This window comes from Corvus cornix, chromosome 2, assembly GCF_000738735.6.
Source record: "Corvus cornix cornix isolate S_Up_H32 chromosome 2, ASM73873v5, whole genome shotgun sequence".
NCBI classification, from domain to species: domain Eukaryota; kingdom Metazoa; phylum Chordata; class Aves; order Passeriformes; family Corvidae; genus Corvus; species Corvus cornix.
In genome coordinates this window covers 109758506-109819453 of record NC_046333.1, presented here as the reverse complement: position 1 = coordinate 109819453, position 60948 = coordinate 109758506, and the positions used below count along the sequence as shown (strand labels likewise).

The window sequence follows — 60948 nt, the reverse complement described above, 5'->3', positions numbered from 1 at the left end:
CAGTATCCCATCTGCAGCAGCCACACAAAGATGTCTGTGGAAGGTTTTCATAACAGGGCTCTCAGCTTTTGCCATGTCTGGAAGCCATTTCTCTGTGTTCAGTAACCCTCAATGCCTTGCTTTTCCATGTGCTTGGGCCTTGAAAAGCTACCCTGAAACTGTGCACGCTCTACATGTTTGATAGCCTGCACTAGCAGCAGGCAGAGGCCAACCTTCCTGCCCATAAGGTAAGAAGTACAGATGGCTGTCAATGCACTCTGAGTTCACTGGAATTCAAAGGCCACTAGGAAGGAGAAGGGGCCAGCAGTGGAGACAGCCAACAGCACTAGCTCTGTTACTGCAGTGCATGCTGAAGGAGGATGCATTTTTGGGATGCCTCAAGGCCATAAACACTAACCATCACTCTCCTAGGGATAGCAGCTGATTTACTTAACTTTTTAAAAACTGATTTACTGCTGATAACCCTGACCAGCCTTAAACCTTTGATGGTGGACTATGGTCAAATTCCCAGGAAAGAAGGGAGCCTGGAAAAGATTGTACTGTCTTGTGAAGTCTAACCTAGCTCCAAGTATACACTGAGAGATGACACAGAAATACCTCCTTGTGAGTATGCAGGACACAGGCTGCACCGTTGTTGTGGCAGGCTGGTTCATACCCATGGAGTCCAACATACTCAGCAAGAATTCACAAGTAACATAAATCACAGAAGGGCAGCATGAGTATAATCCCTGTCATGCTGGCATTTCAGCATAACTGTGCTCTATTAGTCTTAGATAAGAAAATTACAGACTTTGCTTTTCCTTTTGAAGTCACAACAAGGCATCTCTCACAAAGATAAGTGTCTGGGGATAGTCCCCCTCTCAGGGTTATCTAGTAGTCAGATGCTAACCAGGACCTTCCGTTAATTTGGGTCTGTACATTCCTCCCACCAGTCACTATTGTTTACAAAACACAGCTCCATTAGAAGTGACTGCCTTAATCTGATGGATGCTCTGCCAGCATTAACACATGCTGATATGCTGATAGCAGCTGAAGCCTTGGTACAAGAGTACCTCAAATAATGGAGACTCACTCGTAATGAATCTATTCAAATAGACTCTTTACAGCACAAGCAGATCTGTGAAAGAAGTTTATATACAAACATTACACAGGGAAGTCAGGATTTCTGTGACACTATCCTGACTCTTACATCTTCTGGATGTTAACAACTGCATGTTCAACACGTTATAAAACCGAGGCTATTTTATGCCATGTTGTCTGGAAGCAAAAACTGATTAGAAGGGTTTGACTCAAAGCCCAGTAAATCTGTGGAGGGGATTCTGCATCAAGTTATTACAGAATTTAGAGCACCTAACTGCAAGGCAGAATTCACATTTTTGTCAGAATCTTTAAGTGTTAGCAGTGCACCAACTTTTTTTACATCTGCACCTTTCAGATATTTCTTGAAGCTGTTTGGGGAATCCCAGTCCTCATTCTATCTTTAAACTCTTTATTTGCAGTAGGAAAGCCAATGTTTTCACTGGGGTAGCTGTTTGAATGAAGAAATAAAAAATACAGTAGAGTTCTTTATTTTAAGATTGCATAAACCCACAAAGATACTCTATTAGAAAGTCATAAAAGTGGTGACCACTTAGAATTGCAGGCTTGCTTAGAAGTAAATACACATATTTTAAAATGTAGTGTAAAAGACAAATGACCAATAGGTCCACGCAAGCAAGTAGTCTGATATGTTTGGAAATGTAATTAATGTAATGGCCCATCTGTCATGGTTGAGCATAGCCATGGTTCCTAGTTTGTATATTTATGTTTTTGAAGCAACTTTGACTATTAGTAAAATGAAACACACTGAGAGCATTTCCAGTCAAAGGCAGAACACATCAGTGGAAAACACAATACTGCAGCTGCAGGAACACTCCAGGAGATGGAGACAACCTGGAAGCTCTGCAGGTCCACAGGCTTTGCATTACCTTATGACCAACTTGCTGATTTCACAGGTATGAGATAAATACGGTACCAATACCTCATCAAAAATACTTCTACTCTGAGAAAACATAAGGAGTGTATGACAGCTTTTCCTGTATAAAATTAACTTCAGAATGTTCCAAATGGCATACAGATATTTACATGTGCATATATACATACTGCCAAACAGTGCAGTGTCTCCTGCTTTTACCACATAAACTTCAAGGAAAGCAAAGTAAACTTAAATGTTGCAGAGCTAAAGGGAGCTTCCCCTTGAGTTGTCACAGCCAAGGAAAGCTGCCATTACACAGCACTGTACCAGCCACTCAAGCTCTGGTACTGAAACCAGTAGAACCTCACACACACCAGGCTGATTTCTCTGTCTGTGAGTTCACAGACATGATTGCAAATACTTAACTGCACCTGTAAATCAGATCCTACAGATGTCTAAGGGCCATAAACTTTGCTGGCAAAGCTACTGACTAAATCTCTGGCTCTAAAGTTAAGGTTAGGTCTTGGCTGTTTCTCATAAGTTAAATAAAGTGGAAAATGTACATGATGAAAATGCTTACTTGTCCAGGTCAGCGTAGACCCACACCAAATAATGGAATTTTTACAATGAAGTGACAAAAGAATTGCAGTTCTCAGCATTTTTGCTACTTGCCCTCTTTAACTGCTGTGGTAACATGCAAGTATTGATTGCTTAAGTTACAAATTCTCATAACCTGAAATTGTGACATCCCTTCAGGAGATCAACACACCACTGCCCTGAAGACACACTAGCTTTGGTGGCCTTGGCTTCTCAGGAAGGTTTCCTAGCAAGGCTCAGGAGGAGCTACCATGGCCCACAACACAATGGCAAACACACAATGAGAAACTGATTCCCCTTACAGGAGGACTTCAGAAACACTCAATAGCAGTTCAAAAACCAAACCTGTGCTTTGCAGGCTACTATCTTTCACTAGATTTGGGACTTTTTTCCTGTTGTCCCACAATTATGCAGCTCTGCTTATGTGGCATTGTTACACTATCTGTATAATAAAAAGCAAAAACAAAAATAGCAAACCAGGAAAAAAAAATGTATTTCCCACATCTTTCCACTTCAAAAGCATGCCTGCCAATGTAACATAACACCAAATTTCCTTACTTACTTCCTGGTCATATAATCCATATTTATACAAACTAGTGCAAATGAGTACATGTCATTCTGAAAGCTCCAGCAAATTTGGATCTCATGGAAAAGCCTGAGGATGCATGCAGACAGAAGGGTGCGGGACACTGCCACCCCCACAAGGAGCCAGGCTATGAGCGAGAGTACTGCACTGTGCTGTATTTGGTGACCCTGGAAGACTTGCTCAGTGTGGCACTGGCAGGAGGTGGCCCTTGTAAGTCAGAGCCCATCAGATCAAGCGGGGAGTCTGTGATCAGCACGTGCTCTTGCCTTCCTGAGCTGGCACCTGTTGCCTGTTCAGCTCTGCTCTGCAGCCTCGAGGCTGTCACCACCCTTTCATTCAGCACCGAGCTGCGTTCCTCTGTCGAAGTGGGGAAGCTGAGCAAGCCCTGCTCGGCAGCGGGCACAAGCACCCTCTCTCGCTCCCTCACCACGACGTACTGGGAGTCAGGAAGATCCTGAACTGTCAGGGTTCCTGGCCCCACACCTGCCGACTTCACCATCCTCTCTGTAACCACCATGTTACTTCCATGGGGCAAATCAGGGATTTTCACCATCCCCTGAACGCTCGATGCAGGTGCCAGCACTCTCTCTGTCACCACTACGTTCTCCTTACACTGGGGGTCTAAAAACACAGTGGCCGAGTGGGCAGGAGCCCCCCCAGAATAGGATGTTTCTGTCATGGTGACATTGGTCTCCGCATGGCCTGTGGGAAGGTGCAGGCCATTGTACTGCCCAGAATGGGATGATGAAAAGGTTGTTTCTGTGACCACCTCCTTGGACAGGGTGCTTTCTCCTGTGCTACTGCCTGTGTGCATGGGTGGGATGGATTGGAAATGACTGCCTGAGGCAAAGGCTTGTTCAGAGCTGGAAGCATTTTGCTGATCTAAGAACTGCGACTTTGCTTCACTGAGACCAAAACCTGATTCATTCTTGGAGCCACCGTCTTTCAGGTTGATCTGTCTGCCTATACATATTTCTGCTAGAGTCTTAAACTTGTCTCCTAAATCATCAAGAAAATGGTCATCAAGATCCCCCTCAATAAAGCTGCAGCAGCCGACAGAGCCGTGAGGGGAGCCTGATTCTCCCTGGGAATAAATCAGGAGACAGTCTTTTGCAGCTTGCTCTTCATCTTCATCCGCAAAAGAGACAGCTTTCTGCAGACAGAAAACAAAAGCAAGCAAAAGTTCATTAATGCCAGCTCTAGACTTAGTAATTTTGAAAAAGCAGAAATGCTTGGTCAAAAAGGTTGAAATAAATTTAACTGAACCCACAGAAACTGTCAACCAAGTGAGGGTTGTACCTAACATTTTTTTTTTCTTTTTCAAAACTAGTCTGAACTTGACAGTACACTTGATGAGAAGAAAAATCTGAGATTAAATTTAAAACCTTGGATACCATCGCCACATGCTACTGTTCCTTCCAGTAAATGTGCCATTTGTGATACTGCTCCATATTCACAAAAATTGTTCTAGTTTTAGTTCAGTGAATGAACTTCACCTCTAACAAGGTTTTTGTGGGAGAATGCCAAGACCATTTCTGAGAGTATCCTAACATTTAAACAAACATTTAATGAACACATGCTGACATGTTATCACCTACCGTGGCCCTTTTCACTAGTGCAGCCTACAGGATCACACCCAAGATGCCCAACAGGAAAAAAATCAAAAAGTTTAATGGATTGGTGAAGTATGGACGCATAGTCCATCATGTAAATTCTTAGGCTCTATGCAGGTCATCTGGCAAAAGAGGCCTCACAAGTTCTGGCTACAGGGTCAGCTCAATCTGAAAGCAGCATCTGCCATGGAGCTGCTGCAGTACTGGCACAAATATCTGTGTATGTGCTTGCATCAGCTCCAGCTCCAAAAGTGAAGGCACCCAAATTCTCTGGGCCTGCTGAACCAGCTTTATCTAATATGGCTTCTGGCTTGCGCTCAGAACCACCTTTCTGCCACATTTGAAGTTCTGGATTGCAAATTAGATCAGGCATCTGTGTAATGTGGTATATAGCCAGACCCAAATTGACTCTGCATGTTTAACTGCATTTGATCCTGGAAGTACGCACATAATCCAAAATTCTGCCACAAAAATCAGCATCTGAAACTATTTGGTTTGGTTACTTATCTGTTTCCCCATCCCTGTAATCTGAGATATTTTAGCCTCCCAGAAGTTGTATGGATACTGAGTATGATTTCCCTCCTTCAGACTTAATCAGGCAGTTATGATTAAAGTATGTCACAAAGAGTGGAAGAAAAATAGATTCCTACTGTTGCATCTGTTCACCCAGAAGACCAGTAGCTAGAGCACTCTGAGACATACAAGTACCTAAAGCTCAAATCCTTCCCTGGCCTGAGGTGGTGACTCAAATCCGCACAGCTACTCCCCTGCAAAACCGCATCAGCTGCCAGCTGTAGGGTGTGAAGATGTTTTGTTTGTACAGGTGATGGCGCATGGAAGCCAAACTTTCATTACAAGGAGCTCACCAGCCAAAGGACTAATGATGTGCATAATGAGAAGAGAAATAGCTACAAGTAGGAACAACCTACTGGCCAATGATTAGGTCAGTAAAAAAAAAAAAAAAAAAGAAAGGGGATTGCAACATGTGCCTCATACACTTTGGATGAATGGCCCTTTACCCAGGCTGCTGGGCAAACAGACAAGTCAGCATCACTTACTACATCAGCTACTTTGAAAATACAGCCCCACCCATTGGTGTGACATCTTCACCTTATCTTTCAAAAACTTGCTCCATAGTAAAACTTGCTCTGTAGCTGACTACTTTGCTCCGTAGCTGTGACTCATGATGAGTCACAGGTACCTCCCTAGAGACCAGTTTAGTGTGCTTAAGTCCCGAAGATTTAGATCACAGAGTCTTTCTCAGGGCTTTTTCCTGGGCAAGGCGCTCCTTTGCTATTGCTGAATATTCTGGATCCCACCCCAAATTCCTTCCTTGAGAGAAAGGTCTATTTGTGTGACACCTTGCAAGCACTCAGTGCTACAAGACTGAGCATTGTCACACTCCAAGTCCCACATGTGTGGCTAACCCAAAAATCCTTAATGCCCCCTTACTGCACATGCACAATACCAGGACTGTTTATACCTACTTATCTACTCATCTGTTTGTCAAAACATGAACGATATTTCACAAGACTAAGTGTAAACACCAAAATACTGTTATTTTTGGGTCATATGCTTACGTCGTTGAAGTAGTCTCTTAAGAATTCTTCATTCATGGCTCCTGCTGCTCCCACAGCAACTCCTCCTCCAGACACAACTGTCCTGCTGTCTGTACCTGTCATGCCTTCAGCCGCTCCAGCTGCCATGGCTCCATAGTTGGCACCAGAAAGAAGATGCCTTTGCTCTTCCCATCTTTCCCTGGTAATAGTGCTGTGATGCTCTCCTACGTGAGAGGCAGAGCTACCTGCTCCTACTACAGTTTCTCCACTCATTCCTGCTGCCGCTGCTGCTCCAGCTGCTCCGGCTGCTGCTGCTGTTGTTGCTCCTCTCAAGTTCCCAAGCGCAGTGGGTGGAATGAAGCTTAGCACTGGCTACATAAGTAAGACAAATTAAAATGTGACATGAAAGCTTCGCTGTGTAGCACATGGAACTCACCAAACCAGCAGTGGGGCTGGGTGGGAACGGGGAGGGTGCTGTCCTACAACTTGTTTGAATTTGCACTTGTACATGTTGCTGCAAAGAGTAAAAGGCCTCCTAAAACAAGGTGCAGCTTCCACAAACGTACTGCCAAGAAGGTTCATGGAAATGTTTCTATAGATCATTGTTCACTTGAAATTCAGAGGATTGAAAATGAAAAAAAAAAAAAAAAAACCAAACAAAAAACCCACTAAAAAAAGGCTTGCAAAACTCTAGGGAGCTCAGCTGTTCCAAGAAAAACTGCCCAGTTTTCTTCAGACACAAAATGCGGAAGTATGCACTGCCTGGCCCTTTCTTTTTTTCTAGCAGTTTGGCTTCCCTGTTAATTATCTTTTAACAAGAATTTGGTGTGAGCAGTGAGCATTGGCCCTAAATCAAAGTCTTTTACCTTCTGTTTCTGTTATTGTGCAAAAGCATGTCAGTGTCATGCCCTTTTTTTGAAAACCTTGTTTTGTAGCATAACAATAAAGGGCAAACTTCTCTTGGCATTTATTGTTCCCTCTGCAGATTAGCACCTTTTTCTGCCTTTTTCTTTTTTAATAAGGAATTTCCTCTGTTTAAAACAGGGAAATAATTTAAAACAGTCCGAAACTTTAAACCAATGAAGGGAAACTCAGCATTACAACCCATTACTTTGCTGCTTTACCTTGCTCCCAAAGGGGTGCAGAGCATTCCAGGCTTGCAAATGAAAATGTTTCACTCTATTGGTTCAATGCTTTTCCCACAGTCCTGTCTTCTGCTCAGATATGATCAACATTTGCTTGACTGCTTTCCCTATACTTTGGGATTTAAATGCTATGGTTGCTTTTTCCTACAGCTGCTGGTGGAAGACATCTCCCACACATCCTTCACTGAGCCTCATAGGGTTAATTTTAATTAATTTTCATGTGTTGCTAATATCTGTTGTAGAGCTTTGAAATATCCACCTGTAGCGTGGAAAAGGCCTCAAGTGCCAAAGTGAACACTGGGATAGAAATCAAAGAGAAAGGCTATTAGGGATACATGCCTTCTCCTCCGGAGCTGCTCCTTCACTGTTCCACTCACGCAACATCGCTTCGCTGTGGTCTGGTATGTCAGCAAATGTCTTTGCTCCACCGAATCCCTTTGCTCCCAAGCCACCAGGACACAGCAGCAGTAACAGTGGAACAACTACAGGGAAACAGAAGGTAGCCATTAACTATGTGATTATTAGGGCCTAAGAATACTAACAGCCACTGTTAAGTTTGGTCAGCTCCCATACCCAAATGTATTTTCAATGAGCTAGTGATCAGCATGAGGGCTGACAAGACTGAAGACAGGTTCCCATATAGTCAAGGCATTTCCTAGAAGCATATGCCAGGCCAGTTTTCTGGAGAGCAAACTGAAAACACGTCAGGGCCTGAATCTTGCAGATGACCACACATGTATGTAGTTATGCTTCTATCAAAGATCTCATATACCAAATCCAAGCCCTGGCTATCACTGTACAACCTCAGCATTTCTAACTCCTCCTCTTCTTTTACTACTAGATAACGACATGGTGTCATGTAAATTCCACCTCACCACTCCCTTGACATGCCTAGAGCATTGCCTGGGGGACTCAAAATAATCCAGTTTCAGAAACAGAGATTATTCCTGTGGCATGAACTTCGTTTTATCACAGTTAGATTGCTGCCAGCACAAGCAATAAACTATTGGGAGTTTAAATGCAGCACTGCTACACCTGGCCATACCATAACTACAAATATTCTTCTCTTATTTCTCTTCTATTTTATCTCACCAAAGAACAATGTCACATGCTGCTCTGAGCAAGGCAGTGAACCTGCAGTGACAGAAAAGAGAGTGGAGAATGTGCTGTGGTTTGAGTAACAAGAGCTAGGGTTCACCTGGGGACATGTGGGAATACCAAAAGCATTCCCCACTGCTTCGCCACCTGTTATTTACAGCACCATAAACAAATATTAAATGTTGTTCACATCAATTTTAAAATGCACAGCTTGAAATCCTTTGAGGGTGAAATGCTGATATTACCAAAATTATTTGGGGATCTGCCATGACTTCACACAAGACTAGGAATTTACACAGAATGTATCAAGATGATAAAACCTGGGAGCTGGACTGTTTCTTTCCTGATGCTTTGCAGACCACATTTACAGTGCTTCTGAGATAATACGAAAGAATTACTTACGCAGCAGAAGTAAAAACGCCAAGATGATTAGTGCAACCGCTGCTGGTCCCAGACCCACCGACTTCGCGCCAATAAACTTCTCTTGGCATACTCCATCATCTGCACACTCACAAACAGTCAGCTGCAGTGACTGTGGCACAGCACAGCTGACCCCTTGGAAGTCTTTAATTAGCATGGGAACTTCCGTTCTGCCTGGCTTCAGGTTTTGTGGCACCAGCTGTATGCTGGTGTCTGAGGCAGGAGTGGGGAGAGGTTAAAAAAAAAAGACAAGAAGTGAGCAGAGAGAAAATTGACTCCTGTAAACTAACTAAAATATAGCTGCTACAGTCTTCCAACAAACCCCCTCCAGTTAAGCCCAGCCAATGCAATGGAATTAAGTTTAATTAGCTGCTGCTACAGTATATGTGTTTTTATCAAGTAATTTATGGTGGTAAGTGGGCAGCCATGCTCACCTACAGCCTCAGACAATTGTGATGTTTCACACAACCAGAGACTTCACATGGAAGACAGCCCGGTCACCTGTATAGCATCAGCCACATCATCTGGATAGATAAAGGCTGAACTCACAAAAAAGCAGCTTCAGTCTTGAGGAGATTAATGTGTTGTAGGCCACAGACAGAGATCAGGAGCCAACAAAACACCTGCTCCTGTGGCTGTGTCATGTCAAGGACTAACTAGGCAGAAGATCACAGAATGATTAAGGCTGGGAGGGACCCCAGTGGGGCATCTAGTCCAACCTTCCTGCTCAGGCAGGGTCATCCTACAGCACATGGCACAGGATAACATCCAGACAGTTCTTGAATATCTCCAGTGAGGGAGACTCCACAAGCTCTCTGGACAAACTGTTCCAGTGCACAGTTACTGCACTGTAAAGAAGTTCTTCCTTGTATTCAGGTGGAACTTCCTGTGCCTCAGTTTCTGCCCATTGCCTCTTGTCCTATTGCTTGGCACCACCGAGAAGACTTCGGCTCCATCCTCTCAGCACCCTCCCTTCATCAGATACTTATAGATTAGGTCTCCTCTCAGTTGTCTCTTCTCAAGGCTGAGCAGGCCCAGCTCACTCAGCCTGTCCTCATAAGAGAGATGCTCCAACCCCTTAATTATCTTTGTTGCCCTCTGCTGGATGCTCCAGGAGCTCTGTGTCTCTCCTACATCAAGGAGCCAGAACTGGACACAGCACTCCCGACGTGCCTCACAAGGGCTGAGAGGAGGGGCAGGATCACCTCCCTCAACCTGCTGGCAATGCTGTTCCTAATGCACCCCAGGACACCATCGACCCTTTTGGCCACAAGGACACACTGCTGGCTCCTGGACAGCTTGTCGTCTATGCCCAGATAATGCATCACTGCATGTTTTTCGTGAGAAGATGGGGATAGCTTGATTCCAGCATTATTCATGAAATCCTGGTCACCACACATGGTGCATCAAGCCAGGCAAAGATAGTCCAGCTGAGGGAAGCAACACAGCCCAAAGGCCATGACTGGGCTTTTATAACCTTTAGAGAGAAGGGAGCAGAATGCAAATGATGTTCTTAATGCCTAACTCCATATATAGGGTTGTTTTTTCGGTCTGACTCAGCCAAACTGTCAGTTTGACTGGAATTAATAAATTACAACCTTAGGACTTCAAAGAACTGAAAGTAATTAAAAATACATTTTCTTACCATTTCCAGATGCAATTATCCATTTTTCTGCTGTCCCTTGTGGCTCATCAATGACAGTAAAGCTGAAGGGATAACTGTTTGGGTAACCATCCAAATCATGAGCTGTAACATCAACTAGTTTTGTATCTGAACACACTGTCTGCACAGGGTTCACAACAACTGGGCAGTTATCGTTTTCATCTTTAACTTGAATGACAACTGTGCCAGTGACTGTTTTCTTTGGGGAATCTAGGGTTTTAAAATATGAAAAATTAAATTGATTTGTGCACAAAAATTTATCTTAAAATAAAAAAACTTAGTATTTTCCAAGACAACAACATTGCTGAAGTAAGTTTAAAGAGATCTTCCTGGAGCTTATGAGAGCAGTGATTCATCCCCAATGTTAATAAATATATTGACCAAGTTCTTCTGAAGGCAAGTTGTTTTATTACTTTAACTTGAAAAAAAAATCCTATACGGTTACAGAGTAACATGCAGAGTATAAATGAAAAATTCTACTTAGATACACAGGAAGCTCAGGGAGTCTTTCTTGCTCAGCATTCAAGAAAACTTAGGACTATGAAGTCTGATGATAGGCATACTGAGATATTGGCAATTCCCACCTTGACAACAGATTTTCCTATCAGACCTATTTTTGAAAACTTTTATGAAAGTTCATCTCCATCTAGTCAAACAGGAGAAACAGACACTGTGGGAACCCATTCCAAAAATGACTTGCCTGTGTCTCTCCTTTGAATACCGAGACTGCACTTGGTGCCTAACTTTAGAGATAGGTAGGTTAAACCAACTACCCTCGTAGATAGGCAAACAAACCATTTTGTGTGAAAACAAAACCCTCTCAACTTACCAGTAGTTACACCCAACATGGTGATAGTGTAGGTACCATTTACTACATGAGGTGATTCGTAATCAAGATTTTTAGCAAGTCGGATTTCACCTGTGACTGAGTCTACAGTGATCCAGTTTGCGGCATCTTTTTCTTTCCTGTATCTGATGAAAATCACATGAAGATGGACACATTTATAATGAGGAAAACAATCATTTTGTTCAGTAGAAAAAGCAGCTTCACAGTATGTTTACTCATCATTTACAACAGAGACCAAATCCCTAAATCTGAGGTATGATGCTTCTGCCACTGTAATTGGTTACAACTATAAACCTACCCTGAATGTTAAGAGCTGCTTTTCCCTCTAAATCAAAGATTTAGGTATGGATACATTACAGAAAATATAATTAGGGAGTAAGACTGGAACAGGAGATGGAGCTGCACTGCTGGTCACCATCCTCTTCCCCTCCGTCCATACTCCCAGCAAAAGCTGTGCATTAGCCACCCGTGAGAAACTGTATTAGAGGTATTGTAAAGGCTGTGGTGGTGGTTAAATAGCATTCTATCTGAAAAGCTATGATTCAAAACCCAAGCACAGACATGCAGACCCTTTCTGTCTGACTGATAAATGTTTCTGCATATGTCTTCCTAATTTTACTGGAGACAATGAAATCAGTTTGGTAAATCTACTCTCAAAAGTAGACAGGTATGACAAACACATCATGCAAACACAGACAACTTCAGCCCAAACACGTCTCACCATATACAACAAAAGAAGGATTTTCATATCACCTGTTTTCTGCATTATAGAATATTGAAGATGAGGATGTTTAAGGTGTGAATTAGCCTTAGTAGAAAATTATGGCCTTTGAAATTATTTCAGTACAACATGCAAATTTTTACAGTAAGATACAACTTCTGACATAGTCATTTATGATGGTTATAAAAAAATTCTTACGTAATATGTTCTGCTATTTTTCCAGTGTCTTCATCATAGGCTTGATACTGTCCAATAACCTGTTTTATCTGCAGTTTCTCACTTGCTTCAATAATTTTTGTGCCACCAGGAAACACAGGGCCTTCCCGCACATTGATCACCTTAATTTTGATTGGAATTGTTTCTGCTTTGTAACTGGGTTTAATCGACTTGTGGAACTCTGCTTTGTTTGTAACAACAACACCCAAGTTTAGGCTTTGCATTTTTTCATAATCCAGCTCCTAGAGCAATAAAGAAAATAATAAAAAACCACCCAGAATTTGTCAGAATCTGATATCTAGACAACATGCATACATTCAATATTTAAATAATACTATAGCATTCTTTTTTAAGCAATAAGGATGTAAATATTTAAGTAATATTTAAGCAATAAGTATGCTACAGTGGGAGGAAGTTTGTTAACCTGTTAATGTCACTCAATTTTAATGGATGACACCATTGCTATGGCTTTATATTATTGAATTAAGTTACTTTAAGGTATGTGAAAGGAATCCTACCCATGTATTCTGCCTGTGCTTTCAGTGAATCAATGTTCAGTTACTTGGCTCTTCCAAATTTATGTGTTGGTTTTTTTTTTTTTTCAAACAATATCATTCACTTAATAATGCTCAATTTTTTTTTTAATTAATTAGCAGTTTTCAGATAAGGAAACCTGAGTAGGAAATAAAGAAAGCTACTTAGGGCACTATGCATCTTCAGTTCTTGTGGACTAAAGAAAAGTGAAAATTATGAAATAGACATTTCATTAATGGAAAATAATTTTGTCATCATTTCAACTTATGAAAATTCATAAAACAGTCTGTAGCCCATGGCTCATGGAACAGGTGTTGCCTGCAACATTATCAGCAGCCAGGGGAAATAAAGAAATTTATACTGAGATCAACAAGGACAGCAGAAACGTGAAAGTTTACAGCATGTTAGTACTGTTGCCCAAAGGGTAAGGGAACTTCTGCCCGACTAGATATATTTGAGATCACACAGAATGCAAATGGAAAAGCTTGACAAAATTATTATTTTGCATGGAATTACTGAATGCATTAAAAATGCGGCAAAGGAGGAGTATTCACATAATTTACATATTGACTGAACTTTACATATTGACTGAATAAACCCAATTTGTCAAAGCAGATGGATAAATTATTCCACTATTTAAAGCAGATTCTCTAAAATCTATACTTACTTTCACAACAGTCAAAATTCCTTCATTTGTTTGGGTGTCTGTTACAATTTGGAAAAAACCATCTTCATTGCCAGAAACAAAAGTAAAGTTTGCCAGCCAGTTATCAGAAAACTCTTCATCTTTGTCAAATACTTTTATTCGCATAATTTCCACATTTGCTCTGTTTTCTTCAATGCTTCCTTCAAACTGTAATCCAAAAAAAAAAAATCCACTCTTGGAAAAGATATCACGGTTTACCTCATTTCACCAGTGCAATGGATTTTACACATTGTCTTACTATGGGATACTGGCAAGCATAGGAACATGGTAAAACCTGTGATAATTTTACTTACTGTATGACTTTCAACAACAGGCAGATTGTCATTGACATCCAAAATCTTGATTTCTAAAGAACATGTTGCAGCATTCCCACCTATTTCACCACCACGGTCCTTTGCTTCCACCACCAAAGAATAGCTACTTTGTGCCTGTCATGGTAAAAAATAAAGGTGCTTAATCCAGGCTAAGGATTAAAATTCTTCCTTTGCTAGATTATCCCTATTACATTTTGGTAATATCTGTTATGGTCAATTATAACTCCTCTCCAGTAGAAGTAAATCTCACACACAAGTATCTTGACAGATTCTGCAGGAGTAGAACTGAGGCTTTGAAAAGGGTATGGGACTTTCCCATCTTCCACACAGAGTCAGACTGTACTTACACAGCAAAGGAAAAAATTCCAGTGGCCATGAACAGGGACACAACCAGTGACACCTGCATGTTAGGACATGGCTAGAGGCAGAGACATTTCCCTCAGCCACAGAACTAACATTCCCATCACCATCTGCTGGCCAGGGAAAACTCTGCAAGCCCAGGTTGTGTCACTGGTAATATGTGGCTTTCAATGCAGTTTCACAGTAGCACCCATCCTAACTCTTTGCACTGCGATTTGCACAGCAGGCTACAAAAATGCAGATGCAATCAGCAGCTTTGCAGGTGGTGATCTAGGTTATCTTTGCCATACACCCCCCAGCAGAAAGAAATGATGCCTTGTTTTGTGTAAGTGCTGCCCTGGCTGCACGGGAGGGACAGAACACAGCAGCCACCAGGCTGGTGCTATGCTAGGGAGGTGATGGGGGGACTACAGCCTTGATCCCATCACCTCCTCCTGCAATCCCTGAACGGCATGCATCAGCCAGACAAGGCTTTAATCCCAAGAGAAGTTAAAGGTAAGAGGGCCAGCTCTTTGCCCTGCAGGCAGGGCTGAAGGTGACACAACGGGCACCAGAAAACCATTACTAACAAACATCAAAACTGGGAGGGTATTTTTACCTCTCTGTCAAGGTTTATTTTTGCTACTCGAACCTCGCCAGTATTCTTATCCATGCTGAATGCAGCACTAGGGCTTTGGGAAACAATCCTGAAAGCAATTTTGGAATTTAGGTTATTCGGCTCATCTGCATCTGTTGCATTTATCCTCATTACAATTGTACCTGGAAAATGCAAGCAAAATACACCACTTGTTTACACCACCATGCACTGACAAATACCTTTATTGCAATGTCAAAGATAAGAGCGTTTTGTTAGATACACTGCACAATCTTCTGATGCTCTTGACTTTATTTATTTAATGCATAAAGTTGGAGAAATGTTCCTAAACTCAAAACATTAAAAGTATATGTTCTAGCCAACAAAAAGATTGTATCCACACACCTCTAACTCGTAGAATTCAATGCATAAATTAAACAACAGGTTAAATTCTCTCAATTATTTTGACAGAAAAATGCAAATACCACACAGAGCAGTTGTACAAGCTTTTGAACAATGAGCTACATTTCCTTCACACATTATTCTCATGAGAGCACTATTAATTTCTCTACTTGAACATTATTAAACATTAACATTAGCTGGAATTCATGCCAAGAGTCAATACATATGGCTGCTATTGACTTGAAAGATTGCTGAGGTTACTCAATACCTCACCAAGTGGATGGGCAAGAATTTGTCTCTTCTGATTACAGTGACATTGAAGTGAACACACTGCCAGGTATTTTTTAGGTTGTTTTATTCCAGCTTTTCTTATCATCTTGAAAATAATCTGTTGCTCTTATGTTTACTGATGTCAATAAGAAACTGGCCATTAAGTTGTTCAATGATTATAGCACAGCCCTATATGCTTACCAGCAAAGAACCTCATCCAGCCCACAGATAAAGCAGGGCTTTGGATGAGGATGGCAGAGTGAAGTCCCTCTTAAACAGGCTGTGACTACTAGGCCAGAACACAGATCGCATTTCCTGTGCAATTCCTGCTGAAGAACTCTGGTTCCTGGATTTGTGGTAGCTCTGACAACAAACCAAAGGAGCCACAAGAGGAAATACTGTTCTCTCTTGCCCCTAGGGGGATGCTCTCCCTTAATCAAACAACACAGCCTAGCCTAATAAAAACTTTCATTCACACATGGATAACCTAGCTTATGTCAGCGAGACAATGTGCCCTTGTTATTGCAGATATACTGCTGCAAAGTGCGTATTCTCAGGTCCCCTTGCATATCTTGGGAAAAACTAAAAGAAAAAAAATTAAAAATAAGGTTACCTGTTTCACTTAATTCTTCAATTGAACCAACAAAAATTTCATGTGAAAACACTGGGAAATTATCATTTATGTCCACAACTTTAATTGGGAGATCTATTGGCTCTTCCAGTTTTGCCCCATTCTTATCTAGTGCGTGGCCTCGGACCTGACAATACAGACAGAAACAATAAGCAAATCCAGTGACTGACTATAACATATATAAATGCATATGCAAAACAGAAATACATCTATTATATAAAAAAAAAATCTAAGTATTATAAAAGCGTATTATATAGGCTTATAAATACAAACAGGTATACACACACTAATATCCAGAAATATATATTATTTCAAGCAAACGCATTTAAAGAAAATAAATAAAAAATGGACAGGAGGGTGGACCTGTAAAGAAAAAATTAATTTTCAACTTACAAGCAGAACTGGAGTCTTCTCTCTGTCCACCCTTCCTGTTATGTTCAGGTCACCAGTCTTTCCATTGATAACAAATAATCCATAAGGGGGTTCTGTTACTCCTTGACCAGATATAGTGTAAGTTACTACTATCCCTGTATCTTCAAGATCTGAATGTATCTAGAAGTAATATAACAAATTAAATAGCACTCAGTAAATAAATTCACATTAAAAAGGGCAACAAAATATTTTTACCATCTTGTAATGAACAAACAAAAAAAATATTTAACAAATTTCACTGCTGTCCTTTGACTGTGGAGATCTTGAGATGAATGCAGGAGGGGCTGCATGTTCTGTCTGAGAATTTGGTGCAGGGAGATGAGGAACATCTGGAGCAGGGAGTTTACCTGGGAGGTCAGACCTAAGGTAGCAAATACAACCAGGACTGGAGAAGGGATAGGGTGGAGGAAAAAATGTCAGATCTGGAGATGAACACATAGAAAAGGCTGCAGAGACTAGAGATTACACCCTTTCTCTGCTGTCAGCAGATATACAAAACATCTGGAAAAGTGTGCATTGTGCCAGCATCACCATCAAGGGGCAACCCAAGCAGAGGGTAACAGCTTGCTACCACCTGTAGTAACTTTATATGCTGAATGGACAGGAGTGGTGAATTTAGGTTTCAACACTGGTGCATATCACTCACAAAGGGTTATTTCTAGCTCTGTTTCCTAAAAGACTAGGCATACATAATAATGCTCTATGTACACCCTTCTGCCCAATCACCACCGGCAGATTTGGGACCCACTTGCCAAGTTAAACCCCAGCTGAGTATGGGTGGTGGGGTGAAAAAACTCAAAGATAATGCATTCCCAAAAGCTTAATGAAAAATGGGGCTATGAAAAGATGAGAGACTGAGCCAAATCAGGCTTTAAAAGTAAAGGATGAAGAAGGAAATATATCAATCTTCAGCTGGCATTCAAGAGTCTTTTAAAATTAAAAAAACAGTTGTGCATGTGTTTAGGGCAGCCACACCCTTATTTTACATTTTCATCTCTATTTTTATGTGTATTGCATATTAACTCTTTTCTGGGCTTACTCTAGCAATTGGATTCTTATAGGAATTGTCCTCTTCCTCCCGTATGAAAGCTGGAGGGACCGTCCATTCTCGCTTCTGTCTGATTAGGCTGTTGGGATGAGACAACACGCCACTCCTGTAATTTCGATTATAAACCTGTGAAAAGACAAGATGGAATGTCAGCATTACATTTAGTCATTTCAGATAAATGCTTTATTGCTGCTGTAGCCAAGACTTCTAAATAACATTTGCTCTTTCAATAGCTAGTAACTTCAAAATCATGGAGCAGCATCAGCCTCCTGAGTCACAATCTAAGAGCTACACAGTCCTCAAGCTGGCTGAAGAGGAAAACGACACTGGTCTTTTCATCAAGGCAGAATTAGGTAAGACAGGCTTTAAATATATGCGCAAGTTCCCATGACCAGTGGTTGGTGAAAATACACCTGCTCTGGAAGATTTAAATGCTTGTCATCAGATGTGGGAAGAAGCTTTGCACTAAGGCTGTTTTGAGCCACCAATTCTGCCTTACCACCATGTTTATCTTCCCACCAATACTGCCTTGCATATTCAACCTTCTCTCTGAAACAGAATGCATGGAAGAGCAGGCCACATATACTCAACCCACCCAATGTCTCTGCTATCCTTGTGCAAGTACCCCTCACTCTCACTCTGCATGACATCCCTCATCCTTTCGTCCACCTTAGTCTCTACTGCCTCTGTTGACTCCCAGATTAACATAGTCAATAAAATAGTGGTTGCTTTCATTTACTGAGTTCAAAAAAGCTATCTACAAATTCAGTGGTTTAGGGGAATTTTCTCAAAGTTCAAAGCCACTCCGTGTGATGGATGTAGGAATCTATTCACTTACTTTTCAGCTTTCATTTCTTTATTCACTATGCAGCTTTCACATTTCAGAAAATGGTAGAATTCAAGACATTTATCAACTGAAGAAAGGCATGGCTTTGACACTCTGCTCAGAGAACCCCTCTTTAGGCACTGATAAAGAAAAAGTTTTCCATTATATCCTACCTTCACGTAGAGCCCATTTCCATAATTCAAACAGATCTGCAATGGAAATTATGATAATCATTATTAATTCTATGTCACTTTAGTAGTACTAAAACTTAACTTTTGTGACCTCCTTCGTAAGAGCAACAAAGCCATAAGGAAGAAGGCTTCTGACCTCTATAAATCAGTATTTATTATTTACCCATAACAGCTTCTGAAAAATTCACCCATAACCATTGACATTAAAAACAGACACTCTAACTATGTAATAATTAAGTTTGGCACCTTTTTCCTAGCAGGAAACAGGTTATAAGCAATTAGTATTTTTTTCTAATAAATTCAGACTTTACAGTAATTTTCAAACAACTCCTTTTTTAGTCCTGCACAATGCTTCACTAGTCCGAAACGATGAGGATGAGCCATTGATGGAATCAAGTGTTGGTTGCTGGCAGCGCTTTGGAGAAGCTCCCTCTTCTGGGCAAACCTTGGATTTGTGGCTGTGGCAGGTTACCAATCACATCAGAGAAAAAAATTGAATAAATAGTGTTTAAAGGCAAGGACTAACCCAAACATCTGCTGAAGTGTATGTGACAGAAGCAGCTGCCACTCAGCACCTTGCTGGGAGGAAAAATGGCACCACTTATTTAAACAAGGCAGAAGTGCTTGCTCTGACAAAACCTTACAGGCCAATGTTCAGTATTGGTACTGCCCACCTCTTCACGCACCAGAACAGCTATGCACACCCTTGAATGACTCAGTTAGGTGACAAATCCTGGCTGGAAGAAGCCAACTTATCAGAGACCCCACATTTATGTCCACTCTCCAGGCACCAAAGACTCTGCAAGTAACAACACCCCTCAAACCGCAAAAAATGTACGTATTGGGAAACAGCAACAATAAAAAGTAGGCTGTTACAACATGGGAGACCTACAAATCAAGTTTTTGAGCTTTGCACAGGTAGCAAATACTGTTATCGTTCTGAAAACAATTACTACTTATATTTTGCAACTTAGGTGATTTTTTTTAGGCATACTACTGCCTAAGGCAAAGTAGGTTCAGAAAAGGTGGTTTTCTACTCAAATAAGTCAGTCTTTGACTGGTTTCTAGTCTGTTGACTGCGCTCTCCCTATTCCTCCCTCTGACTCAGCCTTGATTACTGAATTGATGACAGCTTTTTTTTTTTAAAGATGTTATCTCTTCCCCACATAATCCAGCAGACTGTGTTGAGCAATACAGCAGATTTCTGTTTCAACTTGTTCAACAAAACTGTTTTTCAAATGGTATTTTTCCAATGTATATATTCTGAAGACAAAAATGATCAAGCAGTTAGTTTCCTAATGGATATGCATTGTGAAGGGTACAGGATCTCACATACCAAGCTGTTTTCATGTATGTTCTTAGTCTTACTTGATTTTATAAATTGTATGGATTTTCAAAATTTATTTTCATGACTAATGAGATTCCACCAGCAAGACTGACAGGAGAATTTTGCTTTATAGTCAAGGTTTTCCAACAGAAGCTGCAACTCCTTTGGAAGGTGAATAACTGTCAAGATGTCATCAGAAACATCCTTAGTTGCTCTAACTGGTAAACTGGGGGGAAAAGTGCTTCTGCCTCAACACTGAATGGGGACAAGAGGCATATGATGAGAAGTTTCCTCGTATTGGAAACCTGAGAACCCAGTATAAACAAAAGTGTCTGAAGACCAAGAATAAGCAGATCTTCCACTGAGATGTGTACCAAAAACGTGTAAAAAAATCCATTAGTCATTATAGACAGAAAATCTTTCATTAAGATAAGTAAAAATCAATTTGTTTGCATAGTAGCGAATGTCCCTCAAAACATTCTGGATTAATGCTAAGACAGCAAAAATTACTTTTGCTCTTGTATTATTCAATCCACAGCCCACAGGTAGCCTCACAAGGGACATAGAAGACACCTACAAAAAATATTTAAGAATGACAATTTTATTCACAAGATGCATAAATACAAGGAGAACAAATATATAAAGGGATCCTGCCTTTTTACTGAAATTTTTCAAAGGTTCCAAAAATTTTAAATAGGGGGAAAAGCACTTTTCAGGGACATTTTCTTCAAGGGCAAGTGAAATGTCAGAATTTAGCGCCCATTAAACATGTGAATTTCCCCCCCTCTTTTTTTTTAGTATCTTACAACTGCCTTCTGTTAAATGGCTCAGAGTAGGAAACCTCTGTTATTTGCTGTGGGACATAGCCTTGGCTCAAAAACCAGACATCTACTGATGACACCTGTTGATGACAGAGCTGGAAACACATTGTCAGAAGAAAACTGGATGGTTACAAATAAAAGGTCTGAGGCCTGAAGTAATGAAATTGGAATGAAATACTACAGGAAAGCAACAGGAATAGGCAAGAGGGCATGGGAAAGAAGGGAGTGACTGCCATGTATAGGGAGTGCAAGGTTGCTCTTGCCCAAATCCCTGCTCATCTATAGTCAGGAAGTGACTAAAGGACAGATTTCCAACACAAAGCTCAGATTTAAGCTGTAAAGCTATAAAGACTGAGTAACCAAGAAGGTACATGTCTGTATTTGCTACACCATGAAACAGTAATGCCTAGAAATGTGGTCTTTTCCATGTGCTGTGTGTTAGGAGATTTGGAGCTTGCACCTCCTGTGAGTCAGTTTGGTGTTGAAGACAACATGTGAAGACCTTAGAGAAGCAAGCAGGGGGGACCATCCAAGGTCATCTACTAGTACACCTCCTGGCCCTGGGGAAAGACAAACTACACTCAAATGCTTCCTGACAACTGTTTATCCTGTTCATAAAAATGAGGGATGGAGATCCCTCAGCCTCACTAACCTAAGGGGGTGCCTAGATAGTCCTACAGATGAAAAGTCTTTGTTAACTTTTATCTTCATTTTGTTATCCTAATTTTTAGCTCCTTGCAAGTTGACCATACTGCTGCTTGCATGAGATTCAGAGTAAGGCACACTAATTTACATATCTAAATGAAAGCTAAGTGCCTAAACTTTCATTATGATCAGCAAAAATATAGCCAATATCAACAGAGATCGGAGCGCTGTTCAACTTGCCCCCAAACCAGCTCAAATCTATTTCTCTCTGGGCTCTACTAGTTGTAAGTATGCTCAGTTTGAAAACCTAACACAGGAGGATTTGTAGAGCAAAGCATTTGATGAAGAGAACCCAGCACCACGCAACCCATGTTTTGATGGATCCTTCAGACCAGAATTAGCTTGGGTCCCACAGATCCCTGCATCTACACGCAGATGGATGAATCTCCCAATGTGGTTTCACCCAGGAAGGATACGATTCATATACTCCTGAGATTTGCTTCAAAAGCACAATTCGATCCAACCAGACAGGTGCACTCAGCATCCACTGCATCTCCATTTACCATAACAGAAACTTAAACACCTATATTGAGTTGTCTTAATCTCAAACCCAATCTCCTTCTTTGTCATGTTGACAATGCTCTCATTGTATGGTGCAATTCCCTTTTTTTCACAATTCCCTTTTCTTCTACCCTTCATGTATCTGCAAACTTATCAAACATCTTACTCATTGTCTTTTCTCACACACCAGTTCTTTAATGTCCCTTAAAAAAATCGTAAAACAGGATTTCGTGACTTTCGATTGCATTTTGTTTTGGCTGTTCTGTAGTCTCTCATGGACAGATTACTTTTTTCTGAAGTCTGGTATCAAAAGTAACACACCACTTCTGTTCAATAGGATGGATAAAATACTAGACCTTATATAGTTCTAAGCTGCTTTCAGACCTCACCACAGCCGGGTTTTCCCTCTATTTTGGAACAATATTAAAATGTTGAATCAATCTACAGATGCTTGTAAATACTTCTACCATGTTTCAACGTGTTGCTGGCAACAGAAGCTAGGTTGCTTTGAATTAGCTCACCTCTGCATCATTTTGTGATGGTTTTTATTTAATTTCTTTCTATGACTTCTGAAAATTACCTGCTACTGGCTCTGACGTTACAGTAGCGATCTAACATATTCAGGCCTGAATTTCATCATACCCAGCCTAAGTCTAACATCCCAAACATCAATGAAGTGCAGTCTAAGGAAGACATTCAGAGAAAAAGTGTATTTTGCTACTCCCATAGCAAGAATCATACATCTCTGTCAACTATTCTTTCACTCAAATGCAGGAAGCTTTCTAAGACTTCTTCTGTTGAAGACATGGTGTCCATCTCCTTTAGAAATGACTGAGAAACCTCCCAGTCCAATAATCCTCGATAGCCGTGCCCGCCCAGCATCCCAATGGCTCTGGGTGTGTGCCCTGGACGTGCTCCAAGTCAAGCCCAACCCTTTGGGCGCATCACCATTCAGCACAGCCGAACATTTCTGGAAAAGGGTCAGAGGCAGGCGCCTGGGGAAATCTGCCATAACCTCTGCGAGGTACCCAGGGATGACAATACAAGGATGCAACCTGCAGGCAGGGAGGGAGCACTGAGAGATACTTCCAGGAAAAACTGGGAGAGGAAGAACCTACCATTCTTGATGCTTCTAAGGTAGAAGATGCTTTGCGAAGACACTACTTTTAGACTAGTTTTGTTTTTCAGTAGTTTCTTAAGATTCATAAGAAATAAATGACCCTATTCTAATACTCTCAAATAAGAAACTTGACTTTTTGCCACATGAATGTCCAGATTAGGAAAAAAACCCCAAAATTTCAAAACCCAGCAGTGACTCTCTTTCTATTCTGACATCAGCCAACTAAGGCAGCTTTATTCACTCTAATATCCTATCCGACAATGAGGCTTTTGGGCACCAAACTGAGTTGACTCTCAGTACATCATATACTGCCCCAGCCTTACCCGAAACTGAGGACGATGAGGATTGAGAAAAATAACGTTTTTCAGTCAAAACTAACAGCATCCTGAACCAGTGCAAGCCCACCAAAACAGACAATGGTGTGGCTTCAGGTATTGAAGAGAGAATACATAAAAACTTTTGTACAAGGGGCACTCCATGTTTTCCATCATTCTTTTGGACAAAACGAGGATAAAAACATTTTCCAACCAAACCCCAACTACCAGCTTGCTGTAAAAAAACAGGTTTAACTGTTGCTGGCCAACTTGTGCACAACTGTATGTCTGTATCAAAGTTATCAGGCAACAGGTCTCCAGATAACAAATCTGATCTTGCAGGATACCGAGCTCAGGGAACAAGGTCCCGACCCCCTGCACCTTCTAGTCTGTCTAAGCAACAAGCCATTACTAATTCCTGCCCAGCTGCTCCGCAGCTCCCGGCACAGCCCAGGGCCTGGCCTCCAGCCTCACCTTTGTCTGAGTGGCGGCAGCCCGACTTCCGCAGGCATTCTGCCAGCCTGGAAAGGTGAAAAGCAAAAGAAAATGTCGCAGATACGACAAAGAGTTTGCCGTAAACCAGCTAGAAAGAACTAGAAAGCATCCGTCCAAATCCAACAAACCAAGCATTTTGGTGTCAGTTTGTTACGACACAGTCGTTGCGTTTGGCCTGAGAAAGTATTTTTTAGGATGGGAGGTCTAAGGCTGATGGCTGAAAAATAGTGAAGGCAGGAGAAAGCCTGAAGTGTCCTGGATTGTTACGAATTTTGTGTAATTTTTCTAAGGCGATAAAGACTTCCAAACTTTTTGATTCATCTTCCCTCCTGGGCACTATTCCCTCGAAAGGGAAACACAATTTACTAGTACAGATACTATACTGAACATGAAAACAGCAAAAATGTGAACTCCTCACTGCGTTCCTGTTCCTCCCGCCGCCGCAGCAACCCCACCCATCCCGGACACCGTTCCTCTTGGGATTTTCTACCTCCACCTGCTTTCAGGCAGCGAACGGCGATGGCTTTTATATAATTCCCAAAGAAAGAGAGAAAAAACCCGTTCCCAGCCACACGCAGCCGGCGTTGGGAGGGCCGCCAAGCCCCGACGGGAACACCCCTCCCCGGCGGCCGCCCTCGGACCCCAGCGGCGGTGCCCCCGCACTCACCAGCAGCGCCAGCAGCCGCACCGCCGCCGCGGGGCCCGCAGCATGATCGCCAGCACGGGCTCAGCTCCTCCGGCCGCCCACCACGGGAATGCCGGCCGCTCGTGGAGGGGCCACAAGTAGCCGCGGGTGGGTAGAGTGTGCCGGGCGGGAGCCGCGCCGGGACGGGACAAGAGGTGCCCGGCCCCGCCCCGCCCCGCCCGGCCCGGCCCGGCCCGCGGCGGCGAGTCCCATCCGCTCCCGCCGAGCTCCGCCCGCGGAGGCTGCACAGGGCAGCCCTCGGAGTACCAGGCCCCAGCTTCCCCAGGGCTCCCAAAGTTTGTGGGTTGTTTTCCCCGCTTCCGCCGAGGAAGGCGAGCCGGAGCGCGCAGGAGACGCGCAGAGCAGCTGCGACAACAAACGGATACATTAACGAGTAATTGATGGGGAGAGCTCAGTCTCACGGGAAAATAAAATTGTGGGTGTTTTTGAGGACAACCTTCCCTGTAATCCTCATTTTTATACGCTCCGGGCCATATCCTTCCTACTCCTATCTGGCAGAGATCTTTCCTAGATACAACTGATTCATTGGTACTTACGAAGGTATAACTGATTCTTCGTGATGGCGAAACAATTAAATATGCTTTCTGTACGTCCTCTCTTCTTTGAGGCAGTCACCTAGTTAATCTTTCCAGGATCACACTCAGTTGTGGTAAGTAACTGCCGAACTCGCTGGTTATGATACTATTTGTGATACTTTTGGGGCTCAGAGAGGAGAACCAGCCTCATGGGATTCTTTCCAATCACATTATGTACCTTCATTGCATGTTGTAACAATGCACGATAAATAATTCAATGTCAGTTGCAACAGTTATAATTTCCATGGCCATCATGAGGGGAAGAGATTTACCTCACAAGTTTTCCTGAAGTCACATATATCTTTGTGTTATCTAGTTAGACTATCCCAATTTACAGAGTTTGCTGATACCCCTGCATAAAAATAGTTGTCTTAATTTAAAGAAAACAAAAGGCATAAACAAGCTAATATATGTGAAATGCACAGTATTAAGGGGGTTTGTATTCTTTCCTTGTTCTGTCACTGAGTCACTGTAACCAAGCACCTATCACTTTGTAACCAAACAGAACTGTGCACGTTCACACAGTAGTACACACTGAGATCCTGTGAGGATCTTCTTCGAGGTCTGGAGGACAGGGATGTATTTTGGCCCAGGTTTGACAGCCATTGTAGCTGCTGCAGCTAATGGTAGTAGAGGCACTGTGGAGTTTTCTTTTAGTTGTTTCTGTTTGAGATAAATGAGGCAGAGCATGTCTCGGAGAGCATTCATATTACAACCCTTTTAATATGGTGATTTAGATGTAGATTCTGCTTTCTGTTACGTTTCCTAGACGGTTAAGTACTTCTTTGCATCAAAAAGCTATAAGAGAAGAACCTTGATTTGAAACTTTCTTCTTAATCTGCAGGTTGCTTTGTAGAATTCTGAAACAGTTTTTGGTTGCCAATCCAGTGCACTGTTAATGAGGTTATAGTATATATATATATATATATTTACAACTATTTGCCAACTTTAAATGCCAATACGATGGAGTAAAAGGCTAAATGAATTTCTTTTGAAAAATCCTTAGCATTGATTTCCCTTTGAAGTCGCATGTGCTTACAGGAGACATGAATAGAATAATCTTTTCCCAGAGCTCAGTAGCACAGGATACAGAATCTCTTCTGCAAATTATCTTGCTAGAGCTTAGATGTCTGTTCTTAAGTTGCTTATAGCTTAAGTGTGGGCCAGCTACATGTCTTGGACATCCTACAAGAACCTCAGCTATCATAAAAATGTTGTTTGTTGTTTTTTAGTTTCTTTGACTTGGCTCCCTTGTATGAAAAACTTTTGTTATTCATATTTAACAAAAATAATTTGCCTGCTGTTACAAAAAGAATGTCAAACAGTATCAATTTTGTTTTAAAACAGCTAGTAAGTGTGTCAACAACCACTGAAGCCTAATTTATTTCTGCCTTTCCTTCACTTTAACCTGGGAGCAGCTAAACACTCCTCCTCCCACAACCAGGCTGCAGTTCTGTCCCTACAATCAGTTTGCACTGGAGGATCCATTGAGCATGAGCTTTGTTTTCCTGCTGGGGACAGCAGCAATTCAGAGTTCACCAACACTGCAGAACAAAGAGAAAATTAATCTTTGCTTTTCAAACCGTACAAGCCGCTGAGCCCTTCTTGATGCCTGGTGAGGGGAGTGTGTTTCAAGGTGTGAGGCATGTGCCAGGTTGCTGTTGTCTCAAAGTACAAACAGCTGTCTAAATTCTCTTGATAAACTTTTAACAGCAAATTAGTTATCATCTGAAACAACCTAACTTTTGTCAGGAGTGTTTGCTTTCAGGAATAAGAGTGGTCAGCACAAGTTACTAGCGAGTTACTATCAAACCCTTGCTGTAGTGACTGGATCTTGGTGACTCCCCCGAAACCTTGCCTTGCCCCCACCTCTGCCTGCCACTCCCTATTCATGCTGACTAATCTTCCTTACAGCAGTGCTAGGAAACTTCTGGCTTCCCTGGGGTGGAGGACAAGGACATGCTTGATCAGACCAGCAGAGTCCATCTCTGCTTCTTACAAAAGCAAGGTTAACTTTACAGCAATTGTATTTTTTGGGTTTTTGTTGTTGTTTTTTCTAGAACAATACAGTTTCTTCTTTTAGAAAATTGATTCAACCAAATGAGACAAGTGCAGTACCTAGCGAATGGTGTTAAGCTGGAAAACCCAGTGTATATTCTTAGTAATGAAATGTTGAAATTAATTTATATTCACATGAAGCTATTATACAAATATTTTGCATTGTTTGAGATTATGTCATTAATCTTTTCTGCATTGTTTAAAGATTCTTTACTGCACTGTGGTTGCAGATGGCACTCATTTTTTGGGAAAAGATCCCAGTAGAAAGCAGTGTATCAGGGCATTGCACAAATATATCAAAAGAACATTTAGTTATTCAAAACAGGTAATGAATAATGCATATTCTGTAAAAAATTATACACGTCACAGATGGTTTCCAACCCCCAGACAGCTCTTGAGACTGGAGCAATTGCAATAGGTACAGTCACCAGCTTCAATGTGCTTGCATGACCAAGCACCTACCTTTTTTTTGTGGGCAAAAATCCTCTAACTGAGGAGAGAAGTAGATTAGCACCAGAATTTGATACTTTAAGCAAACACTTGGCATTCTAAAAATGGAGTCGTTGTTCCTGTGTGCGTTAACTATGTTTTTGATTCTTCATGCCTCCTGTCACGCTCCTTAAACAAATTCAAGCAGGAATAATCCACCCCTTTCTTTTGCTTTATCTCCTCTCTCTCACTCAACTGCTTTCTCCTTATCTTTCTCTGTTCAGCTCTTTCCCTTATATGCATTCTCCTGTTTGCCACTTGCCTGTTTTTTGTTGGTTTTTTTTTCCTTTTCTGGTGTGGCCAGGTTGTTTAACTTTTCGGGTGCCAGGTGCAGCCATGGAAATGAGTAAGCCTGATGAGCTGTGAGCTGTGGGATTGGCAGAGCTGTAAAATAGCCAGGCCAGATCCTTGCCCTGAACACAGGCGTTTTGTTACTGACAGTGTGATATACCGTCTTTTATGTGTGTGTGAAACAAGGCGTGGCAGAGTAACCCTGTTGTTGCTTTCCTCTGCATAGCAACTGGCACTGCTGTGAAATTGCCTGTAGACTTTTTTCAAGGTGGTCTAGCTCTCTTTCTGGGAAAACTCACATGACAGACAGCATTTAGGTAGATACAAACAAACACTTGCTCTGCTGTGCAGCTAGTAGAATAGAATAAAAGAGCTGGAAGAGACCTACAACAATCAGTCAGTCCAACTGCCTGACCCCTTCAGGGCTGACCAAAAGCTACAGCATGTCATTAAGGGCACAGTTGGAAAGCCTCTTAACTGTTGATAGCTTGGGGCGTCAACCATCTCTCTAGGAAGCCTGTTCCAGTGTTTGAACAGCCTCTCATTAAAGAAATGCTTCCTGATACCAGTTTGAAACTCCCCTGGTGGAGCTTTGAGCCATTCCCACATGAACTGTCATGGATACCAGGGAGAATAGATCAACACCTCCCTCTCTACTTCTCTTCAGGAGGTTGTAGGGAGCTACGAGGTCACCCCTCAGCCTCCTTCTCTCCAAACTAGACAAACCCAAAATCCTCAGACACTTCTCATAGAACATTCCTTCCAGACCTTTCACCAGCTTTGTTGCTCTTCTCTGGACACATTAAAGGATGTTCACATCCTTCTTGATTTATGTGGGGCCCAGAACTGCACACAGTGCTCCAAGTGAGGCCACACCAACACTGAACACAATGGGATAATTTCCTTTTAAGACTGACTGCATGTGCTGTGTTTGATGTCCCCAGGCTGGGGTTTGCCCTCTGGGCTGTCAGGGCAATGCTGACTCCCACTGAGCCTCCTGCTGGCCAACACCCCCAAATCCCTCTCTGCAGGGCTGCTCTGCAACCACTCCTTTCCCATTTTATGCTTGTGTTTGGCATAAGTGGAAATATTAGCCTCTTTTTGGTCCATGAATTTTCATCAATGCTGAACCACTGAACTGTATTCAGCAGAAAGATAATTTGAAAAGTTGCACCTTAGAAACAATCTCTTCTGATCTTACTCTAATCTGTCACATCCAGTATCAGCTGCAATGGTACCGTGTAAGTTTTCAGGGACTGTAGAAACAGGAATGTGGCATTTACAGTCTCAGAAGAAAAAGAGGATTATTCTGTCATTTTTTTCTGTCACAACTGAGGTACATGAGCTAATAAATATAAAGTTATTGTGTGTGCCTCTGCACTGTGTCAGTAGGTAACCTTAGAAGGGGTTGGCTTAGAAAAAAAAAGAGGGCTCCATTTAAAACTGAAGAACGATGCAGGCACAAAACCAGATATCGACTGACCCGAAGTTTAGGCTGGAAATTGGAGGAATGTTGAACTCTGATTGGTGGAGTTTGGAGTGTCTTGGTTGGAAATTCAGGGATGAGAACTCAGTGGGGTTTTGGGGCAGATTTCGGTCAACTCAGAAATTCTATAATGTGTTTGCCAGTTATCAATGGACTGGTGGTGATAACAGAAAGTCACTTCACATTTTTATAGAGTCATAGAATAGTTTGGATTGAAAGGGACATTTAAAGGTCATTTAGCCCAATGCAATGAACAGGAACATCTTCAACTAGATTGGGTTATAATAATATAATATATTAATAAGGTAATTCCAAATTAACAAAATAAAAAGACCCTCAAGATGCAATATATATACATATTCTCAGATTTTCTAAGTCTTTGATATATAAAGTGAGAAGTGCACTCAGGAGGAGTCACATGATTCAAGCTAATAAAGTGGTCAATCTGAAGATAAAAGGCAATCTTGGTTCCTATGTCCTTACAGAGTCCAATAAACTTCAGTAATCACAAGCCCAGGAGATTGGACTAGATAATCTTTTAAGAGGCCTTCCAAAACAATCTGTTCTATGATTCCATGATTTTTAAAAGGTGCATTAGAAAGGACTTATGTGCTCTCTGCATTTGCAGAGGATAACAAATTGCAAAAAAGGAAGATTTAAGTAAGCTCCCAGTTGAACTTTCCAGTAGGAATTAAAGGACAACTGGGAGCCTGTTGAATCCTCCTCACTAGAAATTCTTAGGGTTAGGATGGCCATTTGTCAGGAAAGATAGTGGTAGAATTGATCTTCCGTTGAGTCCCTTCTGTTCCCATTTGCATTAGGCAAGTTTGACTGAATAAAACACAATCAAGTTAGATGGGACAGTGAACTCCAGTCCTTTGAAGCACTGGCCTTTAAAGCATCTCCTGGTGATATGAGAGGGGCTGCTGATGTAGTCAGGTGCTGTTTATTAGTGATTTGGGATGTAGAATCACAGAATCTTTTGAGCTTAAAGATCTAGTTTCAACCTCCTTGGATGGGATGACTTCCAAAGAGATCTAGATAGATTGGAGCATTGGACAGTGATTAATGGGATAAAATTTAACAAGTCAAAGTGCTGGATTCTGCACCTTGGACAGAGTAAAACTGGGCACAAGTATAAATTGGGAGAGGAGTGACCGGAGAGCAGCCCTGCAAAAAGGGGCAGGGACACCTTCCACTAGATCAGGTTACTCAAAGCCCCATCCAGCGTGGCCTTGAACACTTCCAGGGATGGGGCATAGTGTCTCAGCACTCTCACAGTAAAGATTTTCTTCCTAATATCCAATCTAATATCTAATCTAATCCTGCCCTCTTTCAGTTTAAAGCCATTCTTTATTGTCTATTACTACATGACTTGTAAAAAGTCCCCCTCCATCTCTCTTCTAGGCCCTTTTCATGTACTGGAAGGCTGCTGTAAACTCTGTTCTTGTAACTTTGTGTGCACTTGATTTTTCTTGTAATGACTTGACTGGATGGTGCTGTGGTCTAAAGCACTTCCCAGAATTACACTTTTTTCCCCCCTCTCTTTTTCCCTTTTGTCCCATCACACCCAAGGAAAAGGTCTAGATGCTCTTTCATCTTCTCTTTCTCTTTTCACCTACAAATCAGAACAAGAATATACGTTGCTAAGACTTGGCCATGTTGCCTAGTTTTACATGAACTTTGCACCTCAGCCCTTGTTCTCTTGAATATTGCTTGTGGGCTTTACAGTGAATCCTAGATTCGCTCTTCACTTATTTATGTTCATACTGTAGGGGTTTCCTGTGACCAATTAGAAGTGTTTAAAAGTACTCACTGATGACAAAAGTGGAAAGAAGCAATGCTGTGAAGAAGACTCATGCCTGTCACCAACTATTAGTGTCAAAGGCCTGTCACAACTGAATCTTAGCTAAACTAAATAACAAAAGATTTTCAGGATAACTGAGGAAGTAATACGAACTAGTTTCAGGATCAAGAGAGTCAGTCTGGACACAGCTGATTTCAACAGAGAGCTCAACTGATTGTAAAATTAGAAAATCAGCAACAGTTTGCTTAGTGGGGAGAAAAATTGCTCTCAACATTTTTGACATTTTTCATACCTCAGTCTGAGGGAAATCAGGGTATATTGTATTCAGATATTTCATTGTGTATGCCAGCTTCCTCTTGCAAGCTCTTCATTTATGATATGTATAATAAAGCCACTGAAACTTTTGAGATGAAACCTTTGCTGATGATTTGCTCTGTGACATTTGTGGTGTGTGGTAGGGCACAGTTTGTGATATATTACACTGAAGGGCACATATCTGAAGTATTGTAAAGAGCTGCAAGTCTGTCATGCTGGCCCTGTCATTTTTATTTTCCAGTGGGTTATGCAACTACTAAAATTGTAATCTTTCTGCATCGGTTTTTCTTAGAGAAATGAAATATTAAGGATGATGCCGAAGTAGTTTTCACACATTTGCCTTAATAATATTTTCTTTTTGAAATATAAAATTATGTTGATAAAAAACAACTACAGAGTTACTCTGTGAATCATGAATGGTGATAGAACGAAGTAAGAGCTGGCTCTGCTAGGAATTCTGTCAGGGAGAGCCATGGACTTCTGTGTGGGATGGTTACAGGATGTGTATCCCCCCACTTCAAGACCATTGATATTCTGTTGAATCAAAATATGTTCTGATTTAAATGGCAAAAAGAAAAAATAACCCAAGGGCTGCATTCTATTTTTTTTTCCCCAATAGTTACACAGTTCTGAATGTGCAAACCATATTGGTTAACATCAGTGTTGACTGACAACTTTCCATTAAGACCTGCCTGTTTCAGATGCTTTCAGATAATTCCTCTTTAAAAAGTGAAATCTCCTAGAACTGAGACTAGACAGCTTTTCAAATGTGATAAAGCAAGCTATTTGCAATCACTGGCAATACTGCTGTATTTTTAGTTTAAATTCTGAACCTAGGTATAATAAAATTTAAAGCAACCCCCAAATGACAGTGGAGCAGAACTGATTAGACTTAGAATAAAAATGGGTGTATTTCTTTTCATTTTCTTTGAGAATGGCAATGGAAGATGCCATTTAGGAAGTTGGTACAAGCCTGGACACTATTTGCAGTCCATCCCCTGGTACTCACCCAGATGGGTCTATTTAGTTTGTATTTGTTGACCTGTTACACATGAATTTCTCCAGTCCCTTTGTAAGGCTCTTGGTGCACCTACAGCTTACCATGGTAACTTTTATAAGGTAATATATTAACTGAGAAGACCAAGAAGATAAAAGTCAGATGTACATACCCAGAAACAACACAAGAAAAGCATTACCTTCCTACTAGTGTTATAAATTTTGCATGTCCAATAGCTGTTACTTCGCTATTTATATTCAAACATTTGATCTAGAGTGGATTTTACAGTCAAATAACATTCATTACAGTAGACATTCAGCATCAAAGATGTGAGAAGTGTCCTCTGCATGTGTGCTACAGGTGCATTGCTGACAGTCTATTTATGGGGATTACCAAAACACCTTAACACCTGAGCCTCTTACAGTCATTGATGAATTTGTACTCATATTCCTAAGGGGAAGAGATTAAGTTGCAATTCCCCCTTTCAAAGACAGTTTATTGAAAATTCAGAAAAATTAAACAACTTACCGAGATCCTATAAGGAGTCCTGGGGAGCCTTTGTCTCTTGAGTCCTTTTCTGGGGTCACAGTTCACCTCCCTGACAACCTGAGCCTGCAGTGACTGGCATAGGAACAGACCCTCACCTAGATCTTTGGTACTGGATCACTGTAAAATCAAAGCCTGCAGGTGAAAAATGACTATTTATTTTACCTAGAGTTTGACTGGCTTGAAACAAATCTTTAATGAAGGAGCTGGAGGAAAGCCTGGAAATAATATAGGGGTTTTTTTTTTTTTCATTTTTTAGAGCTTTCCCAAAAAGTAGGAAAAATAAAACAGTTAAAGAGGTAACTATCTAAATTTGCATGTAGACCCAACAGTGCGTGATGAATGTCAGAAGTCAGGATACATGATGGATGTCAACTAAGCAGCTTTTGCTTCCTAAATTGTCATTTTGTGACTGTTCCATTTCATAACTTTTTGCACTGTATCCTGAATTACAAGATGCTGTTTAACAACTTGTCATGATAAGAAAATATAACAAATTCATCATTATATAAGTGTGCATCCAAAACTGTCACCAATTGTAATTTTGTCATTTTTCTTCTTTTTACAAAATTTAAGTGCACTTGGAATATGAAATAACTTTGTCTACTGAACCATTTTTGACTTGTACCTGTGCTCCCATAGATTTCAACTAAAGTTGATTGAGCATAAGAACTAATGTTGTGTAACATAATTTTGGTTCATTTCCATTTAGGCAGGTTCTAAATGCACAAAAGATAAATGATAGATTATCTTTGTTGCACTGGAATTGGCACTATCATCAGACTGATAGCAAAGCTGCTTTAAATTTGAAGATGGACAATTTTTTCTTCTAACTTCCTGAAAAGATGCTTAAATCATTATCTGAAATATGTGTGAATGCCAATAATCATTCTGTATGAAACACTGAAGGAAAAAGATGTCAAAATGTTAAGGCAAAATAAAATGATAGATTAGATGACATTTGCTTAATACATTATACTATTTTTAAAAACAGCCATTTACTGAGTTCAGATAAAGCTTTTAAAATAAAAATCTCTGTACAAAAAATAATTATTATCATGAACACCAGTCTGGGACATTAGAAAGAAATTTGATTTTAGAACCAAAGTGGTTTTGCTTGGTTCAACTCATATTGACCAGTTTGCAGTGAATACCTGTGATGTCTGTTCTGCCCAAATACTGTTTCTAGAGACTTCTGCTCTCCTTCTTCTCTGTGGCTTGTAGTCCAGCATTAATTTATAACTCCTCTAAAGCACCGTTTCAGAGTTGCAGGATAGCAAGGTATCACAGAAAAGGCTGTCTAAAGAGAGAGAATAATGCAGAGAATGATGGGTTGAGGAAATTGTACTGTAATTCTTGTGAGACCTGACACACATTTCTGCTTGGCAACCTGAAACAAAGTATTGTAGTCAATTTGAATCATGAACTAATTTTGTCTTGGGATGACCTGACTTCCTAAATCAACACCTTTTGTTCCTTTTTGGTTTTTTTTTTTTTCCTGAAAGAATGACATTTTTTCTGAAAAAAACCCATCAGTTTTAAGGAAACTGTATTTCCTGCTGATAAATGGAAAAAAAATATCCCGAGCCACTCTATGTAAAACATGATGTTCCAAATGATCATTTATTGTATTTTTTCAGTGCCATTCAGAAATTATTACAAACAAATCTCTAATATTTTTATTTATGAAAACACAAGCCCACAGTAATATTACTTATATTTTAAATGAAATTAAAATGATGCATTTGGTGACTCAATAGTGTGGAGGATTTGAATTATGCAGTTAAGTTAATTCAAGCAAAACAGCAGAGTTTTAAAAAAATTGTTGCTTAGATTGTGTGGTCTTTTCATATTGTGCATAGTAAGCGCTGCTCACAACAGTTTAAAAGTGTTATTTATTACCACAGACTTAGGACAGAGCAAAAAGTATTGAAACTTGCGGTTCAAATTGAGACAGTGTTCCTAAGATAGAAATCTAACGAGACCCTCAGCTTGTGGCTCTGTTTTCTTCCATGTCAGTATACTTGTCATTGTGCTAAGGTCTCAAAGAGCCCGTTTAAAACTGTAGGATCCTACTCCCAAATTAACCCGAGTTAAAAAAACAAAAGAAAGCGATACACTTGGTGTTGCATGCTGCTGACTCTTGAGTAAGAACATTTTTCTTGAATGGTTTAGAGCAGAATTGATATCGCTACAGTCTTTCTTCCCTGAAAACCATTCCTACTTCATTATTAAACAATATGATTAAAGGTAAGACAGCAAACAGGCTTCTAAACTACTACTGGAAGAAAAGAAACAAAACTAATTTCTGCTGGTCAAAATTAAACTATATGTTATTTTTTTTACCAATAAGGCTGGAAAAAGAATTTGCACAGAATTTTTAATGAACCAAGTATTTGTTCACATCTTCAAATACATTTTTTTCTTCCACAATTTGTAGTAACCTAAAAAAATCCTCAATTCACAAAGAAAACAATTTTTAGGAAGTTTGTAAAAATTACACATCAATAGGAATTAATATTCAGAAGTGCACTGGAAATGCATTGAGGGATAATGCAGTTGCTGTTTGATGTGAGAAACCAATATTAAAAGATGCTAGAAATATTTAAAGAAATTGTATTACATAATAATTGATAATTAAAAAGTTGGTAAAAGATAGTACTATGAGTAGACAACCACCACATAACCAAAATGTCCTTTGAAACAACATTTTTTTCTCTATTTTTCTATTAGTTTTCTATTTCCCTAGTTTTTTTTCTATTCATTCTTCCCCTATTTCTAGACATGCAAGAGACCATAGTTCAGACACTCACACTTCACACAGCATTCCTGTTCAAGGAATTCAGCACATGCTCCTGAAGATTAGTTTCATTACTTTGAACACAATTCAGAAAAATATTTCTGATTTTCTTAAGATGATTATAGAAATATTTACACAAGACTTATTTTTTTTTTTTACATTAAAGTATTTTTTTGTGGGCTTTGGCTATATTGCATAGGCTATTTATATATCCAGATAGTCATATATATTTAAAATATTTGGTTTTTTTAATGTAAACAGATGGTTAGCAAAATAAAAGGGAGTTTGTCAGCATTTTAGTGAATTTCTGCACAAATTCTCCACATATGAAAGGATACAGCTTTATATATTAGTACCTATTTTCCTTCTTTAAAGAACGGTTCCAGGAACCATAATTACAGTTGGTACATAACTTATAGGAAAGACTAATCCCTTTGAAGTCAATGCAATTTTAGTGACACTTAAGATAATCAAGGCTACAGAAAGAAGCAAAACCAGCAATACATCAGATTTTATGGGGAGAGCATCTGGCATGCTCAGCTGCTGTAGAAAAGAACCTGAAGCTATGGAAAGGACCTTTTCTGGAGGTAGCCTTGGATTTGGTCATGACTCCTGGGGATTACTCATGTTAATGGCAGTGACATTGACTCAGGAGGCACTGCAGGCTGTTGTTGACAGCAGATCTAGCTGCATTTCCAAAGACATCTTTAAAAAAACCTTTTCTTGATATCAGACTCAGAAACCTGTCACCCATTTCTTCTGAGGTAAGTTAGTCTGGATACACAATTGAAAGTTTCTTTTCCATTTTATAGAGTGGAAGGTTCACAGACAACTCTTAAACTTTTCACTAACCTGTCTGTCAAAGCCAAAGAAGCAAAATTTGCGGGAAAACTACTGATTTGGTGGTCTAGCAAAAAAAAACTAGTCCCTCCCTATAACTCTATTTTATTTACACTGAAGCAATATTGGTTATGCTATGGTTACTATACATATGATACAGAAGTAAAATGAGATAGAAGTTATATTTCAGTATTTTGTTCCTTCAGATCATATTTTAAGACACGTTAAGGTATTATTAGAGTAACAGAGTCAAGTAGAGCTGTTTTTGTTGGAAAATAAAAGCCAGATTTAATTAAGTTTGTAGACTCATAAAGACTTTTTCAATTAATACATTCAAATAAACTTTCAAAATATCAATGCAAAATACATTGACATATGAAATAAAAATTCTCTACATTTGCTTATTAGCAAATCTATATTGCTTCCAAGTGTTTTTTTCTTTTCAGGAAGACTTCAGCTACCAGTGTCAGTAATACAATACTTGCTATTGCCTCTTCATATCACAAAGCTTCTAAGATTTTCTTTTCTTATCAGTATTTGAAACGAGAATTGGCATGGTGTATTATAGCCCTCTTAATATAACCTGACACTGGCAATTTAAATGGGAGTCATAGTTTGGCACAAAAATCTGACTAAGAGTTCCTGGTTGTCATTGAAGTCCTTTTAGACTTAAGCAAAGCTGTAAGCAATGGAGAAAGGATGAAGCCAACATCTTCCTGGGTGACAGTGTCAACGTGGCAGCACCAGCTGTGACGAATCGCTGGTCATGCTCCTCACCATGACAGTAACAGCATGGCAGGCTGTGGCAGAGTGTTTGTTTACTGAGAACTTCAGAAAGCAATGGAAGTGTATTATGTTTATATAATTATTATTTATAACTATTGTTGGTGGTGGGAGAAATGGTTGAAAGTGCTGTTTTGTAGCGCTTCTTGAATTACATGCAAAGTAAAATGATGCATTTGAAAGTGCTTATTTAGTCTTGAGTTGACTAATTATTAACTACATTCTTTTCCTCTCTTGTCAGTGAGGGGCTATTAACCAAAATCTGCTCATTGTGAGAGATCGCTCAGCTGCACAGTATTTTAACATGCTTTTGTACAACATTAATTCATGCTGGAACTGTGTGCACGCAAGGATCCCCTCTCACTGCTCTCCTCGGTCATCAGAAATCTCTCCAAAAATACTAGAGTCTGTTTATACACTTGCAGTGCTAGGTGGAGAGAAAGAAATAAATTTAAAGCTAACTTCTACTTGACCTCAAAATGGGGCACCCTTCGGAGATCCTCACATACGTAGGAATCCCTGAAATTTTAGCGCTATTTCTTAGTTATAAATAATAACAATATTCTTGATGGGTGGCAGCTAATGAGTGTCGGTGCAAATGGCGATTTCAGCAGGAAGGGGTGCCGGCAGAGGCCTTACTGACTGGAGTACTGCACGGTGCTGTACTTTGTCACTCGCCTCCGGGAGGTGCCTGGAGACGCTGTGCCCATTCCCTGGCCAAGGTGACAGTCAGCACTGAGCATCTGACCCGTGCTGCTCAGGCCGCCCAGATTTGCTCCCCCTAGACTTGTTCCTCCCAGGCTGCTCATCCCAGACCCTGACACTACTCTCTCGGTGACCACCACATTGTGGGCATTCGATAACTCTGAGGGAATATTTATTAGGCTGCCCGGCATTCCGGAGGCAGGCCTGAACACCCTTTCTGTCACTACCACGTTTGACCCATCTACCAAATCAGGAATGCTGAGAGATGCCGGAAGTCGTGAGTTAGGTGCAATGACTCTTTCTGTGACGATAACGTTGGAGCCCTCTGTGAGATCGGGGATATCTAGCATGCCACGCAAATCAGAGGCAGACGCAGGCCCGACAACCCTCTCTGTCACAACGACGTTGGATGCGCGCAGAGGGTCAACGGAAAAAGAGGGGGAGCTGGAGGTGTAGGTCTCGGTCACTGTCATGTTGCCGTGGAGCAAGGGATCCGGCATAGGCCTTGGGGGCTGTATGGTTGCACCAGATGTGTAGGTGTTTTCGGTAACAACTGTTGTAGTGCCAACTGGGGCAGGCATAGGTGCACTTCCATTGACAACGATGGTGGTACCAGGTGGCGGGAGGTTTAGATCACTCTCAGGGCTGGGGAAGGCAACGTTGACGCCTGGCCAGGGTGGGTTGACATCAGGGAAAGGTTCAATCTCTTTGCCCAGACAGATCTCTGCTAGGGTCTTAAATTTTGGTCCTAATGTATCCAAATATGTTTCATCTGTATCTTCTCCAATAAAGCTGCAGCAACCCACGGAGCCAACAGGAGTACCAACTCCTTCATGATCATAGATTAATAGGCAGTCATTTGCTGGTCGACCTTCATCTTCATCTGCATACACAAATGCTTTCTGTAGTTTGCAAAAACAAAAAAAAGAAAAGAAAAAAAAAAGAAGAACAGAATTCATTTCGTCAGGTTTTTAACCATGAATACTCAAACCACAGTAAAGTTTCCCTAACCACAGTAAGGCCCAGCTGACTTGAAACATAGGACATCAACAGGACAGACTATACCATCAACATTTTTTAACCTTGAAATAGCTTCATTAAAATATTACTGTGTTTTATTCTTGTTTCTGCCAGCATGTAGCATCTCAAATTTGGTCTGTCATCAGTCGTTCTGTCTGTGGGGCAAAAGGGACAGGCAAAGAGATGCCTTCTTTGGGGAGCAGTTTCTGAACAAAATGGTAGGAAGAGGAGTGGAGCAGGGTGACGAGGGGAGCAGTGGAGAGACCAGGATTGAGGAGATGGGATGGAAGATGGTCACAGTGGGGGAGACTTGGTGAGTGCAGAGGGTAGTCCATTTTGAGGAAGAAGGAAATCGCCAGCTGGAGATGATGTTGGGGATCCTGGAGTGGTCATTACAGAGAGATCAGGCAGGAAAGAGGAGAATTTAAAACAAGTGCAGCATGAGGTTGAAGGAAGCAGGAAAGGGTGGAAGGGGAGGCCTGGGAGGGAGAGTCAGAGAGTTTGGGGATTGAGATGGTCCAGGAGGATAACAGGAGTAATATGTGGAGGCCTATGGCCAGCAGACAATTAATACGTAGGGCTCCAGGCGAAGGCAGGAAGATTGCAGTCTGGGAGAAATCCATGCTCAGGATGTCAGTGGAGGAGAGAACAGACTGCTCTGTTCTCTCCTCTACTAAACCTTGTTTAGATTTTGAAATATAGCAATCCTTCTATCTTAATTGATATTTTGGTGACAGGCAATTATAATATTTATGCCTCACAGTTCATGCATATGAATAAAAATATAGCCCATGAAACCATTAATCATGTAAATTCCATACTATTTTTTTAATCCCATATGTAAAGGCTAATTAAGGTGTTGCCAATTGAAAAAACTGCATATCGGTGTCACTGGCAGTTCACAAGTCTTTTAGGGAGCAGAAAGGGCAATAAAAATAAGGAAGAATGGATGTTTAAAGTTCTTTAAGGATTAAAATGACTTCATCAAACAAGCTGTACAGGAAGTAGGAGGGAACAATTTCACGAAGATATTATATATTTATACACTGAAACAGGTGGAAAATACATAAATTTGGTTGCTACTTATGAAGCTGAAATCATTTAATTGCTTCCTACTCATACCTGCAGTGTACAAATTTTACAAAATTTGTAATTTTAAAAAATTTTACAATAAGACTGTTGAGTAATCAATCTACTATGGCAGCAGCTCTAAGACAGTACTACTACTAGTGTTGTAACTTTTCCTGTCAGTGTGGTCAACTTTGCTCTCACAGCAGAATTATATAATGGAAGTTTCGATTTGAGTAGAATTAATTTGGATTTCCACCATGTAACCTGTGGAGGAGAATCTAACAGAAAGTATGCTCACAGATGTAACTCAAAGAAAACAACTAATTACCTCAGAGAAATAGTTGTCTAAGAAGGCCATGTTCACTCCTCCTTCTCGATACTCTTTTATTGTTCCTCCAATTGACCCTTTTGCTTCCCCTGTTCCAGAAATTCCTCCAGCTGTTCCGTAGCCTGTACCAGTGCCGTAGCCAACCCCTGTAGTTTCTTCAACACCAGAAGCTACTACTCCTCCTCCTCCATATGTGTTATTATATATTTCTGAAAACAGAAAAAGTTATCCTTCCTGTGCTTTGTGAAAATGTACACACAATTTTTCAGTTGCTTTTATAAATGCTGTAAGGAAACTACTGAGTTTCTGATGGTATTTTAAATCAATTTCAGTCACAGGTACGTGCATAGGTACCAAACATTTAAACTGCAGTAATAATTACATACATATTAACAGATACCTAAGCCTTTGATTTTATTCCTGGCTAGGCAGCATGTGCACATGTGTTTTAGAAAATCAGTGATTTACTTCTATTATTGGCTGGAAAGATTATTCTGTCTAGTGTATATATATGCTGTCATGGGATTTGTGCTAGAAAATCAGATAATTATGGATATTTATGAAAATACATAAATGTATATTTATGATCACATAAGCATAGAAATTTTTTTCCCTTACACACTTAGAAAATAAAGAGTTTTGTAAATCCTAGAAAATAAAGAGTTTTGTAACTCCTTTCACATTTTCTAGTAGTGAGATTTTTAGGGGAGAACAACAATGGATCATAATAACCACCAGTTTAAAATCCAGAATGAAAATGGTCTTTACAATAAGTTATAAAGTAATACTTACAGGATTTTATCTTCTCCAGATTTTTTTAATACATGATAATAAGGAAATAGTTTTCTTAATTATCAGTACATATTATAATAAAAGAATTGCGTACAGTAACCTTGACTATGGTTACACTAGGAAACAGGCTAAATTATATATTTTTTTCCTTTTTATGAAATGAGAAATATGAGAACATTTTTGTATAATAGTCAGCAGAGAAGCTGTCTCGCAGAGTAACATTTCTTCCTGTCAGAAGCTAGTGAAAATGGATCTGTGCCAGCATGCTTCCTTCCTCTTCTGAAGTAAGGAATGGGGGAGAAAGTGGCACTGCACAGCTTGACTTATTCACTATGATCACTGACTTCCTAGAGGAACTTTATCTCAGAAGCATAAATTTACTGTGCTATGTTCCAGCTTGTCTAGGTTAACACACCTAGACAGTCAGTAATTAACTAGCTGTTTGACGTGCTCCCTTATGGGAAGCAGAGCCTGGAATCTGGGAAGAACTGAACCTTTTACCCAAGTTATGAAAGAAATATTCTTATTCTGGCTCAAGATTGATTTCTGGTGTCTTGAAAAGACCCTCCATTCAGTAGCTGCACTGATAAAAAAAAAATGCCTGGGATTTGAAAGCCTTGGCAGATATTTCAAAGTAAGTGTAGTTTGCTGAAATGAATCTGCTCAAAAGCTCAAACCCCAGATTCTTAATTCATACTGGAGGTCCTACCAGCATTAGTTTGACTATGTGCAGATGTAAGATTGGAAGAGTTGGGTTATAGTTAGGAAACCAAAGGACTTCATGGATCAGAAGGCATGGGGTTCTGAAAGATAGATTTATGACAGCATAAAATAAAAGATTTAAGGATCTGCTTACCAGAAGGTTCACCAAAATCACCTCCTGCTGCTGTTGTTGGGGCAAGAATGTGCGAGACATCCTGGAAAACAACATTTTGACTCCTTGAATGATTACCTTGAAATTCCCATATGAAGAACAAGACTTTGTGAATTATGTTAAGGAATTAGCAGTCCAAACTGTTACTGACAGTTATTCATTATCACCATCTCCATTAACAAACAAAACGAAACAAAAAAAGAGACTACAAGGTTTTTCCTTGTCAACACGAACAATGATCAGTGAAGATGATTTGCGTTCCCTTCTCCTAAACTTGCGCTGAAGAAGCTTGTTAGTTATTGTTTCATTGTAAGTGAACATAAGGAATAGTAACACCAAGCTGTTGTGCCAAGCTAACTGAGCACAACTTTAAACACATAAACTCCATCAGCGAATGTAATTAAGAATCACCTGTCATATCTGCCTGGCAATTATTGACAATGCTAGACTTGTTTTAGATGACACAGTGCTACTATAGTCAAATGCAGCCTTCTCTCTAAATATGAATTTCTTCTGATTTTAGAAACATGGGATGTACTGACCCTGTCTTCAGGCTGTGCACCTTCTATTCCCCATGGATGAATTGCCCCTTCTGTGCATTCAGGTACAGGTTCAAATCCAGTTCCAACTCCACCTGCAGCGCCAGGTCCACAGCCACAACAGTCGCTCATTGACATCAAAATTGGTATCACTTAACAGGAAAGGAACAGGAAACAAGGATTTAGTACATCTTATTTAGTACAGAAATAGCTGCTTTCCCCAGAGGGCAGGTGCTGATGAACTTTTGAAAATATGGCTTTAAAATGTTTCTAACCAAGCAGCCTGTAAGTCTGGCTTTCAGAATCATTAGCTGCTTATGGGGATGCATGTATTTAGAAATTCAGAATAATTTGTACCTTTAGTTATAGCAGAGCAACACAGGGGAGGGTGGGGCTGTTACTCCAAATTTATGCTTGTGCACCTGGGAATAGACTTTGATCTATCTCAGCTGAACCAATATAAATTGCGTACATATGAAAATTAAACAAACAGGACAAGTCTTGCTATGTATAGCATTCAGTGCTATTCTTCCCTGATATATAAGCATACATTTGTCTCTTCAAGTATAGTAATTGAAAAGTAATACACGTTAGTAATAACAGAAATATGCGAATCAGTGGAGAATCCACCCACTACAGTGATCTTTGGCTAAGGCTCCAGTTGCAATTTTCACATCACGTATGCATAATGTTTGATTTGAAAAAGCAGTAGGGGCAAATCCCAAGCCCTAGTTTCACCAAATGTTTATGTAGAGTGAGTCAGGTTTCCCAGAGTGCGGTATTATACTTAGTAGTTTAAAGAACTCAGTGCTGGAAATTGCAGAATGCTGTAATGGCCAGCATCAAAAACACTGCTTATTTTAGAAAGGCAATGCAATATTAATTCATAGAATCATAGAATGGCTTGGGTTGGAAGGAATCTTAAACACCATTTCGTTCCAACCTCTCTGCCATGGACAGTGACACTTTCCACTTACCAGGTTGCTCAAAGACCCATCCAGCCCAGCCTTGAACGCTTCCAGGCATAGGGCATCCACAACTTCTCTGGGCAATATGTGCCCCTGTCTCATCACCCTCACAGTAAAGAATTTCTTCCTAAACTTACTCTCTTTCAGTTTAAATCCATTGCTCCTTGTCCTGGCACTACCTGCCCTTGTAAAAAGTCCCTCTCCAGGTCTTTTTCAGTCCCCCTTTAGGTACTGGAAGGCTGCCCTAAGGTTTCCTTTGGAACCTTCTCTTCTCCAGGCCGAACAGTCCCAACTCTCTCAGCCTGTCTTCATAGGAGAGTTGCTCCAGCCCTCTGATTACTTGAACATCAAAGTGAAATGAAAATGGGAAGGGGCTATACCATGTACAAAGTGCTGCCTCATGCTGCATGACTAAGGACATATTTACTCCAGGCTACCAGGGGAGATTTCCAAAGGCAGAGACAGTCTGTCCTGTAAGATAAACCATCTGGGGACTACAAACTGAACAGCCTTTTGAAGCCTCAAGATTTTGTGTTTGTTTGTTCCTACTAAACAAAGATCAAAACCCAAACAAAACACCCCTCCTCAAAAAATCAGTGGAAAACCCCTCAGTTTCCTCAAGTTTTGTAGTCAGTATTTCTTCAATGGGAAATTTTGGATGTTGATTACTTGATGCCCAGGCCATGAAAGAAGGTTGATCACCTATGATTGTGGTGGTCTGAGAAATAATTGCTTATATAAATTCTAACTTGAATCCATGAAGCTCATAATTCTTTATGAATGCTAGGACAAATGAATTAATGTTCTGTTTTGATCCTGTTATCATAAATGCGACTTGTTTTTTATTAGATGCAATGTTTGGAAGGAGTAGCCAAAAGTTTCAAAATCTGAGATGATTTACTGTTCCACTACTGAAATCTGGCTTTGAGTTCAAAGGAATCTTGTTCTTTAGATCCTTTCATACCCAATTTGGAGCTGATAGTTGCACATTTCTTCTAGTAGTGTAATGGAAGTACAAACTGCAAAATGTAAGTGACAGGATAGCTCTGTCTAAGAATTCGATAACAGGTCTTAGAAAGGAAATGGTTAATTTTGAATGAAAAATGTAAGTATGTATAACATAAAATATATAGAAATTCTTTTAATTTAAAAGACCATTTTTTTCTCTGTCAAATGGCCAATACAAGCCCATGGATTAACAGTCAACTGAAAAAGCAACCTCATTTTAGACAAATTAAAAATTCGTCTTTAGACGAATTAAAAATTCTATTTACACTATTTAGAAAAGTAATAAAATTGTTTTCTTAATTTTATACTTACAAACAAATATTAATCCACCGAGAAACATCAGGCCAATGGCAGCACCGCTAAGTGTGGTATTTGATTGGTAGTCTCTGCCATAATTTTCATTTCCAGCATAGCCGTCATCAGTGGAGGCAGTATATCCTTCCTCACCTCCATCGTATCCATCAGTATAACCCTGCCAGTCTGTGTGGTCCTCAAAATCTCCTCCAGGTCTAGTCTGACCACCATAATCACCACCACCTTGTTGTCCTCCCTCTTCCCGGCCTCCTCCACCAGTGCCACCACCACCACCACCAGTAGTTCCACCACCACCACCAGCGCCACCACCAGCGCCACCAGCACCACCACCACCGATGATAATTATTCTTGTGGCCCCACTGGTGCAGTAATTCCGACTATCACACTGGCAAGCTTGCACAGGAATGATATGTGGTCTAGCGCAGCGTCGGCCTTGGTTATCTCTCACAACGACATAGATCCTATAAAGGTAAAAGTCTATGTTCTGGCCCACTAGTTCTGCAGAGGAATCTTGGAGGGGGAAAAAAAAAGAAGAGAAAAATATTTAGATGAATGTATTGACTTAAATGTTCTACAAATCTATACTACTTGTGTGTTATATTCATAGAACAGAATGAAACAAACTGTTCCCTTTCTAAGCACCTCAATTACTTATGCATCTAGAGTACTTATGCAAAGCTGAAACATATGATAGTCGTCTATGCCTGGGTTTTTTTGTGGAAAACCTGAGCCAAATCAGTCTAGTTATCACTTTTACACTTGAGAAATACAAAAGGGGAAAGTGAAATTTTTTATTTCCACTGCTGCTTTTCCTGAATTTTATTTGCACGATGGTAAATATAAAAGTTGAAAGTTTTATGCATTTCTTTTTCCTCTCTCAAGGAGCTCATATATGTTTTTCAAAAAGTTTTTCAGTAGGTTTAGAATATTTAAAACTACATATTTGCAGCTGTTGAGGACAGGTAGGAGACTCAAGAATACTCGCAATTCTGATATTTGCCATTTCATGTAGTCTTCTATGTAAACAGTAAGTTATGCAAATTCTGTCAATTAGTAATGCATGAGATTTGATGAACTCATTAGTTTGTCATGTCCGATTGAAGGAAACTGGCATAGCTTCACTGGACACTGACTAAACCAATTTTCTTTAAAATACGAGTAGGTGTGATTGCTACAATAAATTACAAAAGTTGTAATCTTAATTTGCCATTTTCATATGCCTCTCATAAAAGTAAAGCTCTGCTAACTATACACTTCATATTCTAACACAAATGTGAGAGTTTTTTCGTATGCTTACAATTTTTTAGATAACATAGAAATAAAAAAGTATCAAATTACTCCTTTTGATTTACCTCATTATGTTTAGACCAGTAAAGGCTCTTGTCATAGTTATACTCAAAGTACAGATTTGCTGCTCTATTTTTATCAGTAATTTTTCAGTTTCCTTTAAATGATAACACATGTAATAATTCTGATTCTAGTTGTAATATGATTTGTAGATATATGTATGCATGCATATGTTCGAATTTGGAGTAACTTCTTAGATTCATATTTAACTGAGATTTGAATAGATTCTAGTAAGTGTTTTGTTTTTTAATAAAATAACATCTTAGTCAGATATCTTAGATAAGAGCTTATTCCTGTGATTTATTCTGTTGTAAAATGTAGGTTAATTTACCATTTATTCTCCTGATAATCCATGTAGTCTGAGGTTCACCATGTATGCTGAACGTAAAGGGAGTAGCATAGAGATCACCATCCCTATGCTTTGCTGAGATAATCACCGATGGGGAATGCATACATACTTTCCTCATTTCAGTATTAATAGTTGGGCAGTTGGCATTGATGCCATCTATTGAAAGCACAACTGTGCCAGTAGCAGTGTATCGAGGAACCCCTGTAAAAATAAGATATTTGTGGTCAGGAGGGAATACTGACACTATAAATAATGCAGTTAGGGTTGGAAAACTAGAAACAGGAAAAACACTGAGAGAAATCTGGAACAGAAAGAGTTTATTTTGCAAAACTTAATCTCTTTTCTTACCTCGGGTGATAGCCAGGACCTCTGCTTGGTACTGCCCATTGACTACATAGACTGAATCCCGGTTAATAACTTTGTTCAGTGTGATTTCACCAGTGTTTTGATTGATTCTGAACCAGGCAGCTGGATCACGTCCTATACTATATCTGTGTTTGGTGAAGTGAAAATACTCAGCATTATGCTATGAATATAGGTGTTACATATTTATATTGCAGATGAAACTTGGCACTTTGGAACACTTTTCTTTAGGCTATGCTAAGTCCTATTGCATTTCACCCAGTTCAAGCAAAATCCACACAGACTCCAAAAGATGTAGACTAGAAAAGTAATTAGGAATAAAGCAAATGCATAGAAGCCCATTTTAGTTTGAAAGTGGCATCATAGTCCAAAAGTAAAATTTTTTTTGATCCTGTAAACCTTAACTAGAACCATTGTTGACATCAATGTTTCAATCCACAGCCCTTCCTGTAACACTATACATTTGTATTTGCTGACACATTTCTCTGTTTTATGAATTTTTTTTCAAATATTTTTAAATAGGCTGTATTTATTTCTACATACACTGTAAAGCAAATTATGGTCCCACTTATTATCATTGATTTCAAGAGAAATAAGTGTAAATATTTTTTTAACTGTAGAATGAACTGGTAGTGACATCTTCTATTCTGATTGGATAATATTGACCATTATTGGGATTTTTTGCCTGCTTTTTTCAAGATGCTAAAGAATTCCCTATTTGTAGCAAAAGTTTCAAGAAAACACAGGCTGAGTAAGAAACCCCCCCTGTTCTAATTTATTCGAGTTACAGCCTGTTAGAGAAATGATATTTTCTTTGTCTTGTACATAAGGCTAAGGAAAGTAGTCAGAAAAGAAAAGCAATTATAGCACAAAAAATGGGCTATTTACTATTCTATAATAATATAGAATATAATACTATATAATATATAATATGATACCATATAATGCTATTCTATTGCTATTTTTTCTATTGCTAATCAATAAACATTGTTTTTTAAAGCATCCTTTAAAATACCTATTCCTCATCCTATTGAAATCTCAAAAGAATTATTCCATCCAGGAAGTTAAGCAGAGCAGAGCTTACACAACATTTGATGCAATAGTTCTAGTGTCCTCATCCATGGCTGTGTACGTTCCTACAACATAATTTGCTCTTGCACCTTCTGCCAGGGAAAACACAACTGAAGATGGATGAAATTTTGGTGGTTCAATCAAATTTTTCACTTCTACTGTGAGGGGTGTTCCAAATATTTGGTACTCATGTGCAACAGAGTGGTGGAAGGCAGCTACGTTCCTGACACCAATCATCAGTGAGTGAGTTCGGATATGTTCAAAATCCAGCTCCTAAAAGGTAAACCACAGAGATCTAGATAGTACATAAAAGCTCCTTTAATATTTTAAAAATATTTTTTATTTTAAGTGGTTGAGTGACAGTGTTTTTACTGCCTGTTTAATTCTGTTACAATTAATTAAAATTTTAAGATGACTGTTTCAAGAGCTGAATCACAGTATTTTTCCATACCTTAATTACTCTAAGGATTCCTTGATTTGTAGCTCGATCTGTAACAATTTCAAAACAGTTATCTTCATTACCGGATATAAAGAAAAACTCTGCTAACCAATTGTCTGTAAACTCTTCGTCAGCATCCAGAGCTTGTATTCGTAGCAGTTCTGAACTGAGTGAATTTTCTGAAATACTTGCTGAAAACTGAAATGACAGATAAATACCTATTAGCAAATATTAATATATATATAATGTGAGGAAAACACAGCTGTCTGAAGAGGTTCTTTTGAAAGCTGTTCTTTCAAAAGCACAGTCCATGCCAATACAATAAAAAAAAAGTCTTCTGGGCAAATTGTGATTATTGTTACAGATTTGAAAAACTGTATCAGCTCAAAGGCAGAGGCATCATAGAGTAAAAGGATTTGTGCTTTCCATAAGAAATGATCTTCCAAAAATTGGGTTAATGTACATAATCTGGCCGTATTGCAGGGGTCTGGGCACCTGAATGACAGGATTTCTCTGAATACAAAGAAGTCAGTCCTGACAGTGTCTGGATTGACATCTCTGAATACAAAAATAACCTATGTGTATGTTACCAGAATTGGTGCACAAGTCATGGATTGTATTTTGAGCTTGCTTCAAGGGAACAACCATGTTATTCCAGTGGACCATGTAATTGTGAAAGTTCTCTATGGGTTAGTAAGGGCCCTGTTATCAACGGGGCTTTTAAACAGGGTTTTAAATCAGTGTTGCTGCTTTTGTTATTGGAAACTTACAGAGCTTTGAGCAAGAGTTGGAAAGTTGTCGTTAACATCAATAACTTTCACGTTACAGCTACAAACGGATGACATTCCATCTGCAGCCCCATCCCGGTCTGATGCCTTCACAACAAGAGTGTAGCTACTATGTTGCTGTCACAAAAAGAGAAATGGGTATGTTAGAAGACCATCTGTGCATCTTATAAATAACTCATGCTTGCTACTATTTCCTAATGTAGGACTTTGACTTAGACATTTTATTGTAACACATTGAAACCATGCATTTCTCCATTAATATTTGTAAAAACCACAACCTTTCTCTTCTATTTTTTTTCTCACTCTCATGGCACATTTACATCACCATTATTTAGCTTTGGAAGGGGAAATGTTACCTCTCTGTCAAGATAATTTGCAAGATGGAGTTCTCCTGTGTATTTATTCATAATGAACATGGGTGGACCAGAAGGTTCCTGACTCTCTATCTTGAAGGCAATTTTAGAATTCAAGTGGTTAGGTTCATCTGCATCTGTTGCAATGATTTTCATCACCAGTGTGTCTAAAAAAAAAAAAAATAATAATAGAAAAAACCCAATAGAAAATCTCTTGAGTTCCTGCAAACAACTCATCAAGACAGTGCTAAAATTTAGTGTGTGAAAATGATAGAAGACTATCCAATCCTTGACATTTACAAAGAAAACCAGAAGTTTAGTTTTGTAATACTGATTCTGACAATGTTAATGATTTTAAATGAACTAAAAATCAAGGTCAGAAGGAATGCAGATGTTCACTGAACTTCTTTAAATCACCATAGGGAATATGAAAATACAGCAAGTACTGAGCTTGTAGACATTACTATAAGAAATTTCCATAGCTTTAAATGAGAATTTCTAGAAAGAAGAAAATGAGTGTTAGGCACCATTGCCTCAGTGCTATTTGCATGTCTAATGTTGATTGCTGTACTTTTGGCAAAAAAGAGCCATTTTAATAGTTTAAGTATGGAATTATTTAGTAATAATCCTCTGCAACTACAAACACAGAGGCTGCAAGTACAAATATTTGAAAGAGAAAAATGGGGAAAAATGTGTTTTACATACCCTCAAAGGAAATAAGTGTAATGATATTTTTATTCTAATGAGAAGGAATGAAATAATTTATTTTACATTTTCACATCTGAAGGAATTTGCATGATGGTATGGTTAGAAACTGGAACATTCAACACTCATGTGGGAGGAAAGGGAGAAGGAAGCATTGCTGTTTAATTTATAGCAATTAGCTCAGGCCCTGGCTCAAAGAGCACTTGCAGAAGCATGTGCTGCTCCCTCCTCTGCAGTGGCCCTGACCAATATATGTCATTGCCTAAGAAAAGCAGAAAGAGCACCCCAGGTTTATATTAACTGTATTCTGTGAGGTTCACTAGCAATATTGTAAAAGGCATAACATATTTACTTACTGTCCATGCTGCTCTCTTCAACAGATCCTGTAAATACAGTTTGTGCAAATACAGGAGCATTATCATTTATATCCAGAACTCTGACTCGAAGTTCGAGAGGTGGTTCCAAATCTACACCCGTCACTGAGTGTTTAGCAAAGCAACGTATCTAAATAAAAAGATTTACTTGTTTTAAAACCAAAAGGTAAGTAAGCAAAGTAGCAATCTGAAACAAACGAATTTTCTGTCTTTTGCTCTCTTTGCCCCAGCCTGGATCCATAATTATAAAGGTAAAAAAAAAAAGACAGTACTTACAACAAAAACTGGTGTTATTTCTCTATCCACTACTGATGTTATATTAATTTCTCCTGTTCTTGGGTTAACAACAAATATTCCATAGGGTGCACGATCAATTCCAACTCCAGAGATGCTGTATGTGATTGGATTGTCTTCTTCACAATCTGATCGGATCTGCAGTAACAGACAATAATAATTTATACCAGTTTACTGAGGACACCTGCAGGGTTTTTTCTCCTATTCTTAGTTCCTGTAAAAAATTCTATATAACTTCAGTTTCTCAACCATTTATTACAAGTTGACACGGAATCAATAGAAGGGTCTTTTACAAAACGTTAACCTAGAGATCCATCTCCCCTTAAGGGCTGGGTAGGCTTTCTATTTCTCCTAAATCTGTCAGGGAGGTGGAGAGAGAAATCTCCAAGGGCGTCACACTGTGGTTGGACCTCCGTAAGGGCATGGTCACGGTGAGCGAACAGAAGGATATTTTCTTTTTTCTGTTTCCCACAAGTCATGTACTATCTTTGAACTTCTGCTCAGGGGTTTTTCAGGAGGAGAGAGAGAGAAGAAAAATGTCATGATCTAGAACAAAGACACTGGTTAGAGCTGCCTGGGGAGTAGACTCATGGCAATGTTCTAGGAAGCCTCTGGTCACTACTCAGCAGCCACACAGCTTCACTTTATGAGACTGTCTCAGCAGAGCTGGGAATACTGCATCATCTTTCTTTTATTCTACATTCCTTGCTTTGACTACTCTAAGCATATATATTTTTACATCCCTCTGCTTTTATCAGCCTGTCTTCGGAAGAACTTCCTTGTCAGTGAATACTTGTGGATTTTTTTCTACTTACTCTGGCAATTGGATTCCTCTTGGAATTATCTTCTCCTTCTCTACAAGCTGCAGCAAATTTGATCCACTCACGTTTTTGTCTTCTAAAGGTTTTCCATCTTGCCGTTCCGTTTTCATCCCATTCTTTTACCTTTGACAGAGAGTTCCAGTATCATATGACCTCAATCCATTTTAAATAAGTACAGACAATTATAATTTCCAACAGTAAGGAGAAAAGAGATTTTTGTAGCCCATGTGCTTTTTTACGTCTGCGAGTCCCAAACTCTATGACTGTACATGTTTATTTTAAAATTACTCATTTGTATGAGATACTCATTTAGATTTAGGTGAGTTTCTCTTGAGAGGGTGAGCAGGTTATTACCTGCAGCTGTTTAATATTTAAATATGTTTTCAATCTTCAGGTTCAGAAGCATCTTAGTTCAGTATTTTCCAAATGATTTTTTTCATTGTTACATTTAAATTAATCGGAAAAACAGTTTCTCAAGCAATATGTATTACCTCTACATGAAATCCTGTGCTGAAATCCAAGAGTACCTGCAAGAACAATAATAAGATTGTCATGTAAAAATGCAAGGCAAAATGCAGCAAGCAAAACCCAACTGTAAGACATTGCTATACTGCAGGCCTGGAGCAGTACTTTTCTTCAAGCCTATTGCAATAGCTTATCTAGACATTAGCTACAAGATTTCCACAAATGACTCGGTGAAATTCAATTATTTCTATATCCAGCACTTGAATTCCTTGACAGTTAAGACCTTCAAAATCCATTCTGTCTTTCAAGACAGAACTTTGAGTTTGAATGGGTACACCAGAGAAGTTTTCAAGCTATACCTTCATCAAAATAAAGCTTTCACACAGATTTTTAACACCTTAGCTGAAGAGGGAAGTGGTTGCAAGAGTTGTTACCAAACTGTCTAGGAAACTAGAGAAGTATTTATCCTAAATAATTTATTCTTTTTTTGTTATTTTTTTTCTTATTTACTAAGTCCACAATAAACCTGGAGTACTTAATTGTGTAATTTAACCAAAAAGAATGAAAATGTATTCTTGGAACTTCCCAGTGAGATTGAAGAGATTTAATGTAAGATGGAAACCCACCTGCAGTTTTCAGGCAGATTTCCCTGGAGTACAGTAGATTTTGATTTGAGACCTAACTATGCAACTAGTCTTGAGTAAATAAAGGTGGCAGGATCAGATGCAGTATGTAATTACTTTAAAATTAAAATTTAAATGAGAGAAGCCTCAATTTCTTGATTAGCACAATTTAAAAAAAGGCACAGTTTAATTAACTTTATTCCTAAATAGGGTGTGAAAATGAAGTTTGCTTGGTGAATGTACTTCTTCAGAGCATCTCTTTCGGGTTTAAGATCTTCTTCTGCTTTCTTCAGACAATAAAGGGTGAAGAATGTGGGATTTGCAGGACTGGCTGCTTGTTTCATTCATCATTGGAAGAAACAAAATATCCAGGTGCCTCAAAAAGTATTGCAGTGTTTCTCTTTCTAAACAAATTTTAACGGCTGCAGATATGAGTATTTCACTTCCTTATAATTTCCAATAGATTTTTATTTTGGTTTGGTTTGGCTGCTTTTTATCTGATATGTTTTATCTGTGGGGTTTTATGTCAGTTACACTTGGATAAAATCGGTGACAATCTTTTATCCTATCATTACATCATGGGACTTTCCTCACTTCAAATTTATTGAGTTTTACTGGCAAGGCTGGAACATGGACACAGAATGTTTTCCACTTACTTCATGTTAAGACAACTTCTTACATGCAACAGAAGAATGAACAGCAGTTTCACCTCCTTCCTCTCTCTCTCTTTTCCCCATTTACCTTTATGCTGCAAGAGTTTACCATCTGTCATTTACAAAACAATGTTTCCAATGATTTGGTTTTGCCCAAAACATTCCCTGAAACCGTGGCCTACAACAGATGCCCTAATCTGCTTCTGAATGAAGGAGTTTAGACTGTGGATTTGCGCATTTGATGTGCATATAGCTTGAAATTTATTGGACTCCACAGAGTAAGGATTTTTTCCTTGTTTGTTTGAGCAAGCTATTGACATAAATGGTTAAGAAAAGTACTCTGCAGGAAAATCACTACAATATGTTCATGTTGTGCTAAAAGCATCAATGCATCCTCTAATTGACATTGAGTTTATGACTATTTAAATCTTCAGCTTCAGAATAGGATTCAAATTCATGTGCAGCCATTCCTCATCTCAGAAGGGACAATATCAGACTCCATGTGAACAGCAGGGTTTGTTTGCCCCAGTGGGAGCTCAGTCCTCTTCTTTTATAATCCCCCTTGGAGCCTGGGGAACATGGAAGAGTCAAAGGGGCAGACTACACTAGAGAACCTGAGTGATGAGGTCCACCAGAAATAACACTAATCGAACATCTCTTATCAGTCTATCCCACAGGCAGGGCCTCCTTTGGTGAGCACAATGAAATCCTCTCCACCCTTAGGCTGAAATCCCTTCTGGCATGCACACAATTGTCTTGACCTGGCAAAGTATGGGTATACACCTGCCAGTGCAATGTTAGTGAATCTTGTCTGCTGTCTGTGTCCTATGGCCTACCCTGTTACTTAACAGTGAGACTAATACCTCACACCCAACCACATCACTCTCATACTCTGAAAAACTATTCTGAGTTTTTCTGAAATAAGAATTATGCCTGTAAAGAATTCTATTACTTAAGGACATGAATATTCATAAACCTCTTGATTCCAGCCTATAGGGAGTTCTGTTTTCAAGCAGTGAAAAATACATATTTTACACTGCAGTCTCATCCTTTGTTTTTGAGCACCTGTAATGGGAATGTCAGGAATTTCTCCATTGGTGATGCTGTGGATTGTAAATTTAGTCCCTGTATTTCCACAGTTGTCCTGTGATAGCTAAGGAAAACCCCATTCTGCTATTTGTTGGTAATGGAAGATCTTGAATTCAGAGTCCTTAGTACAGTTTGTGTTATTATTTGAAATGGCTGATCTGATGAGCTTGATGTCTGTGTTTGATATGTCTCTCTGTTATGGCTGTTGTATAGGAAGGAGGGCAGGCAGACATCAGACAAAGATGTCTAGTTTACCTGAACAATTTTGAAATTGCATTTATCCAACTTGATCCAGGGATAGATGTTCCTCTGCCTCCCCAGCTAATGCCTTCCAGTTCTTCACTGTCACCAGCAGTTAGAAGGCTTCCCCTAACCCAGTTGTCTATTTCTAATATTTTTTCTGGGATGCAAATATTTTTTTTCTAGTGCTATTTCCAGAAGATAAGTTCTGTCTCCTAGCAGCTAACTCCAGCAAATTTCTAGGTAGTTAAAAAAATTCCCTTCTAAACCAGTATCCAAGTACAGTACTTTCCATAGACACAGGGATAAACAATAATTAAAGCAATAGGAGCCACTGGAATGTGTGGGGTGCATCCTGAGGACCTTGGGGTAGGCAAGCTGGTCAGAATGATACCAAGATTTGCTGTCCTGTTAGTCTCTGAGAGACTGTGAAAAAAGGAAGCTGCAGAGAATCTAGAGGCTGGTTGCACAAGCTGTTTCTCTTTTGGGTTGGGAGATGTGCAGGCAGGAAACAAGTCTGTGGTTTCTGTCATTTGTACAGTGTCTGTCTGAAAGCTTGTCTTTTATTGTAGTGATACCTGGACCTTGTGTCCAAAGTGGCAACTTAGAGCCACACTGGAGTTATTCTGGATTTATTCTGATGTACCTGGAGACAGAATTAGGGCCATAGGATGTGTATGGTTCTTCGCACCTTCAAAGCAATTTACAAACAAGAATTAACTAATCATTAATTGAGTACCAAGCAATATCATATGTAATTATGGAATCCTCCCTCCTCCACCTACTCAAATCTAAATGACTGAACACGCCTTTAACATCTTCCCAGCATTATTCATATGGGATCTGCTTCTCTCTCTTTGAAGTCAACAGTGGCATTGTTGTTGGCCTGGATGGGAGGAGTGCTGAGAACTCACACGTATTGTGTTAGTCATCAGGCTGCAGTGGTAGCTCTGGTACTGTCAGCATTTTGGGACTTTTACATCTTTCTTACTCATCCACAGCCCTGACTAGAAAAGGGTTGCAATAATGAACCCTTCCCTTTATTCATTCTACATCTCTTTAAAAAGTGATACATCAATGCATATGAAATAATGAGAAGCAGAGTTCAAATGTAAGACAAACACTCATATTTTAAAAATATGCAATTTGATCACTTTTTAATTGAAACATGGTTTTCTTTTTCTGTACTTTGCCTTTTCATATGTCACTAATGAATGTAGTTTATCCAATTTGATCACTTTTTAATTGAACACGATTTTCTTTTTCTATACTTTGCCTTTTCATATGTCACTAATGAATGTACTTCATCCAATTTAAAGGGGAAGATTTTCTAGATGATTTTTCTGGCCTTTTGTTTTCTGATTCAGAGGAGGTAAGGTGTTTCCTGTGTTAGCAATACTTTGAATTTCACCCAGGATGGAGAACCCGTTACTATTTCAACAGTTGTGAGAGGAATTATTCAGGAATTATGACAATGCTCGTGTCAGGCTGAAGAATATACTTTGAAGTTTGATTTATTTTAAAATAAGTTTATTCAAAGAACTGAACACTTTGGGAAAGATTCCACTGAGATTGTTTCTGTTGTCCTATTGTTATCTTTTATTGTATGTAGATACAATACATTTCCATAGAGTAACTGAGCTTAACCATTAGAAAAATGAACAGAAAAGTAATTTCAATATAGGGTGTATGCCATTATCATTAAAATTTGAGTTTTTCAAATTAGTCTTGCTAAGTGCCCTTAATAAACCTCCCCAATAAAATCTGAATTCTGATATGACTTTGAGTGTTCTGGCTGCAAATGCATGTTTGCTTAACGGCCATTTTACTCAGGAATGTAAAACTACAGGCTTAAGTACCTAGTCTTAGGTGATAATTCCTGCATCTGGAATTGCTTTAGTTTCTATTTCTACAATAAAATTTTTGGCAGAAGAACCTATAGGTTCCTGATTCAATTCTGGCAGATGTTTCATATGAATATACATGGAGAGGATTTAGCTCCTGACTATTTTTATGTGCAACCAAGTTATTAGTATGATGCGTAACCATAGCCTAACAACCAGGGGGGGAAAAAAATAAGCATAGATAACACATGGGAAAATGTATCCAGACAAAAGTGCATAAGAGATGTGGTGAATTTAAAATTATTGGCTGTCACATGATAGCTGGCAGGAGAAGAGTCATACCCGATCAAACAGGTTATTTCCATAAAACGTGTCTGTGCTGGTATCACAAACAGAACTCCCTTACTCATGAGAATAATGCCTTTGAAGTCACATGAACAAGGGTTGCAGAATCAGTCCCACCAATGGTGAAATCCATAGAGAAAATTATTTGTTTCAGGGCTGGTAAGTTTCCTTTTTTTTTTTTTTGACAATGCAGTAGTGTGCTAAAATATGTATAACTTCATGGTAATTTTATTTGATGCAACTTATTAACAATATACTAACCAGATGCACCATTCAGACAGGTGATTTTCATGAAAGATTAGTCAAGCTGAAAGTCAAAATCCTTTCTCAGAATACACTAACACTGGATACATAAATTTATAATTTATATCTCTACATTATCATTATAATTTAATGATCTCTACAGTTTGTCTGCCACCTTTCTATAAAGTGCTGAAAGATGCTATTAAGCTGCACAGGCCATCATGAGCATTGCTGGGCAGAGCAACGCATAACAAGAACAAGGCTTTCCTCTGGGTTGTAGAAGTTCAAATATTTGATAGTCATCAAAACACAATGGCATTTTTCAGAATCCCTCCTTTTTTCTCACCCAACACCTACCGTCCATCACTCACAATTGTAACAATAATACACTGAAAAAGAAAATGGCTCCAGAGTTGCTGAGAGGAATAAAGCAGTAAAATCTCTTTTGAATGGACAGATCTTAGATGCAACACAGTCAAACTTTTTGAACCTCGACACACTGGGAGTGTGCATCACCAGGTAACTGAGTAAAATGAGTAGCTACTAGTGCTACATGAAAATCCGGAAGTGTGAGTGTGGTGTGCAACAGGCCAGTCTCAGACACCTCTGTGCTGCCTTGAACAAGCAGAAACTTATCCAAACCATAGCTTGCTTTTGCCAAGTTTTGCCCTTGTTTGCTTGGCAGCTACTCTGTGTTAGTTCTACTTTACTGATTGCAGACCTGTCACCTAAAATTAATGGATTGCATTTTCCAAATGGTTTTAGGATTTCTTATTCTATAACACAAACTTTTTCTCAGACTACAACATTTCTAGAAAAGTCAGTAACGAGAAGTTAACAAACATTTACCCTTACTAATACACTGTGTAAAATGTAAAATTGCATGAAAACCACAGGGCATAACTATAGTAGAAATCTCACTCTTCTCAATCTTCAGGGCCTTAAACCTCTACCTAATTTCAAAAGGTCAGCACAGATGAGTAAAATTAATCCACACAAAAATCAGATTGCAGGAACAGTAGGGCACCCATAGCCCTTTTAAGTCCCTTCTGGGTAATTTCCATGCCTTGATGAGCACATCGAACAACTATGCCACTTGACCATAGCCACAACTTTCCTTTTACAGTGAGAAAAACAAACCCAAAGAGTAACACTTTCATCATGCAGTCACTTGCTCAGCACATGGCGGCTCAGACACTAATGCACTACAACACAGGAACCCTTTGCAATGTGAAATAATAGGCCAAGTCTTGATTTTTTCTCAGCTGAGATCTTCACTAAATTTTGTCATTTTTTTCTCTCAAATATAGCTGTAGGATTTGGTCAGCTCTGAAACAATCTTGCTAACGAGTTTAGAAAAAAGAGATTTGAATATTTTAGAAAAAGATATTTCCTCAACTGATAAAAAAGTAAAGACACAGAACCAAATTGTATCCAAACATTAAATTTTTTGTAATGACGAGCATTTTATTAATAATTGTGACCCCTAAATAGTAGCCACAGAAAACATTTGCCTGAAAAGTCATACCGTAAACATAGAAAGTCACATCTTGAACATCAACAGATTGCCAATAGTCTAAAAAGAAGCATTTGTCAGTATTTAATGAAAAGCTAATTTAATTCTATAGAATGTTCAGAGGGGCTGTTTAGAATGAGCAGAGCTTTGATTTTTATGGTAAATTTCACAAGATATTTTTGGGGAATAGTTTACACCGTAAAATGTAATCGTCTGCTGAGACCAAACTACTGTAGTCACAGAATTTACAAATAATATTTTAAATTCTGACTTACCAACAAAAGGAACAGAAAAGCAGCTGTTCGGTGAGGGAGCCAATCCATGGCATCTGACTTCTCAGAAACAAGTCCAACTGAGTTGTGGTTACAAGCCTGTTCCTGTACCCCTCCCCCCCCCAGCTCTTTTGACTATTTAGAAAGACGCTCCGTATATGTCCTTATACTCGGCCCTTCAAGGTGTCTCTGCCTCCCTCTGAGGGAAGAACTGAAGATGCTGTATAACAGAGTGTCTTTCCCCACCCCAAAATCCTGGGCTGGTCTCACCTGAAACGCTTGACAACATCATTATTGCTTGCAGGTAAAAGCTAGGAGACACACCTAAATTCTTATTGCACTGAAACCCTTTGTTGGATACGAGAAGGTACATTTTAAAAACAGAAGGCAAGCTTTGCTGAGAAGATACCGAGTGATTTATAAATTACTCACAACATAAGGAATCATTAAAATGGTAACTTATCATTGCTTTGAGTGCAACTTCCAGTTTGATCTTTGCACCTTATATAATAGAAGAACTTAAAGAATATTACCATAAAGAATATGGACTTTAAGAAATTATTCGTTTAAATTAGAAGTCCATTTGTTTACTTCCAGGCACAAAGAAGTCAGTTCCATGCACCTTGTTCACAGAAGGGAAGCAGTCAAAGCAGAATGGGGTTGTTGCTAAAGAGGTATCATATTAATTTTGGGGAAAAAATAGTGCTTTATTCATGAGGCCGCAAGAATATCTGAAGCAGAGGAAGAAGATTTTCTGCCTTTACCATCTGCAAAGCCTCCTCATGCCATACTTCTCCCTTCCAATGGGCTGTGCTCTTGCTGACACAGTGGAGAGGGAGAATGCCAGATAAACTGGAGAGCTGCTCAAAACAACAGGTAGTGGAGCTCCGGGAGAGAGGATGTTCTGCACAGCTCTCTCGTGGCCTCATTTTGGATGGCAGGAGCACAGTTTTGTGGGGGACAAAGAAATCAAAGGGGATTCCCCACTTTGCTCTCTGTTGTGCAGCAGAGGTGTTATAAGTGCCTCCTTTTGTCTTTGGGACACCTGAACCACTCCTTAATGGACAAGAAAAAGTCAGAGTGACCTTCTGCTCTTCCACTGAAGCTGGGAGGGGGGTGCACACTTTGTCCCTGAAAGTGCAACACCACTGGTGTGCTTCTGAGCCTGCTGAGCCCTCCATGGTGCTTGGCATCTCCCAGGGCTTGGCTTGAGCTGGGAAAAGAGGGCTCAGCACCTCTGTGGCTGCTCAGCCCCTGCCAGGGTGAGGTCCCATGCTCCTGCTGGGTAAGCAGCTTTGCAGCACGCTGCGTCCCTGTGTCACTTAGCCTGGGTACTTTGCTGTCTTGCAGCTGGCTGGGGCTGCCAAAGCCAGTCGTGCATGTCCCCATGGTCACTCAGATCTTGGTGCTGAGCTCAACATGCCCAGCAGTGAGTCAGTGAGGCAGACTGG

General features: G+C 39.7%; 2 protein-coding genes across 2 annotated transcripts; both read right to left on the bottom strand.

The window, feature by feature from the left end:
* Positions 1–1082: 1082 nt before the first annotated feature.
* On the bottom strand, positions 1083–24717 carry DSG2 (desmoglein 2; the record flags this gene model as incomplete). The annotated part of the gene is made up of 15 exons (XM_039569567.1): positions 1083–4290; positions 6331–6681; positions 7794–7936; positions 8955–9185; positions 10618–10845; positions 11465–11607; positions 12402–12661; positions 13621–13806; positions 13953–14087; positions 14932–15092; positions 16193–16337; positions 16604–16762; positions 17682–17816; positions 18690–18725; positions 24658–24717. Coding segments are annotated over 15 exons (3399 nt in total), but the record flags the coding sequence as incomplete, so codon positions are not given.
* Positions 24718–34857: 10140 nt separating this feature from the next.
* On the bottom strand, positions 34858–59709 carry LOC104690423 (desmoglein-1-like). Its single transcript, XM_010401239.4, has 16 exons — positions 59501–59709; positions 52699–52734; positions 52202–52330; positions 51369–51524; positions 51075–51222; positions 50017–50180; positions 49643–49777; positions 48885–49070; positions 48447–48706; positions 47348–47490; positions 46982–47200; positions 45301–45813; positions 43016–43164; positions 42456–42516; positions 40808–41016; positions 34858–39290 (listed from the first exon to the last, which is right to left on the bottom strand). The coding sequence occupies exons 1-16, from the start codon at positions 59546–59548 to the stop codon at positions 38319–38321; spliced, it is 3528 nt and encodes a 1175-aa protein (XP_010399541.2). The 5' UTR covers positions 59549–59709; the 3' UTR covers positions 34858–38318.
* Between the last annotated feature and the right edge of the window lie 1239 nt (positions 59710–60948).

Coding starts and splice junctions, on each gene's coding strand:
- LOC104690423 (XM_010401239.4), bottom strand. CDS start 59,548: ATGGATTGGCTCCCTCACCGAACAGCTGCTTTTCTGTTCCTTTTGTTG. Junction 45,814..46,981: donor GATTATCAGGAGAATAAATG/GTAAATTAACCT, acceptor TCCCCCTCCAAG/ATTCCTCTGCAGAACTAGTG. Junction 39,291..40,807: donor TAGACAACTATTTCTCTGAG/GTAATTAGTTGT, acceptor TGCAAACTACAG/AAAGCATTTGTGTATGCAGA.